This window comes from Acomys minous (genome assembly GCF_964271855.1).
Source record: "Acomys minous genome assembly, chromosome: 2".
NCBI lineage: Eukaryota > Metazoa > Chordata > Mammalia > Rodentia > Muridae > Acomys > Acomys minous.
In genome coordinates, this window is record NC_140484.1 from 112,989,264 (window position 1) to 113,061,352 (window position 72,089).

Consider the following 72,089-nt stretch of genomic DNA (forward strand, 5'->3'; position numbering starts at 1 on the left):
CCTTTTAAAAAATAAAACAAGGTTTTAGCATTCTTTCTTTACTAAGCAAAATTCACTTTTGTTTTAATTTTTTTGATAGATCCAAATATTTTTTCTTAAACTCAAAAACCATTATTAGTGTTTAATTTTATCATCCTACCACGGCTGATTTTTAACTCTGAGAAGCCTCGTATGAAGATATAGTCACATATAAGCTGTAAGTTTCCATGCATGTCAAGGTTTTCTGTATAAATACTCATCAAATATCTTTTGACTTGCTGCCACTAATATTTTCCCTAATTATTGCTGATGCACTAATTATAATGATGTAATGGAAACTTTATGTTATCTTTGTCAGTGGCAATATTTCATATCATATTAATAAAAATTATTTCCAATATGTTTAGAGAATTAACTCATCCCTCTGAACTTACAATATAATTCAAGGAATTATCTTAGATGGGCTTATAAATATATAGGAAAATGTTTTAATGTTAGAGAAATTTTTATTTGAAATGTGTGTTTTATCTTAAAAGAATAGAATCTAATTGATTTATAGCTTCACATTTCTCATCACTGAGAGAATTTTCCTCTGTCTACCTTCTGGCTCCATACAGAACACACTGTTTTCTTCCTCTTCTCCATGGTTCTGTTTGGTAGTAAGCACTCTGTGGTCAGATTGCTGTGATCCTTGCACTTTTCACTTTCTCACACACTGTGGGTCAGCAACACATTAACAAAACGGGGGCTTACAGAGGCCAATCCCTAATCTAACCTTTCCTGAACCTCCAAACTGCTCATAGCCCATCTGACAGGACCACAGTATGACCTAACAGGAATAAATAAATGAAGGGGGAAGCCATACAGTGGCAATAATATCATTGTTAAATGATTATAGTTAGAGTTGCTTATTTTTTGCAAATTTGTCATTCAAGATGAAACATCATAAGGCACTGCTAGTGTTTTAGAAAGAGCTCACACAAGCAGAGGGTCTGGAATCTCACACTTAATCAATTTTGGTAAGCATTTACCTCTGTTGGAATAGTATGTGATTTGGGGATGCTGAACAGTATAGCACCTCTAATTGGAGTCTCGGACACTTGACACATCTGCAAGCAGATACATGATATGTTTATTCTCTCACTGTACAAATTCAGGGGAAAATCCTGAACTATCACACAGTCACACAAGGCAGAGCTGATCAACGTCTGTGCATCCCAATATCCTCAGGACAGCTTAGCATTGACACAATGAACACCGACACTTGTGTGTGTCACAGTGAATGAAATGCCATCTCAGGTCACGTCAACAAATGTGTTATGCTCTGCCTTTGGAAACAGACTAGGCAGTTATTTTTTGGCAAAGCACAAGTCTTTCTCTCTTTGTCAGCATCATAAGATTAGGCTTCCTTTTCTAAATATTTAATATACTCCTTATTTTCTCCCAAGATTCTTGACTGTGGTCTTACAGACTGAGTGACTTACATCTGCCACCTTGAAAACTAGCAAAAAGGACTTGGATCATGGAAGATAAATGCTAATAACAGGGGATTTGAGGGAGCTTTGGCCTAGGTCATTGTAGGTCACATCCCAAGAAAGATTTATGCTGATCTACCAGTGAGGAGAAATTGGGGATTAGGGTTTTCAATTTGTGAAGTCACATGGAGCCAAAGGGATTTAATCAGATATTTGACATGGGCTTCGCTGGTTAGCAGCAATCTCTAGATCTGTCAGTTGTGTGGCTATATGAAGGGTGGTTCTTGTTAATTTTCAATTCATCCAATCGTATTATCTCCCTGTCTGAATTGAAACTGGCAGGGGGCAGATCATCCAGGAACTTGAGTGACCTTATTTGGCTTGCCTGCTCTCCATATGATTCTGTCCTCCATGTGGGTCTTTGGAGAAACCTATGAACATATAATTGAAAAGCTGGAAGCCTACATGAATTAGTGCCTGGCATCTGCTTTGGCACAGAGTTTGTGAAAGGACTTTTTCATGATCATCACAGTAGAGTCATGGACATCACCATTGGTCCAAGATTAGTTTAGCAGGGAACACTAGACAATATCAGTTTTGGAGATCTGCATGCATCTCTCTAGACTCAAGTATAAATCTCTTTTCAGAAAACTACAGTGGTCATGGAGCCATTACTCCCTGAGCCCATAAACACAATGCCCTTGCTTGATAATTCTGTCTACCTGGCTATCCTTGAACCTATGCCTTATTGGCATTGGGATAAACTTAAACATCAGATAGATACAGATTCCAAGTTTCCAATAATGACACCTTATGTAAGTTACATAATTACATTCAGAATATTTGTTTCAATAAAAATATAATAAACTGACCAGGCATGGTAGCACACTCCTTTAATCCTAGCACTCGGGAGGCAGAGGCAAGTGGATTGCTGTGAGTTTGAGGCCAACCTGGTCTACAAAGCAAGTCCAGGACACCCAAGGCTACACAAAGAAACCCTGTCTTGAAAAACCAAAATTTTACCAAAAAAATAAATATATATATGCTTTTTATTTTGTACTCTAGAGATCAACTCTAGCAAACTGAGTTAACATGTCCTGGCTGGGATAAGCATAGAGTGCCACTCAGAAAATGTTTACTCTGGGAGTTATGTTTGTACATATGAGTTGGAATTAGGAAGATAACAGTCCGACTCATTCAACGAGCTTATTAGTAAGAGACACCCTGTAATCCACGCCACCTATGCTCATGTACAAATAGTTTTCATTCATAACGAATAACAAGAGAATCTTAGTAATGCCCAGTTCAGTGTTTCCTCCTGTGCTGAGTCTGTGAGAACTGAGATGAGGTTGAGAGACATCAGAGTCTAGCAAGGCTGCCACATTAATGACCCCTGTAGGACTAAGGACAGAGCTGTAGTACTCTATATAAAGAAGACTCTCTCCTAGGATGGCCCCAGATATCAAGATGTTTGATTAGAAAACTTCAACTCATGTCAATGAAATGACCCAGTACTTCCAGCTAAAAGGGACATTTGAATTCTATCCCTGAAAGCCACTAGGGAGAAAGAGAGAACAGATTCCTGAAAGTTGACTCTGACCTCAGCATATGAGGTGACATGTGTGTGCCTAAGTCAAATACATGAATATATATTTTATGTATACATTGTGCATGTACATATGTACACACAACACACACACAAATATATCCCCAAAGGGGATTAAATGTATTCATTGATTTGTCACTTTTTCTCAGTGAATATTACTGATATCTAAAGAAATGTTTACTGATAAAAGTGAGGCCACTCTCACATAGTCCTCACACTTTCACTGTTTCTGATCAAATTTAATTCAAGCCAGTTACATCTTTTGTTATATTTTCTAAGTTCACACCATCTTTCAGGCACTTTCCTAAAATAATGTCACAATGATAAGAAGTTTGTCATTTATTTATGGAAATATTTGTACTTTGTTTCCAGTGTGTGGCAGATACCCACAGTTACAACAACATGAGGTAAGTAGTTGGAATATTTTAATAATTTATTGTGAGTACTTTAAAAAAAAAAAACCAGGTGTTAAGTGCTTCTCTGTAGCAGAGACATAGAAACTTCCTCAGGTGATGACATACCTTCCGTTTCTTTTGAGATAGGTGGTATTCTGCCATCGACGATATTAACAGAGGCTGGGCAATTGGTAAGACGTTTTAACAAAAATGAAAAGTTTGCATGCATTTGCATGTTGGATATAGGCAGTGCAGAGAGGGCATATATAAGCCTAGTCGGGGTAGCAGGATAAAAAGGGGGGTTGATTACATAGAGTGTCAGGTACCAGTTGCGGTGACTTTGGAGCACAGCTCAGGTCATCAGTTGGACATTTTAAAATTCATTTTTGGTATCAAAATAAAAATTTTGATGTAATAATTAAAGCTAGGTGCTTGGCTTTTGAAAAATACAACTCACAATTTTATTCTTAATCCATTTGGTAGAGTATTAACATGCTTTGAAGCTTAGACATGGATTCAGGTGGGTAACAAAACTGTGCCCATGATTTAAATAAAATGTGGTCAAGACAGGCCATGTTGTACCTTAACTGCCATATCAAACTAATCTCACTAAAGTCACTCTTCAGTACAAGATGACAGAGACCAACACTGTCCCAGTGCCACAGGTAGTCTCCAGGGAAGTCTGCGAAATTTTATGTATTATCAGTTTTGTAAGGAAATGGATCCTACTATTTATTATTATTCTCCAAATTTTTCCACTCCAAGAAAAGATAGGTCCTACTTTCAGGTATATCAAAATAAAAAGAATGCAGAGTAATTACAACCTTATTGAGGTAGGAGAAGAAACAGGAAAGCAATGGGGACAGAGAGATGATGAATCATGAAAATAGCTGCAATGCGACACATGAGGTCTTAAAAGAAAACCTCACTGTACTGCAGAAGCAGAAACGTGACCACAGTGATCTTCATTCCTGGCTATGAATGTAATGCTACACAGGTAATGGTATTGTAGATGTAATTAAACTTATTAATCAATTTATTTTTGGAGTCTTCTCTTCAGTGCTAGTGATGGAGTCAAAGGCCTTGGACTTGCCTGACAAATGCCTTATTTCTGAGCTAGATTTCTAATCTCAATTTTAAATTCTTAAATTGAGAGGAGACCCTGTTTTGGGCTTTTTGTTTGTTTTTTATTGGTGGGCTCACTGTCCTAACCTAGCACTTATAATAGACCTTCTGCATGATGGCAATAAAAGAAGGCAGGAAGATATGCATGAGGTGGAATATGAAGAAATTTAAAGCAGTTAGGATTTCCTTTTTCTGGGGCTTGTTTCAAAGATGGAAGAGACATTGTTTCAAGGATGGGGAAAACGTTGAGGCTAGACACGGAGGTGGCCTCTAAAAAGAAGCCCTAGTTGACAATTACACAAAGAGCACAAAACCACAGTAACACAAAACAGATTTTTCCAAATAAACAAAATGATGCATAGAGTATATTCTACTTGTAAACACTCCTGATAAAAGTACAACTTGACCAACAACAGCTTGATTACAACACAGTAAGACACTAAGTGGACACCCTGCTGCTTGAGTTCTTTTGTATATGGGCATTTGAATCCAGAAACTGAGACATGGCTTTGTGTTATTCTAAGCAGCGTATTAAAAGTTGTCGCATCACCAAGGAAACCATCACTGTGCAATATTAAAAACTATACAAAGAAAATTAAAGAGAGTAAAACTCATTCCATTCCAAACCCTATGACAACGTACAAAGAAACAGGGAGAGATATAATAAACACAGTGACACAGTTGTACACAATTGAAATGATTAAGAAACATAAAAAATACAACGAACATGATACTTTGCTGGTGATATACCTAAAGTTAGATTGTAGACATTATTAATGGAAGGACTGCATCTCAAACAAATACGAAGTAGCTGGAGAGGGATCTGAAACTTGAACATATGTGGATGAGTGTGACTCATGTGAGGTAAGGTCATTGGTACATGTGTAGTGTGTGTGTGTGTGTGTGTGTGTGTGTGTGTGTGTGTGTGTGTGTGTGTATTTGCATGTATGTATGCACAGTTTATTCTTTCATGTGTCAGTGTACTCTCCTGAATTCACCTAGTGGTGGATGGATGTGAACACATCATAAAGAAACAAGTTCAAAATGCAAATTACACTAGATCCAAGCTGGGAACATATCAATTACTTTGGAACAAATTAACTGCTCTTAAGTGTAGTAGCAATGCTGACTTCATATAAGAATAATGACAACTGAAAACCCAACACACATCTGGCTGTGTGACAGCCAACGTTAAACACGTATCAATCATACTGACAACTGAACTAGCCATATTGTTGTACATTTGGGGAGATAGTGCTACTCTGAAGAAGGTCTTGTGTAAGCCCATGTAATTCAGTAGGTCAACTCCAGCAGTTGGCTGTGATTCCTCAGTCAGTCTACCTTCAGTCCTTCAGAGGCTGATGGGATGAAGCCATGCCACCTCTGAGATCCACAGTTTGATTTTGCCATGGCCTGTGGGGTGTAAATCTCTCTATAAGTCTTTTAAACAGAATTTCACTCTGCTATGGTTCTAGCCCTCAAACAATTAGTGCTTCTCATTGATTGTTTTTCTACATGATTGCCTCTGCAGCATCAAAAGCAAGTTAGTCTTTAGGAGAAAAACTCTAGATACTGCTCCCTGGCCAGGGGCAGCCATAAAAAAGGAAAATATAACCCAGAAGATTTGTTTAAGCACAAAGATACACACTATGAGCATAAATTACAAAGTTCACCTTTATTTTATGACCTCAATAACTTGGAAAAAACATCTGAAACTTCAGTTTACTTACTTCATAGGTTTACTTGAAGCCCAGCATGCAGGGAGTAGCTTGTCCAAATCCAACACTGGTTGAGGTGAAGAACATAGGTTCTCCAACATCAATTATTGTGACATGACTATATAGTATGCAAATCTCATGAGCTTTTCACTTGAGTAACCTGTTTTTGTTTCTTTGTTTTACCCCCAAATATTTCTCCAGGAAGCAAGCCAACATCATGGAAGAAAGGCCTGTCTCCTTTCATGAGCATGTTTTACTGTAGCCTTTGCCATTTTGTAGTCATCATTATTTTCTTGTGCATGATCAAGAGACTAGACACACACTAACAATGGCTGATAAAAAAATGGAGACACAATAGATAGTGAACAAGATACACATCTAGTCTGATTACAACCTCATTATCTCCAAATTCAAATAAAGGCTTTCCTGAAAATCCACATGCTCTGCAATACTCTATTTCCTTTACTACCACTACTATGTTTCCAAGTACTGGCCTTCTACCTCATAAATATCAGAGAGCCACTCATTATTTTTAAAAAGATGAGCATTGAGGTGTTGTTAAAAAGGAATGCAAGAGGCTGTCCCATTTTCCTATGTGGGGAAATTCAAAGCTAGACCCATGTCTATTTCTGCCTCAAAAAGGATCAAGTGTCCTTAGGCTTTCAAGTTCTTGCTAGATGATATGTCATCATCTTCCATCATCACAAACCTAAGTGGTTTCCATGGCAACTGCCTCCACAAACCCATCAATTTTTTTTTGGTAATATCATTTCATTCTGTTCCACAGACCACATTACAGTTTTTAAAATAATAGTAAAACTCTGAAAATATCAACAGGCAAAAACTAAAATAAAACTCTAATAATACCCATAATATACTGAGCATAATAAGGCTCAAAAGAGAACTTCCGATATGATTTGGATTTAGGGTGTTAATGAAGATTTGACATAAAGAATGATATTTTAAGAGGATAGACCATAATCAAGGAAGAGACAGACACTCAGAACAGAGATTGCACCATGGTCTGGGGACAGCCAACTTCCTCTCGCCTCCCTCTTCTCTGATAAGCATATGGTCACTGGCACTGAAATAGAATTAAGCTAACGTTATAAATGAGGTTTCCAGTAGGAAAAGCTGTTTTCGCAGAGTTCAGAGCTAAGATGGGAGCAGAGCCAAATGCTTGTGAAGCTATTCTCGAAGGTTCGGCTGGAAAGACAGGGATCTCTGTCTTATCACTCACAGCTTTTCCTAACTGGCATATCGTGGAATCGGAATCTTCTGGTGCACATCAGAGTTTGAAGTGGCTTTGGTAGTATCCGTCTGTCTACTTCCTCTTAGCTATATTTCTGCTACCATTGAACTTTAGTTGGTACGAATTTAATGAGTGTCTGTTTCTTCACCATAGTCCTGGTGAAGACTCAGCTCCTGTTTTTTGAATTCCAATTTTATTATACCATTTCTTCTATAATAGGGTTTTCTCACATTTGTGACTATAAGCCTCACTAAGTTATCATTCCTTCGGAGGTAAGGATGGCATGTTCCATGTCCTCTGTAATATATACTGTCTTAGTAAGGGTTACTGTTGCTGTGATGAAACACCATGACCAAAGTAACTTGGGGAGGAAAGAGTTTATTCAACTTGTGCTTCCACAACACACACAGTTGTTCATCATCAAAGGAAGTCAGGAAATGAAGCAAGTAGGGCAGGAAACTAGACGCAGGAGCTAATGCAGAGGCCATGGAGGGGTGGTGCTTATTGTCTTGCTCCTTATGGCTTATTCAGTCATATGTATAAACCAGGACCACCAGCCCAGAAACAGCAACATACACTATGGGCTGGACCCCTACACCCATCAATCACTAATTTAAAAAATGCAGCTATTAAAAACAAGGAATTCCCGAAATTTGTGGACAAATGGATTGAACTAGATATTATCATAATGAGTGAGTTCACACAGAAGCAAAAAGAGCTAAATGGTATATACTCACTTATATTGAGACACTAGTCCAAGGGGTACGTCCCCATGGAAAACTGTACCTACCAGGAAAGTGGGTCAGAGGAGAGGACATCCTATTGAGACTTTAGATGTGAGAAGCCTGGGAGAATGAGGAAATAGAAGGATCCAGTGGGTCCTGGAAAACTACAGGCGGGTCTGGGCCCTGGGGTCCTCCGCAAACTATGGCAACAGTCAAGGAAAATATAGGCAGTAAACTTCGAACCCCTACCCAGACTAGCCGATGGACAGGACATTCTCCACTGTTAAGTGGAGAAGGAGATCTGACTTTCACACAAACTCTGGTGCCCCATATTTGACCATGTCCCTTGGATGGAGACACCTGGTGGCACTCAGAGGAAGGATAATAGGTCACCAAGGAGAAACTCGATACCCTATGAGCATATACAGGGGGAGGAGGTCCCCCTCAGTCACAGACATAGAGGAGGGGAGTAGAGGGGGAAGCAGGAGGAAAGGAGGAATGGGAGGAAACAAGGGATGGGCTAACAACTGAGATGTAATATGAATACATTAATAAAAAAACTGTAAAAAAAATGCCTTACAGGCTTGCCCACTTCGTGATCTTGTGGGAGTATTTTCTTAGTTGAGGTTCACTGCACTCAGATGAATTTAGCATGTGTCAACTTGACAAAAACAACAACAAAAAAACCCCAAACAAACAAAGCCAAAAAACAACCTCTATACTAGATATTTCCTTAGGTTCCTGAGGACTGTGTCTTTGTGAACTGTGTGCATATGGAAGACAGCGTGAGGCTTAGGTGAAGCTATTACCTATTTTAAGACAATCCAGGATCAATGACTAGGCACATTACCAAAGAAACATGGACCCATGCTGTGCTGTCAGAAACTCATTCCTTTGCTCTGAGCTTGGGAAACTGTCAAGAAACATCGGTTTCTTGGGGAATATTTTCATGCTTTGCCATGTCTATGACAAAGAAACAAAAGTTTACATGCTGAAATAAAGGGCTTCTTTAGAGAAATAAGAGCGCCTTTTCTGCAAAAGGGATGCAAAGAGAAACAGAAATCTGTGGGAGGATAAGTGAACATACATTTGAAGCATGTATAAAGAGTTTGGCAAACTCTTCTCAGGGGAGAATCAATCAAGGTAGGTTAAATTGTGATGTAGTAACAAACAATTGCAAAATGTTTGGGCTTAAAATAATAAATGTTAGCTAGTTAGATGGTCCAGTAAATAAAGGCCCTCACTACCCCCAAACCTGATGACATGAATTTGATTCCCAGGAGCCACATGGTAGAAAGTAAGAATTCACATTCTGTGCCACCGCCTCCCCCCCACAACCCCCAGCTCTCCTCACACCTGATTCCCATCCCTGTTACCCTTCCCACCCCATCTTATGCATAGTTCCCTCCCTCCATCTTCCTCAGTTGTCTATTATATTTCCTGTTCTGATTGAGATTCAAGCATCTTACCTTGGGCCTTACTTGCCCTCTTTGGGTCTGTGGATTGTAGAATGGTTACCCTGTAGTTTATGGCTAATGTCTACTTATAAGTGAGGACGTGCCATGTGTGTCTTTCTAGGTCTGGGTTACCTCATTCAGGACGATTTTTCCTAGTTCCATTCATTTGCCTGCAAATTGCATGATATCTTTGTTTTTAGCAGCTGAGTCATATTCCGTGATGTAAATGTACCACAGTTTCTTTATCCATTCTTCAGTTGAAGAACATCTAGGTTGTTTCCAGTTCTGACTATTATGAATAAATCTGCTATGACCATATTACAACAAGTGGTATGATGGAACATCTATTGGGTATATGCCCAGGAGTGGTGTAGCTAGATCGCAGCATAGATCTATTCCTAATTTTCAGAGAAATTCCAGGTTAATTTCTAATGGTGGAGTGGGATGGGGGAGCCTACTGGCAGTATATGGGGGTGACCTTAGCTGAGACTCTTAGCAGCATGGGTTAATGAGCCTGAAGTTGGCACCTTTAGCAGCCAGATGAGGCTCCCAGTAGAAGGAGGTGGACACAACTGCCCCTCTATGAAACCTTTGGCCCCAATTTGTCTTGTCTACAAGAAGTATAGGGATAAAGATGGAGGAGAGATTGAGGGAATGGCAAACCAATGACAGGCCCAACTTGAGACACTCCACCAGGGCGAGAGCCAAACCCTGTCACTATTAATGATACTCTACTATGCTTGCAGACAGGAGCTTACCATGACTCTCTTCTGAGAGGGTTCATCCAGCAGCTGATGGAAACAGATACAGAAACCCACAAACAAAAAAAAATTGGCTGAGATTGGGGAGTTCTGTTGAAGAGTGGTGTGATTCATAGAGGGAGCTGGAGTGGTCAAGGGCATTACAAGAAGACCCTACAGAGTCATCGAACCTGGGCCCATGGAGGCTCACAGAAGCAGAACCACCAACCAAAGAGCGTGCGTGAACTGGTCTCCAAGCTGGGCTGCCTTGTCGGGCAACAGAGGCAATGAATTCGCTTAGTACTTCTTTGACTTGAGGTGCCAGGGTAGGATGATACAGCTTGGGGATCTCCCCTCCTCTGAGAAAAAAGAGAGGGTGGAGAAGGGAGAAGAGGACATGTGGGTGGGACTCAGAGGAGAGGAGGGAGGGAGCTAGAATCAGGCTGTAAAGTTATTAAATTAGTGAATTTCCAAAAAAGAAAAATATTTTAAAAGTTGAAAACAAGAAATGACAACATTAGTTCCTCTGACCTCCAATGCGCACCATCCTGATCATGCCTATCAACACACACACACACACACACACACACACACACACACACACACACACACACACACATACCCCACATGTACAAATCCATATATGTACATACATACCAGAAAATTAAATATTAAAACAATAGTGTTGGGACATGGCAGTTCATGCAATAGTTTTAGTATTGAAAAGGCTAGACAGGAGACTGTCTAATGGAGACTCTCCATAAGTCTAAGTAATCTGAACTTTGGAGTAAGTTCAAAGCAGGATTACACAGTGAGATCCCATCTAAAAAATAGTTAAAGTTAATAAATAAAATTACCTTTCAAATTTTCTGTCCTGCGAATATTGCTCATGTGTTGGATGGGTCTTTGTTTGCATTTCAACTCACAATTATGACTAACAACAAATCCACTCTGCCAGGCTGTGGTGCCTCTAATAAAGAGGATGCAAACTCTAGTGGTCCTTGTACCTCAAGGGGAAGTACAGCCCTTGCTTTCTACACACAGCCTGTTGGTTAGATTCTGTGAAGTACAGTGATAGTTCTGTGTCCATGGGTCTTCAGCTAAATGACAGCAAATTTTCTGAGGTATTGTAATGACAATCACAAGAGGAAATATCCCAAGGGCATTTAAATTTACTCTACCTTCATATTTCTGTATATGCATGCTCTCTTGTCTGTCTGTCTGTCTGTCTGTCTGTCTGTCTGTCTCTCTCTCTCTCTCTCTCTCTCTCTCTCTCTCTCTCTCTCTCTCTCTCTCTGTGTGTGTGTGTGTGTGTGTGTGTGTGTGTGTGTGTGTGTATGTTTGTGTGCTGACGTCTGGAAGAACAGCAAGTACTCACACCTGCTTAGCCATCTTTCTAGCTCCCAACGGTGTTTAAAATTCTGATGATTTGTTCAGAATTAGATGTGAAAGCAAAAAAGTTGGGTGAAAAAAAATCCCATCATTTATAACTATCCTTACTTGTCCAATTTACCAAAATTATTTGTCCTATGCTTGAAGCACAGGAAAAAAAAAGCATAGGTTTCATCACTAGTTTATCGATTCTTGAACAGATACTCACTAATTTCTACTTCTAGTCTAGGACAGGACAGGTATTCAAAAAAAAAAGTATGTAAGGAAACTCACCTGCTTCTGTTCCTTTTTTATCTATGATTAGCCCATCATCAACACCTGCCAAGGTTTCCAGGTAAAAGCAATTACGTGTCAACTCTGGCTTGGACTGATAGAATTTTAACTGCAACGCCAGAGATATGGTGACTTGATCTAATATCTCCTCTTGCTAGAGTCCGTTCTCCTTATTCTGTCTCATTTCTTCTACTTTCATCCTTCATCTCTCACCCTACTCAGAGCCTATCCTTATTTTTTCACTATGATCTACATCTGAGTCCAATTTACAGCTCATTTCATTGGCTATCTCACATTACTTCCTGATGTAGTTTATCAATCATAGCCAGAATAGACTATTCTTGCCTCTTGATAATTTATGATCTTTTATAAAGATCTATCATCTGAATTCCCCCTAGTTAGATGAAGAAATAGATCTTAAGTCCTGATGTATCTGATATGTCAATCATTCAGAAATCATAATTGTGATGGCTACTTATGCCATAGAATTGTATGTTAGTTTCATTTTAAAAAATGATAAAAATTAAAGGATTAGTTGTTAAACTTTGGACTTGGTAAGATGGAGGTCTGGAAGCCATCTCTCTGGAACACAATGAAGAGAAGAGTGAAGATAAGAAAAAATAGACTCTGTTTGAATGAATGGGAAAGAAGGAGAATTTTGGGAATCCACAATATGAGTGATAGGACAGCAAAAATAATGTAGAGAATCAGAAACGTGAAGTCTTGACAAATAAAACAAACAAAACAAAAACCAAACCAAACAACAACAAAAAACTGTCAAACAAAGCTCTAGCTGTGAAAATCCCCAGCAGTGGAATGGGAAACTTCATCCTAAATGTAAGTCAGATATCTCTTGTGAAAAGACTGGCAAATCTATCCACAGAGCTCTCATACGCCTCAATTCAACTGCACTCTTGCTGAGACAGTTACTTCTGCAGCAAATGAGTCAACAGGGAAGAAGTTGCAGTCCTGCTTAGAGATCTGTGTATGAGCAGCATATTGACAAGAGGCCTTTTGTTTCAGATCAAGATACAACATAGACCTGAGGACAGGGAACAGCCGTAAGTCATGGAGGCTAACTTCAACCAGTTGCAGAAAGATAATGAAGACAGTTGAGGGTAAGGAAAGAAGTCAGATAGGAGCAAATTTAAAACTACAGGCAACAGAAGACTCAGCCTAGGAAGACAGTGAAGTGTATAGGAAAAGAAAGGCTCATCCTCTTTGCCTGGGAATGGACCTCACCATCTAAGAATAACTTGAGTTTGATAGCCTTGAGTTATTGGGCCTATTAACCTCTGAAGCTTGTGTAAACCTGAGAACTCCAGGGATCTCCTTGTAATTATCTCCCCAATGCTGGGATCACATAAATGTGCCATCATACCTAACATTTTACCTGCGTTCTGTAGAGTTGAACCCAGGTTTTCATGATTGTATTACCAGTCTTTTACTTATTGATCCATCTCCCTTCCCCCTACCCTAAACTTCTTAGCATCCTTGATATAATTGTGTTCATTTTGTATGGTTGTTGATGAGGTATTAGTGAGCTTTCATGATTTTAAATGGATCTCTATGTGTTCTATGGTTTCTTGTTTCTGTTAAAGCTGTTTTCTCTCTGGGTGTTCATTGAAATTGAGAGCTCAAAATTACTAAGCTGTGTCTTAGATACTCTTCTATTGCTGTGATGAAACACCATGGTCAATGCAACTTACAAAAGAAAGTATTTAACTGGAGGTTGCTTAGAATTTCAGAGTGTTTGTCCATGGATATCACAGCAGGAACATGGTGGCAAGCAAGCAGGCATGATAGTGGAGCAGCAGCTGAGAGCTCACATCTGATCAGCAAGTTTGTAGGCTGAGTGAGATTGGCTTGCAGTAGGTTTTTGAAATCCCAAAGATCACCCCCAGTGACACACCTCCTTTAACAAGACCACACCTCCCAACTCTTCCTAAACAGCTCCACTAACTGGGGACCAACTATTCAATTATAAGAGCCAATGCAGGTCTGTTCAATTCAAACCACCACAGGGCGGTCAAAGGGAAGATGCTCACATAAAACTGGAAACAATATCTCAAACACCATATACATATGCAATGCAGGAAACATTACTCAGACTATTATGACTCCTCCCCAAAATTATATTTCATCAACTGCTGGATTCAGAAATACTGGAATAAGTTAAATACCAGATGAAGATCTTAAAATGTACTAGTAAAAATGATCAATGACCTCAGAGAGGATTCAAACAAGCAGATGAATAAGTACATAAATCAACCTTTGATCTGAAGAGGGAAGCCAGTAACACAGTGAGAAAGTCAGCAAAAAGAGGAAAAATTCAGCAGCGAGCTTGAAATTTGAAAAAAAATGTTGTGAATTAAAATTTCAATAAATCAAGTAATGAGTGGAGAGGAAACCACAGCTAGCAGATTTGACATAGCAGAAGAACTATTACCAGGAATGGAAGACAAGGTTGAAGAAATATTTAATATCACTATTAAAGTATTAATATTAACTATGTAAATTACTTAAATATAAATAATGGCAAAATAAAATAAATAAGTATGATCACAACATCTAAACACTCTGGGATATGATTGAGAAACTTAAAAATCTTCATATTAGAAAGTGTTCACAATTAATACCATAAAAATATTTTCAATACAATTATAGCTGAAAAATCCTTAAATAAGGAACATTTAGAACTCCAACTAGATATGACCAGAGAAAAACCTCTCAACAAGTCAAAATGTCAAGAATACAAAGCAAGATCTCTATTTTAAAAGTTGAATGGAGAAAATTCCCTCTCACCTACAAAAGTAAACATACTACAGTAAAATTCAGATCTCTCATCAACCACCATAAAAGCACAGAAAGCATGGGACAACATATTGCAAGCACTGAAAATAAATAGCTGCCAACCAAGATTGTTATATTCAGCAAAGCTATCTTTTAAAATTGACAGAGAAATGAGACATTTTGAGGCAAGTGTACACTAAGGCAGTTTATGACCTCCAATTCTTCACTGCAGAAAATACTCAAAGCCTACTGTACACAAAGGAGGAAGGAAGACATTAGAGAACAGGAAAGAATAACTTTCAGGATCAGAATAGATGAAAAAAGAGAACTAGGAAGGAGCCCATAATGTGGATGGTACCTGTTGTACATCTAAACCAGAAAATCCTTTTATTAGTGGGGGAGAAAATAAGTAACACGTAATGATACACAGAATGAAAATCAAACAAACAAAAAAACACCAAAAATTACAGGAACCTCTCAATAATACCATGAATATATTCCCATAATCAAATGAAAATAAAATTGTCTCCACTGGGACTGTTGGACCATTCTAACACAGAAAGCTTACAGCATGAGCAGTCATTTTACACTAGAAATATCAGATACCCGAGCAACGCACTTCAAGTATGTAAAGAAATAAGAACAAGCCAAAAGCACATGCAGACATTCGCAAGAGATTACAATGACCACCACAAAAATTGACAAAATGGAGACTGAAAAAATAACACATGCAATCAATCAAATGGACCGTTTGTTCTTTGAAAAGAACAAAAAGAACTGACAAACCACCAGCCAATGTAAGCAAAATAAAGAAGGCAGAACTTAATGAAGTAGGATAAGGGAAAGAGACGGTTACAATGGATTCAAATAAAATACAAACATCATGAAAGATGTGAAAAAGTTATATTTCAAAAAAGGAAAGCATAGATGTTTATCAGTTCTTAAACACATACATCCTACTAGTGTTAAATAAAGAAGATAGAAATAATTTCAATAGAATCATAACAAGCAACAAGATTGGGGTTTTAACATTTTTCCTACAACAACAGTAAATCTCAAGAAGAGGTAAGTTTCCTATTGAATTGTACCAATCTCTAAAAGAATAGCTCACACAATTCCTCAAACTGTCCCATATAATGCAAAGGTGAAGAAAATAAACCCTTCCTATGAAGCCAAGATTGCCCTGATATAAAAAAATTAATATAAATCTATACATATCTGTGTGTGACAATATCATGAGATCTATTTCTTTGAAATCAAATAAAATACGAAAATAAACTACTAAATGTTAAACTTGATGTAAGTAGATTGACATTTAAAGATTGCCCATTCTGTCTCTTGAGATGAGCGGTTTTGAGTGTGAAAGTAAATTTTGAATAATTCAGTCAACTTTGGGGCACAAAGACTTTTTATAAGTTTTAGGGAGTGAAATTGAGAGGTCACTTTCTAAGCCAACAGTATATAGACTGCAAGTCATCTCGTGGAAATCCATTTTATTATCCACCCACCCAAACAAACAAACAAGCAAATAAACAAACTTGATGAGCAACAAACCTGGGTGGCATGAAGGTTCATATTTCCCCAACACTTACATGCAGTCTGGTATAACTCGGTAACTAAGTTCTGGCTCATGATATTTACTAAAGGCTCTTCCTCCTATATGCTTTAGTATCCATAAATCTGTCCCTCTGTGCCCAAGACCATTTCCCAGTACTGTGGAAGACCACTGCCTCCTTGTGGCAAACTTTGTCAAACAGCCCTCAACTCAACAGCTTCCCTAGACCCTTATACAGGCAAGCCAGCTTTCTCCTCTTGATGGAATAACCTAAAGTTTGGAGGGGTTTTTTTTAGTATATATTTATTTTTAATTATTTATTTATTGACTTGTTGAAAAACCTCTCAACAAGTCAAACCACCTCCCCTCACTGGCCACCAGCACATCAAGTCACATCAGGACCAAGCATGTCCTCTTCCACTGAGGCCAGACAAAACAGCTCAGCTAAGGGAAAGTAATCTAAAGGCAGGAAATAGAGACCACGTTAGAGACAGCTCCTCCAACTCCACTTGCTAAGGGACCCACATGAAGGCCAAGCTGCCCATCAGCTGCATATGTGTAGGAGGCCAAGGTCCAGTCCCTGAATGCTCCCTGTTTGGTGTGTCAATCACTGTGAACTCCACTAGGCCTAGGTTTAGTTGACTCTTTTGGTCTTGGTCTTCTTGTGGAGTTCTTCTCTCTCTCTCTCTCTCTCTCTCTCTCTCTCTCTCTCTCTCTCTCTCTCTCTCTCCTTTAATGTTACTTTTAAATCCTTTTTTACTAAATTTTTTACATATACATTTATAATATTACACATATATACAATAAAAAACCTAGAGCAAAAAGAACAATCAGGAATAACATACATATATGTATATATGTTACATTCATAGTATTTTGGCTATTTGTATGGGCCGCCTTGAAGAAAACATTTTTCTTATCTTGGTGAGTCTAAAAATCTGAATGTAAATCAATACCATCATATCTCATCATTACCAACTTGAAAAATCTATCTAGACAGAAAAACATCTTAACCCCTAAACAACTAACTTAATTGTAAAACTAAACTATCATTCTTGTCACCTCCGGGTCCCTTATCCTTCCACAAGACTCGCTGTGCTCACCCTGTTGTCTGACTGTGGTTCTCTGCATCTGTTTCCATCAGCTGCTGGATGAAGCCTTGCAAAAGACAGTTTTGCTAAGCTCCTGACTGTAAGTATGGCAGAGTATCGGGCCTGTCATTGGTGGTCCATTTCCTCAGTCTCTGCCCCATCTTTATCCATGCACGTTGTTTTGTGAAATTTTCAAGAATTCATTCGCTAATTATACTACTTGTCCACTTTGGTTGCTGACTTACCAGTGTAGAAATGAGCGGGGAGGAGTGAAGAGGCAGAGACAGAAAGACTTAGATAGAGATTGAAATAATCACCAGAGTGAAAGCCAGAATTCACCTGCCTGTGATGATTTAGACCAGGGCACATTGAACTTATAACAGTCTGCCTGCCTCAGCCTCACTAATGCTGAAGTTGTAGGAATCCACCACCACACCCTCCTATATCTAAGCATGTGCAAATCATCAAGGATTTCCATCTCTGGGGCAGTGTAGCCCTCTCTGCAGAGCTGACTCTCCCTATTGATCTACCTGGATGAGATTCATTGAATTTCTTTCAGATACAGGGAGATGAATTATGTCTACATCCCTTGTCCATTCTTCTATTCTGCCACATCTTTAGCTTTTCTGCGTTGATCTCTGCTCATGCCTGAGCATGAAAATAAGCTAATATATTAAAGCAAAATCATCTTTTACATGCTACTGTCTTTCTTCATGCATCTTCAGTACTGTATGTATATGTGTCTATATTTTTAGTTTCCTGGGATCAGCCTTTTGGGGTGGAGTCGTGTCTTGCATTTGTACGAATAGCCAATGCAGGGACTAACTTATGAGCTTGCTGCTGTGCTGGAGGCCGAGCTTCCAGGGTCGTGTCAAAGGAGAACCTGAGCATTTGTGCATGTAATCTGCATATGGGAAGAAAAATGCTGCTTCTATGCTATCTATGCCACCTCAAAGGCTTACACAAAGGACAGCGACTAAGGGAAAGCCTGGGCTACATCTCTAAATGGACTCTGATATCTCACCATATTACTTATACTATCCCTACCACAAGTCCTGAACAGTAAAGAGGGAAAAAACAAACAAACAAACAAATGACATCTATGAGTCACGGTAGTGAAAATAGCGGTTGTCGGTTCCAGCTTACCAAAGCCACTAGATGTTGTCATTCCTAGTCACAGGCAAAGGAGATCCTCAGAGAATAACTGTCCTTCTTCTCACTTGTGTTTGAAGCTTTCTCTTGCTTCTCCTTCAGGGAATTTAAATTCCTTTTAGGGAAGAATTATAAAACTAACAAAGGAAAGGGAAGTTAGTTAGGAAAGCAATTAGTAAAGTATTTACTATGCACTTTACCCTGTGGAGAACTACCCTGGTGACTTTGCGTGTTATCTCCCCTAATGTATTCACAATGGAGGAAGAAGGATGCCTGAATGTTGCCACTTCACAGTCAGTTTTAGTACACAGTTGCCAAATGGGAAAATTTACATTTAAACCAAGATTCAACCAATCAATCCCACCCTCACTACTATCTAAGCTTTGCACTTGGCTGTATCTTCCCTATGCATTCAAGCTTGGAGGACGTTCATGGTTTTAGTAGGGTGATGTAGCTCCTATGTCTGATAACCCATGGAATATGTCCTCCTATTACAAGATTCGGCAAATTCATATAAAAGCTGTGGATAATTACAAAATCTTTGGTCAAGGAGACTATCAAAGAAAGATGAATTTTTGAGGCCAAGACCTGGAGGAAATTTTCAAGTACTCAACATTATGGTCTCATTTGGCTTTTAGAATACATGGTAATAGAAACATCTGTTTATATATATACCATGATTTTTTTTATCTTGTGAGCTATTTAAATTCCCTCTGCCCTAGTTTATTTTCTGTTGCAGTCACCAGATACCCTGACAAAAGGCAATTAGGAGAGAAAGGGTTTATCTTAGAACACACATCTCAATCACAATCCATCATAAAGCAGAAATCAAGGCAGAAACTAGAAGCAAATAGACACATCACAGTCAAGAGTAAAAAGTCATGAATACATGTATGCTTACCACTCTCTCTGTAAGCACACAGGAAAATCTGACCTAGACAGCTCCTCAATAAGACTCTATTCTGAGGTGATTCTGTGCTATGTCAAGTAAGCACTTAAAACTGGTTGCCACATCTAATGACTAGCTTGGTGTCATGAATGTGAAATGATCATGTGATTGAACATTTTGTATTCAGTTACTGTTGCTTATTTGGAAGATTGTAGAATATGTAGGAAGTATAGCCTCATTGAAGAAAGTGGATGACTGACTGGTAGTAGTCTTTGAGGTTTGTACTCCTTTATACATCCTTCCCAAACTCTGTTTCCTGATTGCAAATGTGACATTACCAGCTTGCCATTCCTTAACCACAATGGACTGTATCCCTTAAAACTGTGAGCCAAAATAAATTCTCCTTTACCTAGTAATCTCAATACTAGCTTCAGCTATACAACATGCCTTTCCCCTCCTGCCATAACTTGACTATTGTAGGACCTCAACTGACTGAGATCTCATGCCCTGTCATTACTTTGCCCCTATAATTTTTATGCCAATGGTAAATGTGAGCACAAGACCACTAAAGTGTACAGCAGTTCTGCTATCCTGGTAGCCAATGAGGAATATGCAGGGAGGATGATATCATTAAAGAAAAGTTTGGTTTCCTTACTTAGGTGAAGATTTTAAAGTCTAGCAAATATATAGTTGTAAACAGTTTTGTTTATGAAACTTTAAACTAGTCCCTAATGCTCTAGTCTGTGGGTGGCAAAATAGATTTTATGACCTTTATTTTCTGAAAGAAACATATAATTAGAAGAGAAGTATACCAAATAAAGGGTTTTGTGGAATAGATGAGGTAATGTCTGTGCATGAGTTTTATAAATTTAAAGCATGATGCAATACAGTAATATTTCTGGAACTAATGAGAATGGGCAACCCATCTGGTGGCAAGCCCAGGAGCCAGGAATAGAAAGCTCTTCCATTGATTCCTGTGTGGGAAAAAGGTATAGCTTATTAGACATTGCTTAAAACAAGCTCAAAGAGAATTTCTAAATCAGAGCCGTGAAGTGAGTGCCTGAGTGTAGACTGTAGGACCTACAAATACTAAATGTGGGAGATGAAGGATTGCTTGCTATGAAGCTTGATGTTCATTGTTGACTTGGTTGTGTTCAGAGTGGTATAACCAAGAATAAAGACCCACTCTGAATGTGGATGACAGAAACCTGTGTTCCAGGTAGCTAAGCTAAATAACAGAGTCAGTAGGAATGCCAGAATCCATCTCTCACTGCTTCTTGACTGTGGGTTGCAATGTGAACACCACATGACTTTTCTATCACGAGCATCATGCCTTCTCTACCATGACAGATCACATTGCCTCAAATGATAGTGCTTTGCAAAAGAATTCTTCTAGCCTTAAGTTGTTTCGTATTAAGTCAAAAGCAATTATAAATGTTGATAATATCCTGGCCTCATACTTGTAGATACAAAGGAGGACACCATATATAGGGCCTTGGGGACAGAATAGAGTTTAGTGGAAGAGCATTTACCTAGCATGTGTTAGTCCTGGGTTCAAATCCCACATAGGGAAGAAATAAGGCCGGGTCAATTTAGGCTTTTGTGTTTTCAGTGGCTTGTTAGAGGCAAGTGCCTAATTATTTACATGGTAGGAGTTATATCTACATACAGATGTTGCCTATGTTATTATACAGAAGTAAAGTTTAAAATGAAACTGGCATGTATAAAGTTAATATACAAAGTTGCATGAAGAACAGGAATAAGAAAATAACAAATATAAGTATACAAGTCCTGAGTGTAGTATGAATCTAGAGACTGTCAACAACCTGCTCTTTCAGGCAACTTAAAATTGATGAGGGCATTGTGACAAGTATACAAATAGCTTTTGCGTGGAACAAGGGAAAGCAAAAGATTCAAAGTGCTCCAAGACGTGGGGGCTGAGAAATTCATTTTGGTGGGTTGAAGAGCTGTCCACAAGTGTTTACAAAGGAAAGCACATATCTTAGAATTAGACAGTTGTGGCTGAGATGAGAAGTGGTCCTTCAAGGAAGAGAAAAGTACTTGGGAAAAAAACACAACAAATTTCCTCTGTAAAGAGAGGAAGCAACTTGGCCAGTCTGGACACATATAAAGACAGGTGCTAGAAATAATATAAGAATGTCTAAGAATAAGCCTTGAAAATCAGGTTCTGAGTGTGGCCTGGAGTTTGGCCAGCAGATGTATACTAAGATCATTTCTTGTCTATACAATGTATCTTGTTAGATTCCTATTACTTTTTCCTCAATTATGACCATAAGTCCTATAACAAAATCTCAGTCCCTGATATACTAGATATCCAATGGGGGTCCTGAAACATAGTAGATCTGGAAAAGTCCCCATAACCTGGTACTTTTACTGTGCTTTTTATGTGTAGATGCATTTGGAAACACAAATACTTAGCATTGTGTTACAACTGCCTACAGTATCCATAGTAACACAATGTACCAGTCTGTAGCCTAGGTGTGTAGGAGGCTATTCCACTTGAGTTTATATGAGGGCATTCTATGTTTCTACAACAATTTCCAAGAAAGTATTTCTTAGAATATAACTTTTTTTCTAAGAAAGGTTTTTGTTAATCCCTGCTTAGGGTAGCTGTGTTGGCTAAAGTTAGAATGGCCCCCAAACCTCAATACTTGGGTTCCCAGCTAGGAAAACTGGAAAGAGCTACCGAGAGTGGCCTTGTTTAAAGAGGGGAGACCAACAGGGGGCAGACTTTACGGTTTCAAAAAATCCATACTATTCCCAGTTGGTACTCTCTGCCTTGTGCTTGGGGATCAAAATGTAAACTTTCTGAAAGCATAGCAGTTTTCATTAATAGTGTCAGGGGTTGGCTCTCTCCCATGGAGTGGGTCTCAGGTTGGGCCATGCATTGGTTGCACATTCCCTCAATCTCTGCTCCATTTTTTATCCCTGCACATCTTGTATGTAGAGTAAATTTTGGGTCAAATTTTTTTACGAGTGGGTTGGTGTTCCTTTCCCTCCACTAGGAGTCCTGTCTAGTTAGATACTATATAGCTTTCCTTTGAGAGGCTCCACCCAGAAGCATATCAAAACAGATGCCGATATTCACAAACACTGGGCTGAGTGCAGGGAGACTCGTGGAAGAGCCTAGGGAAGGATAGAAGGGAGGGTTCAGAAACTCCACAAGAAGACCAACAGAGTCAACTAACCAGGGCCCATGGGGACATGCACAGATTGAAGCACCAACCAAGGACCATGCATGAATTGGATGTAGGCCCCTTACACAGATGTAGCCTATGGGCAGCCCAGTCTTCATGTGGGTCCCCTAGTAAGGGGAACAGGGGTTGTTTCTAACGTGGACTCACTCGGTTGCCTGTTTTTTGATCACTTCCTCCTGTTGAGGCTGCCTTGCTAGGCTACAGGGGAAGAGGCTGCTCTCAGTCCTACTTGATGCAAACAGGTGGATTGATAGGAGGCCTCCCCTGAAGAGAAAGGAAAGAGGAAGAGGGTGAGGGTGGGACTGAGAGGAGAGAAGGGAGGGGGCTATGATCTGGATGTAAAGTGAAGAATGAATGAATGAATGAATGAATGGTAGGTAAATATTCAGCTACTACTCCAGTGCTATACCTACCTTCCCGCTTGTTAGATCCTTTCAACTTTTTAAATAAAGTTTATTTTCTAGTTTGTAGCATTGCCATGTTTCTAGCTATTTAAAACCCTAAAATATTTTCTGTTCCCATTGAACATACTTTCTAATTCCCACCTTCAATATCTGCATTGATTAAATTAAGTTTCTTCTTAGAGATTGTTTCTTTTAGCTAGACAATGACAGGTGGCCTTTGAATGACCCGTTGGGACTAGGAGAAGGCAAGAGTGTTTTGTCCATATATTATTTTTCATCCTGTGTTTTAGGCAGCAGCAATGACTTTTTTTGACTACTTATGGATCTCTCATACTCAACAGAATGCTTGGCACAAGACGTGTGTGTGTGCTGCATGTGTGTGTACTCTCTCTAGACAAACAGGCAATATATAAATAAATTATAGATAGCTGTTAACGGTGGCACATGCCTGTAGTTCCAGCACTGAGAGGGTAGAAGCAGGTGGGTCTCCGTGAGTTCAAGGCCAGCCTGGTCTACAAAGTGAGTCCAGGAACAGCCAGGACTACACAGAGAAACCCTGTTTTGAAAAAAAAAAAACATTATAAATAAAACATGATAGATACTACGCTTAGGATAATGACAGAGGACACATTTAAATTCTTCAATTGTGATGGTCAAAAGCTAGCTGGATTTACTGTCCTCTTGTTCTGAACTGAGTATCCTCTTTCTAGTCTTTCCAACTGTGCTTGAGAACACATTTCTGCATCTCTGAGGAAAAAAAAAATCCAAAAACAGATGTAGTGAACCCTGGGGCTAGATTAAGGTCCCATCTAGTGGGATCAGAGTGATATGGACAGAAACATCATCAAGGGGAAATTTTCCAATAACTGTATTATTAAAGGACAGTTGAGTAACAAGAACATGAACTCAGGTAGGCTATTGTTTTCTCCAGGATTTCTTTTGTGATTTTAAAGGACTGAGAGTTTCCTAAATACAGACCTCTGATGGACTTTTCATAAATTATGGGATGGAATGTGCTGGTCAGTGGTACTTCATGATTCTTGCAGGATTTAAGCACAAAGGATGTATCATTCCTTGGGGGTTCGCAGGAGATATTTTTTTTTCATGGCCCTTAGCTGTACCGAAGCTTATATAGCTACGAAGAAATGCTCAAAATGAATCGCCCCTGCATCTTTTAGTTTTATGTGCTCTTAAGTATCAAAAAATAGGGGTAATATTTTAATGTGATTTGTTCAAATGAGGAACTTCTGTCCTTGTGCTAGGCATTTGACATTTGTACATGAACGCTTTTGTGTAGTCATTGGCAGTAAATCAGTTCAAGAGTCATTTGTGTCTATTATGTCTTTAACCTGATCCCAAACTGAGGACACTTCTGATTGCACATCTCCTTCACCGCAATGTGTGCAATAGAGAAAAAGAAAGACGGGGCCCATATCGCAGAGCCAAGCTGAGCCTTGAGTTATGCAAATGAGGGAAAACACACTGTCAGGCTAGTGCTTTGAAAGAGAAAACAATAGATGTGTCTTTGTCCCTCTCCACTTTTTGCTTCAACTAATTGGTCCATTTCTCTGCTACAATCTCTCAGAAGATGGATATTTTTTTTCTCCTCACTTTGTAAAATAACCCAAAATCTATTTTTCTTCTGTGTCCATTAGAGCCAGCTTTTCACTAATTGTGCCTATAAATGAGTAGTTAAAACATTATGTTAAGAAGGAAGTTTTGTCTTTTTTCTTTCTCATGGCATTTTGTGGAAGACTTATTTACTCTCTGTTTCCCCTTAAGAAATGAAGCAATGTTTAGAGCCTTGTGCATTTCAAGTAAACGGTTGCAAAATGAAAGAAAAAATATTTTAAAGCTCAGCATTTAAAGTCCATATGGTCTCTATTCATAGTGAACAATTAATGCAGAGCTGGCAACCATGCTATAGGGACAGACGTGCCCAGAGTCTGAGAATGCTGATAGACTTCCAATGGCAGTGTTAGCATTTCAGCACAGATGTGTCAGAACTAGAGATGATGTATGAGAGAAAGCTGAGCGGAGTGTTGAAAGTGTTCAGGTAGTCTCAGTCACTTATAAAGGGGTGTATGAAATTCTCAAAGAATAAATTTTACATATATATTATATATAATATAATATACAAGTTATATATAATAATATATATAAATTTTATATATATATATATATATATATATATATATATATATATATATATATATAAGACAGGGGTATCCATGAGTCACAGAGTGAAGCAAGTAGCATGTACATATGAGAAACATTCACATACACCCACTCCGTCACCACACTAATCATGTGATTGTTTTGTGTTAAGGTTCTTTGTTGTTTTTGTAAAAAATAACTTTCAACACTGCAGGTTATAGTTTCCTACCAAACCTAATGATTTTCACTCTATCTCTATCTTTAGGCTAACCCATTTGCTTAAAAACATCAAGTAACCAAAATCACCTTAGAGATTATAATGTATAGATACACTCCTGGAAATACAACCATATCTAAAATGGCCTGGAGTGTTCACTGGGTGAGAACTGGGCAATGTCATGGTCAAGGTAACATCCTAAAGGAAGAAAATAAAATAAGACTAAGTCATTGAAATGCATTAGTTTGAGATGCAGGGAAGAGTGAGGTGGGTTAATTTGGTCTGACCAGGCTTAGGTGGTTTTTAACCAAACAGCACTGCAGGATAGCATATGCAGACACATCAATAGTAGGGAGAAAGATGTCCACAAGGTGTTCTATCTCTTTGTTCCCCTAGATCTAACAGTAGGGACTGCACCTCATCCTTCATCTTCAAAGGTATTCATCAGAGACATCAGCTGACATCTTTACTTCTGGTAAGTACCTAGGTTCCTGTACATTGTCCTTAAAACCAAGAAAAATAAAATGCAGACTCATCTTTTCTCCCTTGTATGCTAGGGTGAAGCAGTCCAAGCATCTGTCAGATAGTGCACACATTCCTAGAACATCTTCAAGGGTCTTCTGTGTCCTCTGATTTGCCTACAGTGATGGAGGCAGGGAAGTCTCCAACCTGTTGCTCCTCAGGAAATCACTCCTGCATTTTAACCGTTTCATCTTTAATCTAAACTTAGCTAGACTCTTTCAATTATGCATTCATTATTGCCTCCAATAGACTACCTGTGTAGTGGGTGTTCTACTACTACATCTCCCAAATAGATAAGTGACAGTGACCCAAATCCCAGTGTTTTATATATATATTTGTGTGTGTATACACACATATAGTATTTATACATACATATACATATATATAGATATAGATATATGGCTGGAGAGATCATTGAGTAGTTATGAGCAGTTTTTCTTAGTCTAGAGTTCCCAAGGTCTGTGTTTGGCACACAAGGTGGGCAGCTAACAACCAACTGTAAACCTTGCTCCAGGAGATCTGACGCCCTCTTCTGGTCTCTGCAGCTCCATGACACACATATAAATAAAAGTAAAATAAACCTTTCAAAAACCGTAGTCATCTAATATCATGACTCTAGAATTGGCTTAGAACTAAAATAGAGGTATTACTCGGCAAGTCTCAGCACAGGTGTTTTCCTAACAAAGACGCTGATGGCAAATCTACCTCCAAATCCATGTAGGTCCTTGGTAAGATCTGATTCTCTGTGGTGGCCAAACTGAGGTCTATGTTTACTCAATACCCATGACCTGGAATATTTCTCAGACTCTGGAATTTGCCGGGTCTCTTAGCTTATGCTTCCTCCATATTCTAAACAATCATGGCTGGACATATCTTTCTTTCTCCTCTTGCTTTCCATCTTCTTTCCTGCCCACATCTCTTCTTGTCTCTTTAGTGCTTCCCTGGGCAAGAGGTCCATGTGTGTCCATGAACTCAACCATATAACAGGATAATCTCCCCCTGAGGAGTCTGGAGGCTGAAGTAGTTTTACTTTCAGACAACTCTTTTAGCTTGCTTAGCAACAGGTCTACAAAACTGTAGGGTTGAGATGTGGGCATCCCTTGGCCCTTGTGTGGAAGTGGGGGTGGGGGCAGAGGCATTTCAACTTTGTAATAGGTAGGCTTTGGTAAACATTAATAAAGTTAAGAAAGATATGCTTTAAAAGCAGCAAGCCTGCATCTGGGCACCGAGTCCGTTTCACTACTAAGAATTTCTTTCCCATTCTTGCACTTGGAATTCCCAGAGAGAGCACTGTGGTGTGATTTTGAAGTTATCAAATTGATCCCAAAAGCAGTGCTCACAAGTCAACTTCAAGAATGTGATAGTTTGAAGCTGACAAAAGTCTACAGCAGATTTAAGTACAATACTGCACTATGAATCCTATCAATTATTGAATTAAGAATAGCTCCTCGCCAAAAACTGACAACTCATATGTGTATACATATATATTGATATACAAATATTTATATATTGAAATGCATGTTATACATATGTGACAATAGATACAATGTTTGGTTCAATGGCCTTAGAGATCAAATAAAGACCAAGGTAACTGCTGCTTGTCAAATAACATATCATTATGTTCCCTAGAAACCAAATGTATCAGTTGGGTATCTGAAATGCTTGATACATTTCCTTTCTACAGATTGTACAAGTAGAATATTTTTCTATCATTATTATTTTATACACAATAAGATTGCTTGACAAATGGAATGAAACTCAAGTATGAAATAAATTCATATTTCCTATATGCTTGATCCATGTACACTGAAGATAACTTCATGTTGCATTTACATTGCACTGTGGAGGGATTCTGATTTCTCACCTGCACTTAGATGTGAAAATTTCCATTCAGATTATTGTGTTAGAACTCAAGATTCTTAGATTTTTCAGGTTTTATTATTTCTGATTTTTAGGTTGAAGTTAGTTGTTCATTTTGTTATTCATCTTCAATATGTACTTTTTAGAGTATCACTCCTTGTTTTTTTTTGATCTGTCAAAATTCTGCCTGATTCTCAGCCTGTAATTCAGGGAGACACCACCACACACACCATATTTTACCCTGTAAAAGCTTCATGAACAAATATTACTGAATGAAGTTCATATGTCCACACCCAAGCATAAGCTCTGATCCAAATCTTTTCTCTACATCTCTGTCACGTATTCCAGACCTCAGCAAGGAATACACACTCAGGGTCAATATTAGATGGACAGACAAGGTAGAATAGATTATTTTAATATTGTATGTGTGCAAGCTTTTGGCCTTCTAAAATGCATTATAAGTTTATAATCAGTATGAATAATTATTTCTATTGTATTATGCCTTACATAGCATGGAGAAAATTGACACTAGGCATTTTTTCATTTCTTCAGTAGCAGACATCATTCATCACATCCATTGTGGCTACATGAGATACAGAGGTGGATCTTGATTCACAGCACTGCCTTGTTGCAGACATCCAATCAAGCATCAGCAAATGGAATAAATTCTGTTTGCTAAGACTCATCTTATGAAACACCCAGAACACTTAAAAGTCTGATGGTTATTTTTAAAAGAGAATGAGGAAATAGTCAAGCTAACAAAAATTCACACAAACATTACTCCTATTCTAGAATTTTGAAACAGAAAAAAAAAAAAGATCAGAGTAGCTGAAGAAATTCCAATCAAGCTAACAATTTATCATGGAAAGAATATATGAGCAATACTCAGGAAAGATGCTGGTAGCAACAAAATGGGCGTGATTATATGGAAAAGGCTTCATCCTTACAATTGCTTTCTATATCTCTAGTAGTTCTAAATTACCTGGCACACTTAGAAAATTAATAAGAAAGTATAAATACTGATATAAATAGCCTTACTTTATTATTGACTATGAAACAAAATCAAGTTAGAGTTTTTAATAATTGTTTTCACTTCGGTAATTGTCTAGGAGTAGTTTCTGAACCTTTTTGGTTGGTTGTTTATTTTAAACCTTTAAAACAGCTGAATATGAAGGCAGCTCCCCAAATGCCCAGCACTTTGAAGGCTAGGGAAGGGCTCTGGAAAGATATACACCAAACTCAGTTACATAGATAATTTCAGGCCAGCATGGACTACAGAAAGAGACCCTCTCTAAAAAAAAGGGGGGGGGGACAGGGAAGGAAACATAAACGTATTTGAAAGTCCACTTTTATGAGAACATAGAAACGTATTCGTGATGAAAATAGATTTGATTACGTAGCAACTAAAGTCAGACGTGAGCCCCAGAGGTGTTTCCATTTACTCATGCCTTCCTGTATTTGCATCTCCTACTATGTTTGAGTTGATAACTAGTCAATGGCAGATACTGCAGTGGAGAAAGTGGAGACTACCTTGCAATCATTCTGTTATACTTTTTCCAATAATTCTAGAACAAACATTATATTCCTGTCAAGAATCTGTATTGCTGAGAAACTTTACCATTTAATTCTTGCAAAGCTAATTGAAAATAAACTCAAACTACCAGTTTTAAGTTATTAAAACTGTCAACATCCTTTTTAAAAGGAATGGAAAATAAAACATGAAACTTCATTCGGCTTGTAACTGAAGTCCAAATTGTAGAATCTGGATCTTCCACCAACAGAAAGAAGACATCACCTCATTCATAAACCGCACTACGGACAGATGCTTCTGTCTTTCATTATACAGTCAACATCTTTGTCTGAACATGGAGACACTGTACTAAGCCCCCTGAAAGGCCCATGGAGATAAATTGCACACAGGCCACAGAAGGCGTCTTCATAGGCAGGTGTTATAAAGTTTGGATGGATGATGTCCAACATTTTGAGAAAAGGCTGTTCTTCCATTAGTCATGGTCTGACTGGGGATGCCTGAAATCTCACGAGGGAAGTAGCTCTCCTCCGCTTCTGACATGCTCAAGGTTTGGATGGTTCACAAAAGATTCTGATAAGCATCTAGCCATCTGGGTTCGGGTCCTAGCCAGACTTCTGAAACTCCTGAGGTGCATCCATCCATGCTCATTATATTGTAAACAAGTGAAGATGAAAGATAAATATAAACTGTTGTAAGAGAATATCTTGGCACCTATTAGAAATCGCAAATTAATGGAAGGAGTTTCTTACGCCGGACAAATGTGGACTGAGCTTTTGGTCCAAGTATCAAGCTTCAGCCAAGAATCTAAAGTGTTTCCCATTCTTTTCATGCAGAAAGGAACGTTGAGCCAAGAAACACAGGCCAGGCACCTATCCTTGATTGTCTATGTTTTCCTGGCAGTCAGATTTGAAATCAATTTTCTCTCCTTTGGAGTGAATATACAAGAAAGGGCATGCATGGAAGTGAACTTGAGTTCACCTTCTCTCTCTGTCATGGGAGACTATTATCTTGCCTCATTAGTGCTATTAAATTGTAGTCACAAATTCTGTCCCCAAGGCCCTGAAATTATCTATTTACGCCTGGGGAGAGAATCACAGTATTTTTTCAGTAGTTATAATACAATACTAGGTAGAGATTTGGGACTCCCCTGGGCAAATAAGATAGAGAGTGGGGTGTTGGCCTATAGACCACAAATACATGGACAGAGAGCTGCACATGGAACCAGAGCCACTCACAAATGTATCTAAGGATGACTGTCACTGTCAGTCAGAACAAAAAAAAAATGTTCTTTTCTTCTCATTTTCTTTATACATGATACATATTTGATGTCTTTGATCTCCTGTGTTTTAATTTTTATAAGCTGCTTGGTGCTAGGAGAAATGTTAATCCTTTCAAAAGAAATCTCCTGCCTTCTTATTCTCCTCAGCAGCCCAAGTGAATAGTAATAAAACATCTGTACAGAACTGCTCCTGTGTTCTGCTCCACAGACCCAGCCTTTCCACTCACCCCTTGATTTTGACCTTCCAGGTCCCAATGCCACAGCAAGTAGAGAAAGAGAAGGCTGTAGGTCTAGGAATGGCAGTGGGGTAGAGAGATCAATGTTGTTTCCCCACTGAGGCAAGAAAAGCAAAGCTGATGAGAAAAAAGTCTATGCTAGCATAGCATCTATTTCTGCATGTCTGCAAAGCTCTGTCGTATAAGAATTCAGTCTTGAGGACTAGAAAAAAAAATGCAAAGAGACATCTCCACCCATTCTCCATCCTCAGGGGGTTCACACAAGAAGGACAACGGAAACTCAAACGCTGCTTCTGAATGGCCTCACTGAAAATGACAACCAAGATGGCCTCCTTTGTGGCTACTTGGAAAGGAAGTTGGGAGGAAAGCCCAGCTTCATGGCCAGATGCAGCTGAGGGATGAGTAAAGTCATCCACTGGGAAAATGAGGCCATTCCTCAGTATGCGACATTAGACACGTGCTTTGCCTCTCCACAAGTCACTGGTCTGGACTGGAAACTGACATTCACTGACATTCACTAAGGCACAGAGTGTCTCAGAATTATCTGGAATGTTTGTTTAATATAATGATTCCTGGAACCTATTTAACTGGAATGGGGCTCTGGGAATACTTATTATTTTCTAATTTTCTCATGATATTCTCATAGGCATGAAAACTCAAGAATAGCCACCTACCATACTGTTTTGTTTTGACTGACTGAATGCAGAAAACGCATATGTTAGTTAGGGAAATTTTTGAATCTACCAGTAAAGCCTTAAGTTGATTGGTTTGCAATCTTCCTGGGAAAATACATTTAACTTCAGCTGGTATGGGAGAAATGAGAACTCCTGGAGCAACTTCGGGTACTCAGTGTTGCAGGGGAGTCTTGAAAGGAAACACAGTCATATTGTACCCGCAGTGTGCTAAAAGGGAAACATATCATATTGCAAGGTCAGCGAAGGGAAAGGACAGGTTCATTAGATAACAGGGTTCGAGGCACCATCATCTTAAGACAAAGCATTTTACAATCAAAAGTTCTCACTCTTCTTGCCCCCTTTGCATGTTCCAGTAGCCCAAAGGCAGACATCAACACTCCCACTTTGCATCTATAGATGTATGAATTGGGCATTTTAGAGAGCTGGGGATGCAGCCTGGTGCTGGACCACTTGCATAGTATATATATGGAGGCACTAGATTTGATCTTCAGTAGAATATACAAAAAGAGAGAGAGAGAGAGAGAGAGAGAGAGAGAGAGAGAGAGAGAGAGATTTTAAATGATTTACCTGTGTCTGCTGCATCCCCAAGGAAATACACTGTTATAATATCAGGAGGTACCTGAAATTCCACATGTCATTTTTTCTCCCAAATTCTGTCTGTTCTTTGCATATGAATGACCAATTTTTATCAGCCAATTTTCACTTCTCTTATGTTTTATCCTCCTCCTAGAACCAGCACTAACATCTCAATTTGAGGCAGCTTAATCTTTGCATATTTCCATCATAATGATAATGCTAATTATGACGATCACAACAATAATAGTGGAGATCTATTGAGTGATTACATTGCTAGCCCCAGCATAAGATGTTTTAAAAGAAACTAATCTAATTCTCACAACAACCCTGGTTGATGTTTAGTATTATCTATATCTTAAGGAGAAAGAAACAGAAACAGAAGCGAATTCATTTAGGTTTAGACTTCTCTTAGAAGGCACGCTTGCCATCTGAGAGTCAGTTTGCTTGACTTTAGTGCCTGTGCCTATGACCATAGCGGTATCTCACTGTGCTGGCTCAGTTTCAGATACTAACACAAGCTAGTGTTATCTAAAGGGAGGGAACATTAAATGAGAAAAAAAAAAATAACTCCATAAGATCCAGCTGTAATAAATTCTCTCAATTAGTGATTGATGGGCAGGGGGTGGATGGGGCGGGGGGGGGGGGGGGAGGATGCAGGAGCAGCCCATTGTGGGTTGTGACACCCTGGGCTGGTAGTCCTCAGTTCTCTATAAAAGCAGGCACAGCAAGTCATAAAACACAAGCCAGTAAGCAGCAGCGCCCATGGCCTCTGCATCAGTTCCTGCTTCCAGGTTCCTGCCCTGTTTGAGTACCTGTTCTGATTTTCTTTGCTTCCTTTGATTATGAAAGGGTTTATTTGCCTTATGCTTCCTTTGATGTGGAAGCATAAGGTGAATACAGCCTTTTCTCCCTCAGTTGTTTTCGTCATAGTATTTCATCACAATAGTAGCCCTAACTAGCACTCTTACCTTACCTATATATGTGGTGAAAATTGCCTGAGGAAAGTCGGTCATTAATATTACAAAGAACCAACAGATTTGGAAGGAAAAATCCAATGTAGAATTTCCGGTGCATCCTGATATTGTAGCGATGTGTTATCTTGGAGCTACCTGGCAAACACAGGTAGATCATTTAAAATGTCTGTTTTCTTCCTGTTTTTGTATATGCTACTGAATATCAAGCCGTGCGTGTGTGTGCGTGTGCGTGTGTGTGTGTGTGTGTGTGTGTGTGTGTGTGTGCGTGTGTGTGGGCATGGGCTTGCATAGATGCATGTGTGTGTGTTTATTTGTTTGTGAGTGTATGATATATATACCCACATACATGTCATACACACATATGGCATGCTTCGGCATTAATGGTGCAGTACTAATCACAAAGAACTAGTGTGTAAAAATGTGGGAATAAATTATAATCTAGTGGCTGCCTGTTTTCATTTCCCAAATGAAGATCTGAATCATGTCAGTGCATGCATTTTCTGAAGGTGAGAGACACTAGATAATTATAACCAGGTTATTGACTAGGGAGAGATATATAGAAAGAGCAGAGTAGTGATCAGTTTCTGAGTATGTAAAACCTCTCCTTTTTCCTTGTTCATGTAGCATGGACAGAGATGATTGATGTTAATGAAGCCCTGAGAAGGGGCAGTAGAAAGGATGGCAGCAATGGTAACTACGTGTGGACGAAGCCCTGCTCCTGATTGCTGGGTAGATGCGACGAGACTGATGATGGTTAAAACGAGAGCTGTTCTTTATATGGCTTGTCCCTTCTGAGTGTATCAGGACAGAGATTAACTGTACCTATCAGGTGTGTAAGAGGTGGGCACTGGGCTAGGTGAGGGACTGGGCCAGACAATCAGTGCATTACAAAGAGACCCAGTGGGTGCACCCTGGGAAGGTACACATCTTGTCTCTCCAGTCTTGCCTTTGCAGAATGTTGGGTAATTTCTGAGCTGTCTGTATTAACACTCCCATTTAAATCTGAGTAACATTCTCATGCTTTCAAATCATAGGTAGCAGGAAATTATCAAAAGGTAATTTGAATGGCAGAGTTTATCTTAAAGACAGACAACAGTTAAGTGAATATTAATAAAACAATTGAACTCAGCTACTCTTATGTTATGGTCCACAGACGATCAAGAGAGATGCTTCTGGAGTTCAGCTAGTCAAATCTCCTTCTATTCCTCTTCCTTCCTCTTTCTCCTTTAGTTCATTCCTCCCCAATTCCTCCCAATGGATACATTGGAAACAGTTCATAGATATCGGTCTATTAGCAGCTGGATGGCTATTCAAATATAGACCTCCAGCTTCCTGTTCCCTGAGACCCTGTGACACTCAGCTCACTCTACCTCCTGCTGCTGCTGAAATATATTTTTAAGGAAAGAACTACTGACTTATGAGTATAGGGCTCACGTCGATGACAGCTATAATGAATGTCATTGTCGATAACAAAAAGAATAGTGGTCTTTGAAACAACCATTTTAACTACAACTAGGGAAGGGTAGGAAGCTGACTGGAGGATTGAGAGCAGTTACTCGGCAGCCAGAAGCACTGCAGCCCGAGCTGGTTATTGTACAACTAATGTTAATACTCGCAGGGAATATGCTGTTGCCTGGATACAGAATCCCTTCTCTGAATTCATTAATATTCATCTGGCATGCTTTTATGAGCTATATTATATGAATTTTCTCCTCTGATCCTAATTAACAGGTAAATATCATCAAATGAAACATTTTCAAAAATTTATGGAGCTGAGTTTGAATTTTCAGGTTTTTCTTCCTATTTTTAACTTTCTTATAACTGGATTATTTTCCTATACTGGCTTCTTATGATAATTCAAAGAATAAATTTAACTTTAAAACTTAACCCCACCCCTAAAAAAGAAGAAAGATATTAGAATGAAATATGTTCCTAGAGAAAAAAGGAAAGGAACAGAGTAGTGGTTCTTGATTTTGAGAGAACGTAGAGGGTAAAAAAACTACTATTTTGGGATAATTATTGATAGTTCTTTTACCTCTATAGGGAGAGGCATAGCATTCTGACCAGAGATGAAGCTGGAATATGAGCCTAAATTAAAGCATTAGCTGTGTGTGTAGGCTTCTACTCAAATGATTAAGGTACAGGATACATCAGGCAGGTAAGAGCATGTAAGAGGAAGAGGTTGACAATTCTTTGACCACTGCCTTTGGAGTTATACCTTATTGTCTTTTACTTCAAAGTCACAAAGAGGGCATTGTAGGCTCAGCTATACTTAGTAAAATGTTAGGCTGAAGTCCTAAGTCCAGGGACGTGTGAATGTGTTTCTTTAGAGGAGGAAAACTGTTTTAATTGAAGCCCTTAGATTATAACTTAACCCAATATGATGGTTACCATTAGGAAAAGAAGAGACAGAGGTGGGTATAAAATTTACATTGATGGATATTTAATACAGGAAAGACAGAAGAATGCATCATATTCTTTCCTAGAGACATCATGTATGATTTTACTTTGTGTGTGTGTGTGCTTGTGTGTGTGTGTGTGTATGTGTGTGTGTATGTGTGTGTGTGTGTGTGTAACTATGAACATCTGAGCCATTTCCCCTGCCCAGCCCTAGATTATAGGGCCCAGAGATTTCATAGAAGAATGTGGCCTGGCTGATACTTTGATTTCAGTATTTTATCTACTGCAATTGTGAAAGAATAGGTTTCTGATTTTTTTCTACACTGCCTATTAAAATTTGCCATGATATGCATAAAAAAATAATACTGGTAGAAAAATCACATTCCAAATGGCTTGGTTATTTAATCAATACTTAAATAATCATATTTTAAAGAATCTTCGGGAGAATCAACATAGTAAAAACGGCCATCTTACCAAAAGCAATTTACAAATTCAATGCAATCTCTATCAAAATACCTACAAAATATTTTGAAGATATTGAAAGATCAATTCTCAAATTCATATGGAGAAATAAAAAACCCAGAATAGCAAAAACAATCCTATACAATAAAAGATCCTCTGGAGGAATCTTCATACCTGATCTCAAGCTGTACTACAGAGCAACAGTAATTAAAACAGCATGGTACTGGAAAAGTAATAGGCTGGTGGATCAATGGAATCGAATTGAAGACCCAGAGATGAATCCACACACATTTGCTCACTTGATTTTTGACAAAGAAGCCAAATCTATTCAATGGAAAAATGATAGCATCTTCAACAAACGGTGCTGGTCTAATTGGATGTCTACATGTAGAAAAATGCAATTAGACCCTTATTTGTCACCATGCACAAAACTCAAGTCCAAGTGGATTAAAGACCTCAACTTAAAACCAGAGACATTAACTCAGTTAGAGGAAAAAGTGGGGAAGAGCCTGGGACACATAGGCACAGGAAACAACTTCCTGAACAGTACACCAACAGCCCAGGCCTTAATGTCAACAATTAATAAATGGGACCTCATGAGGCTGAGAAGCTTCTGTAAGGCAGGAGACACTGTCAAGAGAACAAAGCGATAGCCTACAGACTGGGAAAAGATCTTCACCAACCCTTCATCTGACAAAGGTTTAATATCCAAAATATATAAAGAACTCAAGAAATTAAATACCACAAAACCAAACAACCCAATTGCGAAATGGGGCTTAGGACTAAACAGAGAATTCTCAACAGAAGAATATCAAATGGCTGAGAAACACTTAAAGAAATGCTCATCCTCGTTAGGCATCAGAGAAATGCAAATCAAAATGACACTGAGATTCCACCTTACACCCATCAGAATGGCTAAGATAAAAAACTCAAATGACACCACATGTTGGCGAGGATGTCGAGAGAGAGGAACACTCCTTCACTGCTGGTGGGAATGTAAACTAGTACAACCACTTTGGAAAGCTATCTGGCATTTTCTCAGAAAAATGGGAATAGGGCTTCCTCAAGACCCAGCTATCCCACTCCTTGGAATATACCCAGAAAATGCCCTAACACACAACAGGGACATATGCTCAACCATGTTCATAGCTGCTTTATACACAATAGCCAGAACATGGAAACAGCCTAAGTGTCCCTCAGTAGAAGAATGGACTAAGAAACTATGGTACATTTACACTATGGAGTATTACTCAGCTATTAAAAACAAGGAATTCCCGAAATTTGTGGACAAATGGATTGACCTAGAAATTATCATAATGAGTGAGTTCACCCAGAAGCAAAAAGAGACAAATGGTATATACTCACTTATATCAAAACACTAGTCCAAGGGATACGTCCCATGAAAAACTTTACTTACCAAGAAAGTGGGTCAGAGGAGAGGACATCCTATTGAGACTTTAGGCGAGAGTAGCATGGAAGAATGGGGAAATAATAGGACCCACAGTGTCCTGGAAACCTACAAGAAGAACTTTATGACAGGCAGATCTGGGTCCTGGGGTCCTCCTCAAACTAAGGCACCAGCCAAGGAGAAATAGGCAGTAAACTTCGAACCCCTACCAAGACCTAGCCGATGAACACGATATTCTCCACTGTTGAGTGGAGAGTGAGATCTGATTCTCACGTGAACTGTGGTGCCCCTTTTCTGACCATGTCCCCTGGATGGGGAGGCCTGGTGGCACTCAGAGGAAGGATAGCAAATTACCAAGAAGAGACTCATAGAGCATATATAGGGGGTGGAAGTCTCCCTCAATCACAGACATAGGGGAGGGGAGAAGGGGGGAAGTGTGAGGGAGGGAAGAATGGGAGGAAACAGGGGAAGGGCTAACAATCAAGATGTAATAAGAATAAATTAATAAAAAAATGGTAAAAAAAAAAAAAAGAATCTTCTTAAGAACAGGAACTGGGACTAAGACTTCTGATTTAAAAAGAGAAAAATAGGTACTTTCAATTTTTAATACTTTTTAAAAATGAACCTGATCAACATGAGAATGTTGTAAATAACACTGTATTGGCTAAGAAGCGATCTTCATTTTATTTCTTGTTGTTACATAGTAAGAATTTGGCCGTGGGAGTGTCATTCTTCCATTTATTTCCTCATTCACTTTATGGTTCGTGCCCTCCTTATGAGCCATTTATAATGTCTAATGGGTGCTCCAGTCTTCTTCTCTGTCCTCTTAACCTATGGTTTTGCAAATCACTTTACAAATTGCACTGATCCCAGAGCATCAAGCCAGTCAGGTGCTTAAACACACCTTGTCCTTTAGCAGGGCATTTCTCTTTAAGGAAAAATATCTTATTTATTCATCTAGCATATTTTTGTTATGTTTACATCATTGAAATATACCAGTATTTCAAAAGAATAAACTCTGGATGAAATTAGCAAGGCCTCAAAATTTACAGTAAGTCTTGCTGAGTCAACCTGAAATTTGTGACTTCAAAATTCTCCCATCAGTTTTCCATGAGTTCCTGCTTCCACTCTGGTTGTTGTGAAAATGAAACATCATATATGATAAAAAGAAGCCAGAGTTCTTGAATTGCTCTGTGCAGAAACCTCATGCTAATGGGCATACAACATGCTCAGTGAATCTTTAATGCTAAATAATTGTACAAAGTTTTAAGACCAACTTTGTAAAAATGAGTGAGGTAGTTAAAGCAAGAGAGTACTGTAACAATCCAAAGTAACAATAGAAATGTAAATAGGACTTATGTCACTGATAAAATGTCTGTGAAGAGAGAATCATATATATTCAATTCTTCCTAAATTATTTTCAAAAAAGAAGGCCAAATGCAATAATTAATTTTGTCAGGCTTTGAGGACATAATCTACAGCAATCATCACAAATGCAGAATTTCTTTCAAATCTTATTAGCTCTGTTATTAATGAAAAGACATTCAATTGTACAATATATCAGTTTTATTATAAAAGTAAGTGTAATTTATAACCGTAGAGCCGAGAATTATTGAGTAGGTTGGGTGAAGTAGAGTTGCTAATATCATGCATTTCTGGGGGTTGTTTCTTTTGTGAGTAGTGAGAATCTCCTGGTCAAGCACTGCATAGCAGCATCTCCATCAATAAAGGATCTCTATATTGTGGTGGTTCTGTAGGATAGACCTTATGATAGAATAGTGCTGGAGTGTTTCTATCATGTAGTGATGCTGTAACCATAGTAACACTGAGCATAGTTCTTCACTTGGGTGTTTTTAGTGATGCTGATGTAAACAAATACTGCATTGCAGTTATGTCACTGTGCAGCATATGCTTTATGGACAGTTCCTCATATTCAATAAAACACCTGTTACTAGATTACATATTTACTACATTCTGCTTTTCATTGTTACTTTAGGGTGAACACCTTCTACAGATTTTTTAAAAAGATTTACTCTCATATTTTTCATCTTTTATGCAGACAGGACCCTCATATATCTCAGTTACTGTTTCTCCTGATAGTATCACATGAAGACATATGGTTTGATTGACCTCTATTACTTAACCTTGTAAAATGAAAAACATCACTGAGGAGTGTATCCCTTGGACCTTATAACTACTCTTAAGGAATGAATGCATGGCTGTGTTTCACTTCCTAGTTCCATGAAATATTCAGATCCATTTGACTACTGTTTTAGTGAAAGTGTTTAACGTGACTCTGAGTCAAATAGTGAACGTTTCCTAGTAAAATTTAACCCATTTCTACTTTCTTAATGATGAGTGTGAAAGCATGGCATTCATCTTAAACCAAACAGGCAAAAAAGATTAGAGAACTGTCTCTAATTAGGATTTAGGTGGCTAGGTACAGATAGTGTAGATTTTAGGTCATCAAGAAAGAACCACATCATAATACCATGGCTTGTTATTCTATGCTAAGCCCAAGCTACCTTGTTCTACCAAATAGGCCATGACTTTTGCTTGGCTTTAAGAATCTCATGATATACAGGACTATATGGAGATTAAAATATATAAAAAGTTAGATTTGAGTTTCCTCAAGGCATTCCTAATATATAAACATATTTTTGGGAAAATTATGGTGTTTACTGGGCCATGGTGGGCCAGGACTGACAGGCTAAGATGTGTATAAACTTCATTACTTTGGCATTGAGGAAATATCAAAGACTACACTGTAAAGGACTGATGTGATCAACCATTCACTTTGATAGCTTTATATGATGTCTGAGTATCTGAGCTTAAGAACTGAAACAGAGAAAAATCTCACTTCAGAAGACCATTTAGAACAGTGGTTCTTGGACTGTGGGTCATATATCAGATATCCTGCATATCAGATATTTATATTAGGATTCATAACAGTGGCAAAATCATAGTTATGAAGTAGTAACTAAGTAATTTTATGGTCGGAGGTCACCACAACATGAGAAACTGTGTTAAAGGGTCTTAGCATTAGGAAAATTGAGAGGCATTGATTTAGAAGTCAATTGTTCATATACTCATGGGCAAAAATGGCAGATTCAAAAGAAAAAGAAAAAAGAAAATTCCACTTTTGACAGGCAGTATGAATAAAAGTGAATAAAATACAACTGAGATAAAGTTGGTGACAAGAAAATTACTGTAAATAACAAGTAATGTTGGTCCCAGCAGTAACATGGGATTTAAATAGAATACAAAGTTCGCACAGAGATGATTGTCTGAAAATAAGCCTTCGATAAACTGAGGCCTTCCTTGCTTTTATCCATATAGAGTCAAGTTTTTCAAATCCTTTACCACCATCATCATTATAACATAAAAGAAGGAAGAAAGTAGAAGGCAAAACAGAGGCCTTGTATGTCCAGAATCTGGGAGTGATGCCCCTCTGTACACATCTGACATAATCGTGCCCCTTACCAAACTGCCCAGTGTGTGGAGGGATGGGGGGGGGGGGACTGAAATGTACTGGGCTGCCAATCAGCTAAGCTGTGCATTGGCAGATATCTACAAGTTTCACTCCACCTTTCGCTGTTGCTGTTGAGATGCACCATTGATAAATACATATGAAAAAGACAATTCTTCATGTCATATTAGGATATTGAAAACTGAGGAGCTTATGCAGACAGTTCAGTGTTGTCTATAGAGTTCAGAAAAAAACAAAGCAAATTTCCAGAGAAAACCGAACAGGATGTTATGGTAGTGTGTAGTAGTTAATGTTAGTTGGGGCAATATGTCCTCATCCATTCAAGATTTTTATACTCAAGTTAAAGCTCTGTTAGATTCTGCCTTAATTTTTAATGGTTTACTAACACCATGGTCTCGCGCTCTTCGTAATAAAGAGACTCTGGGAACAGCTGAAGCGTGACAATTTGCTGCATGGTTTCTTATGAGGCGTGCTTTCTTGAGTTTACATCTTTTCTGGATTCCCATGGAATCATGATCCTCCAATCCCTGAGTTCCAACCTTCTCATGTATCTCCTTAGAGGAAATGGATTGACACTTTTAACTCCTGGACAGGCAGGGTCTGCGTCCCTGATCAGCAGCAAAGAAGTTAACTGAAAAATAGATGATTAACCATTGTCAGAACTTAAAAGTAAGGAATCAAAGTCTCAAAGGGGAAGTTGAGGCACATGGTCAGGGAAAGGAATGTCTCACTTAGGGGTCTGTTTAAAGCCTCATGTCGGCTAAGAACAAAGATTTCAGGGGCAGTTAACAGTGCTGTGATGGGTGTGGCAATACAGGCCGTACCCCTTTGCGTAGAGGCAACTCAAATAAGAATATTAAAATGTCTATGAACCATGCCTTATCCCTGAATGTATGTAGCCTTCCCCTTCCCAGAGTATTGCCTTGGACAATTACAGACAAGATTGTAAACATTTTTTAAAATAGTACAAAACATCGTGTATTCCTCTGTAATCCTTGTGACATTAACTTTTACCTTAACAGTGCTAATCTTATCTTGGGCACATTAGGAACCACCATGTGATGTCATTTACCAAAATAAAAGCATTCCTCAGCAGCCTTTTGGATTGTAACTTCAGAAGCATCATAACCCCAAACAGCTATCGTAAAGGCACTTAGGCCTGTCTCTATCTTGAGAGACCCACATCCTGACATGGGTGCATCCTACATTTTCCTGGGAACCCTCTCTTTTTCTCTGAAGTCCTGTGCTTAAACCTATGTTAAAGTATCTTTTATGCCAAGAAAAGAAATAGCTACAGTTGGTTGCCTGCAAAATCTGAATTCATTAGGCAAGTCTTGACATTCCATTTCATGTAGGTCTGTGCAAATGTCACAAAAAAACAAGTCACATATCTAAATCTTTACTCTTATGAGGGAACAGCTTCCACCCTGCGAGCCATTGTGACTAAAGAAACACATGGTTATCTCTTACTATAAGATAGATTTAGTGATTGGTTGGCGTGCACAAAGCCACATTAATTGTTCTGAAAGTGGAGGTACAGCTAAACAGCGGGGGTAGAGCAGGTAGTCACTGAGTCAGATGTTGGCCTGCTCAGATACCTATCACTCCCTCAGTACGCTGTTAGGCATAGGAACTGGCAGGCACGTCTTTTCAGGTTCCTGGCTTATCAGCCTTTCTACTGGGGAGTCACAAGACAGGTATTTGCCTGCATCTGTGTCTCTGACGGCCCATGTGGTTTACCTTTAGCCATCAGCTTATAACATTGCTAGGAGCTGATGGAAACTTTAGGAATCAAAGCCTATTTGGAAGCCAGTTAGGTCTGTGGAGGAGTGCCATTGAAGAGGTTAGCGGACCCTGATGCTTCCTTCTGGCCACTATGAGATAAGTAGCTATGCTCTCTCACAAGTCCCTTATCACGATGTCCTATTTTACCCCAGGCCCAAAGTCACTGGGCCAAGTGACCAAGGACTCAAACCTCTGCAACTCTGTGTCACAATAAATAATCCCTTCTTAAATCATGCTTCCTTCACCCTCTTGTCACACTGGAGGAAAGCTATTGAGTACATCTGGAGCAAGGGAGGTTCTTCCTGGTTCTAGATATAGCAGCATGAAAGTGGAGGTGTCAGGGATGCACAAATGGATTGCTTCGGGGGGCAGGAGGGACTGCTGCTTTGTGCATATCCTGGCTTTTAGCGAGGTGACATTGCTTTTGTACAAGTCACTGTAGATGGCATCACTTAGCAGTGTGAGCATTTACCTTCTCCTGGTCTACTCAATGCAATGGCAAATTCTTACTTTTGATATTATTATTCCATCACTATTTTTCTTCTATAGTCACTATTTATTTGAGGTGCCTACAGTGGTCAAAAGCCCCCAGACTTTTAGGAAGGATGCTAAGCCAGTCTGTAACCTACAAGTTTGTGAGGACCTAGAGGTACCTCAGTTAGAACCACAGGATGACAAAGGGAAAAGCAGACCCCAAAGGGTCCAGACCCTGCCAGAAGACAAACATCTCAAGGAAGGGGCATTTTATATTCATTTCTTCCTGTAAAAACTTCTGTTATTTTTTTTCCTGTGAGTAAGCACCCAATTCTACTTGTGCAGTTAATAAAACAAAATATGTTGATAACCACATTTGAAGCATGCTATGACACACACACACACACACACACACACAAAAATTGGCTTCAAATGTATAAACAACACACACAAAGCCCATTAAATGTCATGAAGCTTAACTAGCTCTTTCTATAAAAACATGGATAATATTATCACAGTATGGAAATACTTTTATTAGATCACATTCATTCTTCAGCACAGTGTATTATTAATATTAAAAATCAAGGGGATCAATAAGGATTTCTAACACTTCTTGAGTGTTGGCAGAGACACTTGAAGGCCCAAAATTCTTCACATTGGAATGTTGCATAATACATACCTAACACTGCATGTATTTTAGATATGGAACCTAAGGCTGAAAGGGGTTAAATACATTGTGGAAGTCTTAGATTTAGTAAATCTAAAGCTACTAGTCCAACCCATACAATTTGATCTCAAGCTAGTACTCACCGTCAGACAATACTTCTGAGTGTGAACTAAAATCCCCCAATCCACACCAAGCCCTTAAGGAATGACCTGTCACATTACATTGCTATTAACAACTGGATAGATAAGTGTGGCTGAGCTCAGGTTCCAGCATTTGTCCAAGAGAAGTATAACTCAGATGAGGATAGCAACATGGGCTTGGATTCCCTAAATCAATCTTACACTGAGCATGGGAATAGGGGTGGTTTGAACAAGAACGGCCTTCATCAGCTCATATGTTTGAGTGCTTGATCCTCCATTGGTAGAAATGTTTGAGAAGGTTTTGGAGGCATGGCCTTGATGGAGGAAGTATGTCACTGGGGATGAACTTTGATGTTTCAAAAGACCATTCCATTCACAGTTAGCTCTCTCTCTCTCTCTCTCTCCCCCCTCTCCCTCCCTCTCTCCCCTTCTCCAGGTTCTGTGCTTTCTGCCATGATATTCATGGACTCATCCACTGAAACTAATAATCCCAATAACTCTTCTATATGTTGCTTTGGACATGATTTTTTTTTTTGTCATAGCAATAGAAAAGTAACTAAAACAACAGTGCAGTGCAGCAGGGCAGAAAAGTTGGCTCATAGCAGCCCCTCCCCCAAGGGAGAAGTGGAGGCATGTGAGAGAGGTTAGACAATGCACTTAGCTTTTACCTTGCTGTAAGTCAAGGTCATCATTCGGCATAAGGATTAAAATAACCAAAATTAGAGATCAATTAGAGAGATGGCCTGATGCAGGAGGAAAACAAAACAAAACAAAATGAATCAAAACAGAACTGGAAGTCTGTGACAAGAAAGGGGCTATTTTCTCGACACCCCTGAGACTCACTCTCCTCTTGAGGTCTTGCCAGAAAACTACCTCCTTCCCCTTTGCACTTGCTCTAGAAGTACTTTATGATATGATATATAGAGAATGCCAAGTAGAAATAAATTGGATGGTATTCCCTCTTATTATCTATGATTCCTACAGAGTTTTTAATAAACAGTTGAATTATTTACAGTAATCTACAAAGGCATTTTTAATAGTGTGTATGGTACAGCGAAGAGAGTGAAAAATGCCTTTGTTTCACTCTGACGGGGCCAATGAACCATGACGCAAATGATTGCTTGCCTCATTTGTAATTATTCATGGTAAAGATCTTCATTCAGCAGCAGAAATTTTCTGGCTCTGGGTCCTAGTGATTATGGGAGCATGAGAGCGTCTTTGCTGCAATCTCATCCGAGGACAAATTGTACTGCACACAAAGTTGACGAGATAGACTTCAGAGAAACAGATGCAGGCATTGCTATTACTGCCAGTTGTTGGAACAGCTAGTCCCAGAGAGAAATAAAGCATTTAGAGTTCCCTCTTACTTTTTTATTTAGCACCTTTCTCTCTCTCTCTCTCTCTCTCTCTCTCTCTCTCTCTCTCTCTCTCTCTCTCTCTCTCTGTCTCTGTGTGTGTGTGTGTGTGTGTGTGTGTGTTTGTGTGTATCTCTGTGTGTGCATGTGGAAGCCAAAGGATAGCTTGTGAGAGCTAGTTCTCTCTTTTCACTGTGGAATCTTGGGAATTAAAGTCAAGTTATCAGACATGGCAGCAAGTGCCTTCCACTACTGAGTCATCTCTCCAGCCCAGGTTTTACTTCTTTTTTAATTGGAGAGATATGTGAAGAAGCTGCTCAGATTCCATCACTGATACTTGTGTCCCATTTGTCCTGAAGCAATGGAGACATGCACTGTTGGCACTCAGGCTTTTGTTGTTGTTGTTGTTGTTGTTGTTGTTGTGTTACTTCTTTGTGTGTTTTACATGTTTAAAAATGTAGCCAAGAGCCGGGCATGGTGGCGCACGCCTGTAATCCCAGAACTCAAGAAGGGAGAGGCAGGCAGATCTCTGTGATTTCAAAGCTAGCCTGTTCTACAAAGCAAGTCTGCGACTGCCAAGACTACACAGAGAAATCCTATCTCAACATAAAACAAAAAAATAAAACAACAACAACAAAACAAAACAGAACAAAAACAAACAAAAAACAACGTAGCCAAGAGTGAACATTATCTGACAAAGTTGGTTTCTTTAAGCTAATGTAAAAATTCTAGCCTTGACTAATGTCTGTGGTCTTATTTTGCTCTCCAAATATTCTCCATTCTGATTCTCTACTTCCTGTTTCTCTTTTATTTTCTCTCTTAGATTCACCTGCCTGTCACTTCCAAGAGGATGTATCTTAATAGACCAATTTCCATTTCAGATTTTAATTTCTAGGTTTCTCTAAGAAGCTAGACATTTCCCTCTCTTCAATATCTTCTTAAGAACACATGGCAAACCATGCCCCCAGGGTAGGCAATTCAAACAGAGGTAAATCAGTGGCTCTCCATTAGCTGGGCACTTGAAAATTACCTGTGATTTTTAAATAAAGTGCGAAGGTTTTTGCCCAGACTAATGGAATTAAAATTTCTATGGGTCAGGTCTGGCGATTTGTTTTGTTTTGATTTATCACTGGGGTTGAAAACCACAGGCCTAGATAATTTGAAAGTAGATATGACTCAGTTCTAATTTATCTGTGTCTAAACATAATAAAGGAATTAACAATTGTCATTCTATAAAAATTGTCAGTCAAATATTACCAAAGTATGACATCTTCCCAGAACCCACTGTCAACCATAGTACAATGGCTGATGCATTGTTTTTGTTTTTGTTTTCCTTGCTTAAGCAAGATAGGGTCCTGCTACATTTTCTCCCTTATAATACAGAAGTGGACAATGAAGGGTATAGTTTTGACAGTCAGAAGGAGAGGGAGGAATGGCAGAATGCTAGGCAGAAGACGACATATGAGATGTGTAGGAATGATTGTGCATTTAAGGGAAATGCTGCATGAGAAAAGTAGTTATCTAAAAAAAGATAGCATTATGGAACCATCAACATGGGGGACACTGAGAAAAATAGCTGGTGGGTGTTTGAAGATGTGAGGACTGCCTTAATTAGCTGCTGTAATTTATGATCACATGCTGTATGAGTGGGAGGGAGGGAGGAGGGCATGGAGAATCGGCAGAGAGCAAGAGGGAAATAGAGAAAGAGAGAAACATAGAGGGGGACGACCGGGAGGGGATACAGTGAGGCTCTCATGCCATAAATTCCATTCTTTCAGAAAATATTTTATTCTGAACAGATACTGCAGTGTAGGAGCCTCTTGTGATGGGCTAAAGCATCTGAAATAACAATTTTGTAGCATTCAAATGTGCTATTAAATGTTTCCACTGGAGATGAACAAAGGAGACATAAAAGCAGCTTACTTGAGAAATCACAGCCAAGGGCACAAGCCTGGCAAGTGAAGGCGCACTGATTGTTGCAGAAAGGCTCAACATATATGTGAGGGACCCAATTGTACACCATCAATTGTGAGGTTACAAGCACCCAGGGGACTCTATGGGAGCCTACATGAAACCCAGAGGACTTCAGTTGCCATTCGCACTTGGCCTTTGATGTTTTTAGATGTAATTGACAATGTTGCTTCACATCCTTAAGTGCTATTAGTAAGGAATCACAAGGGGGTATTTTGCAATGTATTTAGGCTTTCTTCCTTGTTTCCATCAGGGTTTTTTTAAATTTTCTTTCGTAATTAACGTTTACTTATTTATTTTACTAATCTCCCTCCTACTGCAAACAAGTCCTCACACTCTGCCTGCATGTGTTTAGGTGAAATCCCATGGCCCATCTTGGTTGGGCAACATGAGTAAAAGCAAGCGAGTATAAAGAAGTGGTATTCATTTTAACTAGAAAAAAATCATTCAGAGCCTGACAATATGTAAAACACAGAAATGAAAATTTGAAACATGTCATATACCGCTCCTTCCCCAAAGGCTTCTGGGATAACTACTGTATTTTTCCCCTGTTCTGCATGCTATAATCATGATTCACTCTAATTCTGAATAAGCTGGTGGGAAAGAAACAGTTACTATATACAGATTTTAAAAACCAAGGCATTATTATTCAGACTATAAAACTCATGTGTTTTCAATTAGGTTACATTTTGATGAGCATCTATGATGTGCTAAGTACATTTTACATTACACATGCTTCCTTAATTAATTATGTAAAATTGTCTGTTAGAATAACCAGTTCATTGCTGAAGGAAATGAGGCTCAGATAGAATAAATAACTTCACAGTCATTGAGCAGCAATTAAATCTAAGACTGTCTGACCTCAAATCCCAGCTCTTTGCATCACCATTTGGCCAATTGGAAGTCAGAGGATAGAGTCGTGAAGAAGAGGGAGTGTGGCGCCAAGGTACCATGGAATTGGGAGGAGCTGGTTTGGAGCAGGAGCAGGGGTCCAGTCCTGTCCAACCCCAGAAATCTCCTCTTGAGAGTGGTAGGAATGGGGACCACTCCTTCCCCTGCACTGGGCCTGTATGTCCTGACACAAGTATTCCTGTGCCCCTCCCCCTCCCTACCTTTGCCCACACTAGAGAAGGTCACATAGGTTAAACTTCCCCTCTCCTTATAAAGGTCATGTTCAAGAATCGATTAGAGTTTCTTGTCATGCAAATAAGGCATTCCCAGCACTTTAGTCCTCACCAATGATGTACAGTCACCCTGAAAGCCTCTATCCAGTCCCCAAAGGTTTAAATAGCCATTGCAGCCACCTCCTGCCCCTGCCACCCATCTAAAGGAGCTGTTCAAGAAAGCCTGCCTCCCAAAGTCTATTCTCATAGCATTTACCCTCCACCTGAGGTCTTTATCACCCCAATTCCTGCCTCATGCTTTCTCTCCTCAAGATCCTCCTGTAGTGGTTGTGGTAGCAGAGCCTGAACACATAGGGAGAAGAGAGATGAGGAGACAAAACACATTTTAAGAATGAAAAGGACACCTTCATACTTACATTGCACCCTTCACTGTGGTGTCTGTCCTTGGGCATCTTTCTCAAATCACATGTAGCCCTTATTTTGAAAGTGGACATTGTATTGCATTCATGAAAAAACTTTGCCCCTAATTAGTGAAGTCAATACAAATAAAAACTGGGAATGACCCAGAATATATGCAGATAAAGTAACAGGAAAAGCACTGCCTTGTTTTTTTTTTTTTAATATTTCGATCTATACATATTTTACCTATTCATGTGAATTGGTGAACACGCACAACTTTTGAAATACAAAGGAAATGACATTTGAAGGAATGCAGGCCTAAGATCAGCTACTCTTATATTTTGCTGTAGAATGATGTTGGCCTCCACCATTTTAATTGTCAGAAATATATGTGAAAGAAATAGGTAATGTGGAAAGGGGTACAATATATGATGGTGGATTTATTTGAGGAAAACCCTTAAGGGGTTAGATAACACCTTATTGCATACAAAATTAAATATCACGGCATTTATCTCTAATTCACACCTGGCTGTAAAATCTAGTACATATAGAGAAATGGTGATCACTATTTGTCTTAAGAAAGAGAGAATATTATCCTTGTGCTTCAAAGAATGTGTAAAGCACTCTAGAATAAAATAAAAGACTTTTAATTGTTATTTATTTATTTTTATTTATTTGTTCATATTTTTTGGAGACAGAGTTTCTCTGTCTCTCTGTGTATGCTTGGTTGTCCTGGACTTGCTTTGTAGACCAAGCTGGCCTTGAACTCACAGAGGTCCACAGGCCTCTCTCTCCTCAAGCACTGGGACTAAAGGCATGCAGCACCACACTCAGCTTAAATGTCACTTCTAGGTGGAAAGTTGTATAATTAAACCACGAAAAAATTGTAAGCAGAAGTAAAAACAAACAAAGAAAATATGGAGGCAATTTAAGTAATAGAATTAAGGGAAATTTAATGAGGTGACATCTTTTTGTGAAGGATTAGTTGAATCTTAATAAGTAGCCATGAAAAGGAGACAGAAAAATTATATTTATGCAGTTAACATAATACTCATTATAATTTAATACTTGATGACAAACTTCTATATGCCCTGATATGTGCTAGTGCCTGGAAGGATGCTATCTCTGTGGGTCAGCTATCTTCAAAGGTAAAGCATGAGAAAATCGGGAGAAAGGAGATAAACTGATGACATTGGTGAGAGAGTGGAGGTTGGATGAAATAGGACAGGGAGGATGGGAGCCAGAATAAATTGAAACACAATATTCTTTCTAAAGTTGTGTGGTTTTGTTGGATGCTTTATGGAAACTATCAGTTACTATTACTATAATCAATTGTCTTGAACTGTGTGCTTTGAGTTTATGCAAAACAAGGTATTTTTGGCAAGGCAATGGCACCCTTTGTGCTATTCTTGGAAGGAAAAAAACTTGCTAATATGTCCCAAAGAACACGGGGATAATGGGGTTCCTCAAACACAAATCCCAGAAATGCATGCATAAAAAAGTTCACTTCTTGTCTCCTTCAGGGCATTCTTAGCCTAGTTAGATCAAAGTAAAACAAGGAACTTAGAGGCAGCAGACGTGATTAAGCAACAACTTACTTTAAAGGAAGTTTCTTTTCTTTTTATTTTTTTTCTACAGCTACCAAATATCTCCAATATGCCAAACACAGATGTCTTTTGAACCTGATTTATGAATTTTTAAAAATTATTAATTTATTTACTCACTTTACTTCTCAGTTGTAGCATCTCCCCTCCTCTCCTCCCAGTCTACCCTCCCCCCATTCTCTGTTCTTCAACGGGAGCCCCCCCCCCTACACACCCACCTCAGCTTATTAAGTTGCATCAGGACTGAGTTCAGTCCCAGCAGGGCTCGGAATCGATCGAAAGGCAGACAACGAAGTCCAAGACAGAGACGGCTTCCGCTCCCCTTACTGGTGGTCCCACATGAAGTCTGAGCTGTCTATCGGCTACACCTATGCAGAAGACTTAGGTCCAGTCCATGCATGGTCCTTGTTTGGTGGTTCAATGTCGTTATTTGGTACTGATGAGCACAGGGATGAACCTTGGCCATTTATTTTTAAACACCACGAGTCCCCTTTCTTTGGCATGACTATAGTCAGTGTTTCCGGTTGTTCCATTCTGCAGGCCTCACATTTCCAGTCTAAGAACAAGTCACTAGAGGCAGATAACTCCAGGTGCTATAGTTGAGCTAGTTCCACAGACATAATAACTGTGAGCGCTTATGTGTTTAAAGACTGTGGTGGTATATATTCACGGTCAGCTTGACAGGGCACGGAATCACCTAGGCGTCAGTTAAAGCTCTGAGTACCTCTACGAGGAAGTTTCTTATGTGGGTAAACTGAGGCGGGAAACTCATCCTCAATGTCAGCAGCAGCACTCTGCATGTGAGATCTTTCCTTGTTTGTTTGTTTTTCTCACATGGTTTTATTTACTACAAATGCGGAAAAAACTGCAGGCTATGATCACTTTATTATTCATCTTACAATGTAATCTTACAAAGAAAAACTCTTTAAAGAATCATGAATCTAAACTTTTATATAGAAAGCAATCAGCCATTGTTACATTTTTTTAAATTTATTCATATTACATCTCAGTTGTTAGCCCATCCCTTGTATCCTCCCCTTCCTCCCTTCCTCTCACTTCCCCCCTACTCCCCTCCCCTATGTCTGTGTCTGAGGGGGACCTCCTCCCCCTGTATATGCTCATAGGGTATCAAGTCTCTCCTTGGTGACCTATTGTCCTTCCTCTGAGTGCCACAAGGCATCTCCATCCAAGGGATATGTTCAAATATGGGGCACCAGAGTTTGTGTGAAAGTCAGATCTCCTTCTCCACTCAACAGTGGAGAATGTCCTGTCCATCGGCTAGTCTGGGTAGGGGTTCGAGGTTTACTGCCTATATTTTTCTTGGCTGCTGCCATAGTTTGCGGAGGACCCCAGGGCCCAGACTCGCCTGTAGTTTTCCAGGACCCGCTGGATCCTTCTATTTCCTCATTCTCCCAGGCTTCTCAAACTTAAAGTCTCAATAGGATGACCTCCCCTCTTACCCACTTTCCTGGTAGGTACAGTTTTTCATGGGGACGTACAACTCTTAAAGTAAATAAAAACGAGAAAGCAAGCTAGAGATCAAGATTTATCTCTTTTCTGGTTGCAGACTACATGTGGCCAGCTGGGTCACCCTTGTACCACATGATTTTCTTTCCATGATGAACTGTACCCTCTAATTTTGAGCTTTTTAAAAGGTTTCTGAAATATTTGTTACACTAACTAACGATGAAAATTCCTAATCTAAAAACATACATACTCTTGATTATGGGGACCTTGGTGCTTATATACTAGCTAATTTTACTTTCTCTGAGAGAGTTCATCTGCGTTTGACACCTTCAGTTTACCATTAAATTGAACTGATAATGACTGTCTTCCTCCCTCGATTGAAAACTAGAAGCCATCAGCCCGATCTAGTAGCACACACCTGTAATCCCAGAATGCTAGAAACTGAGGCAAGAAGATTCTAAGTTTGAGGCGACTCTAGGCCATACATTGATTCCCAGGACAGCCTGGAGTGATTGAAGAACTTACCTGCACCAGCTTTGCATGTTACAAAGAAGGTATGGAGGGAAAAGGTATGTTAGTCAGGAAGAAGAGGAAGTACATTAGCAGGAGTGAGAGTGGGATCAGAGAAGGCAAAGAGGGTGGATATAATCTTTTTTTTTATTAATTTATTCTTGTTACATCTCAATGGTTATCCCATCCCTTGTATCCTCCCATTCTTCCCTCCCTCCCATTTCCCCCTTATCCCCCCCGCCCCATGACTGTGACTGAGGGGGATTACCTCCCCCTGTATATGCTCATAGGGTATCAAGTCTCTTCTTGGTAACCTGCTGTCCTTCCTCTGAGTGCCACCAGGTCTCCCCCTCCAGGGGACATGGTCAAAGGTGAGGCACCAGAGTACGCGCGAAAGTCATACCCTACTCTCCACTCAACTGTGGAGAATGTTCTGACCATTGGCTGGATCTGGGTAGGGGTTTAAAGTTTACCGCCTGTATTGTCCTTGGCTGGTGCCTTAGTTTGAGTGGGACCCTGCACACAAGTATGCAATAATAAAAAGTATAAAGTATTAACAATCTACCAAAAAGTTACTAGAGATGTGACGTTCACCCATGCCATCTGGGTTAGAATTTAGAATTTATCACTCCTATTAATTCAATGATGATGATTTCTTAACATTGCAAGGACAGACACCACACTAGAATTGGATGCATGTACACTAATTGAGTGCAAACAACAGTTTATAAACCCAAATGGATCCCCCTTCCTTGCTTATTTCAGAGTAGTCAGCACGACACAGCCTTACACATCCTCTAGAGCAAGCAGTGGTTCTCAGACTTCTTAATGCTGTGACCCTTTCATGTATTTCCTCCTGTTGTGGTGACCCCAACCGTAAAAGCATGTAGTCGCTACTTTATAACTGTAATTTGCTACTTTTATAAAGTGTAATATAAATATCTGATATGTAACCCCCAAAGGGATCATGGCCCACAAGTTGAGAACCGTTGGTCTCGATATTAACCTTTCTCTCTGTGGCTTAGGTCTAACTTGAACTTCTATATCCTGTTTATTTTAATGCTCTCCAGGCTAATAACCCCACAGTCGAGCTCAGCTGTTATTAAATTTCTGCTCTAGACTTGCAGTGTGGAGGGTTTGCACAGCAAAGCTTAGGAGACAGTAGATAACTTAGCAGACTGCCAGCTCTTAATGGTAGTTGGATCTAAGCTGGTTCAAGATATGTTTTCTTTCTTTTTTTAAAGGCTTTCCACAGAGTTTAATTTAGCTATTGTACTTATTTTTAAATTTTTTACTTTTCTTTTATATACTACATCCCGCCTGCAGTTTCCCTTCCCTTCCCTCCTCAGTCTTTCCCCACCACCTCTCCTTTCCATGAGATCCTTGCCCCAATGACCTCCCTTCTGAAAAGAGCGGGCCTCCTAGGTACCTTAACCAAATGGCATAATAAGCTACAATAAGATCAAACAAATACCATCACATCAAGGCTGGACAAGGCAACCCAGGAGGAGGAACAAAGTCCCACAACAAAAGAGTCAAAGATAGTTCCTGCTCCCACTGATAGAAATCCCGTAAGAACACCAAGCTGCTCAGCCATAACATATATGTAGAGGATTTAGGCCAGACTCCTACAGGATCTCTGGTCTGTGTGAGTCCTGGTCAGCTGATTCTGTAGGACATGTTCTCCTGGTGTCCCTGACTCATTTGATTCCTCTGATTCTTGTTTCCCCTCCTCCATAGGACTCCCCAAGCTCTGCCTAATGTTTGGCTGTGAGACTCTGCATTGGCTTCCAGCAGGTGTTGCTCTCTGGTCTCTCTGATGATGATTCTTCTACGCTCTGGTGCCAGAACACTCTGAAGACGAGACAAACTGGGTCAGAGGTTTTGTTGCTGGATGGGTGTGCCAATCCCTTCACTTGAGATATTGCCTGGTTGCTGAAGACGGCCAGTTCAGGCTGTGTGTCCCCCATTATTAGTTGTTGCTAGTATTACTCTCTTGGATTCTATGGAGTTTCCCTGCACTGATCATCAGATTTCCTCCATTTCTCCAATTATCAGCACAGCTTTGGTCAGCCACCACTTGGCCCCAATAGAAACTTTACACTTCATCGCACCTTGCAACTTACCAGAAAACGCAGCTTGTCTGGCATGAACAAAAAGACACCCATTTTTACTTGAATAATCCTCCAGACATTTAGATTGATCATCTTTTCATCATGCTGCTTCCCAAAAGAGGATGATGTGATGTGTGCGAACTTGTAATCCACTCTGGCTACTATAATTAAAGGAGTAGATGGCCAGGTTTTGGTCTCTGTGAATACACGCCTGGGCCTCAAGCAACCTCAAAGGTGAGAATTGACCTCTTTTATTAAAACCACAATAGAGATGTTGAAAAAGCAGGCCAGGGGACAGTCAAAATGACAAGCAGTCAATAATCCAGCCAAAAAATGAAAAAAACATCAAGGTTATTTCATCACCGTTTACTTGGGCCTCTATTGATGACTTCTGTGTAAATTGAGGGTTTCCCTGTCTCTGGGGCAGGCAATGGCACAGCTAAACTAATGTCAGGGTTGACAGTGCCTCTGTAAGTGACTGAAAGTAGAGAACACACTTCAAATGTAAGATCCTTCCCTGGGACACAGCCCCTGAGTTCCTTCACATCTCAACATTCATGTGTTCCAAACTGATACATTTTAGATTCAGCATCTCCTGAACTCCAGGCTTGTTATACAAATATGAAGGTCACCTTTGCATAGTAAAACAACTTCTAATTCCATGTATGTCAAATTAGCTTTCTTGAGTTCCTTCCCAAATCATCCTTCCCACGCCTGGTCCATCTGATGAAATGGCGCTATTCTGGACCTCATTGCTAAGTCCAAATTTTCAGGATCTTCCTTGATGTCTTTGCCCTTTAATCACTCTTAGATGATCTGCTTAGCAAGCTCTGCACAGACATTAGAGCTGAAGCATGAATTTTACCAACCCACAGCATTTCTGACCACACTTAGCCCCCATCATTCATTTTTTTAGAGGTTTTAAAAAGACCTGTAGCCAAGTCCCCAGTGCTTGCTATATGAGCTTGTGGCACTCACGATAATCTCACAAAATATTCATAGAGGCCTCTCATGACGGAAAATCAGATCATAATCCACATGGTTCTAGCCACCGCTTTAAACTCATACTCAAGCCCCTCCCCCTCCCTTACCCTTCTACTCAAGCCTTATCTTGCAGTGCGTTGCACACAGCTCCCTCTCCTCTGCACCCTTCCCCACAGATGCTATACTGCTATTTCATCCACCTAGACTATTTCTCTGGGGATTATAAGCACAGCATGCTTCTATTGTAACATTCTCTGCACTCACACAAAAGTTCCTAGGAATGCTACTTTAAACAATATCTAATCGGCCTCCAATCCCTATACAGTAATCCAACAACCCCCTCAAGAATATGCACTTAAATTAGCATTCAGATGACACGAACACAACATTTACATTGTTTGATACTAGTAGCTATGAACATAAAGATATTCAGAAGGGCAAAAGTCTCTCTACCTACTGCAGTTTGTTTAACACGTGCATCATTTCTGGATGTGGTACAGGAGTTGGATATACATTTCTCATCCAGAATACGAAAAAAAAAAAAAGAGGCATGGGGGTGGAAAAGCCAACTCTGTAACCAGGTTGTGATGGGTTTGGGAGAATAGAGCCAAATATCGTCTTAAGACGTTTTCTCTTTCTAGACATCAGCATTTAAATCAGATGCTTATTTCCACAGGGTTTCCTATCTCATTTCTTTCTCATGTTTTAATGAGCAACAGATGAAATGAGTGGCCATAGCACTTCTAGCTTTCCACAGCAATCACTTCTGTGCGTGTTAGAAAGGAAAACAAGAAACAAAGACACTACTTCTTAAAATAAAGGCCTGAGGGATGGCTAAGAAACTGCACTGAAGATGGAGTCGCACGGCCATTAAGTGTGAGCTTAGATGCTCCTTAGAGAGAATGCTCAGTCCTTCACACGAATTTCCGTCCCTGAAGTAGGTGTCAGAGCATCCCTGGTATGGTTGAATCTTTCGAAGTAATCTAAGTAGGATTCACAATTTAATTAAACTCTCAGGCACGAATGATAGTGGATCTTAATAAAATATTAAATAAAAATCTATCCTTTGCTCATCATTTAAAATTTCACATAAAGACAAGATATAAAATGTACTGATACTGTAAAGTACTTGAGAAACCCCGTCTTGAGTTCTTTATCTGAAATAAAAGAGACTGTATCTTCTCCTGCTCAAATATTACTAGAAAAGAAATAGGATGTCTACAACAGGTGAGAGAAGTGGAAACGTGTCTAAGAGTAGACCCAGCCAGTCTCCCTGTTGATTCTGTCAATGTTTAACCTGGATGAGCTTTAACTCTTCTACAATCTTTTCCTTAGACTTAGACAAAGGGAAGATGGGGTGCTTGGGGGCAAACACATCTGGGGAGCAGAAAACTGGGGCCCTCCTCCCAACTATAACACTCCTTTGTTGCTTCTTCAGATGCCATCTCCCTGACTTTGGCTTTACTATAGAAAAAGAAAGGAAGCTGATGAGAAAGACATCATCTTTAGAAACATGAACATTCCAGTTTCTCTAAGTAGCTGTGGACCATGGTTTCAACGTCACCTTTGTGAGACTCAGAGTGACTGAATGACCCTGAACACATCACTCTGCTCCAAACATGGGACCTAGGATGCTGCTGCTTATCTATAACTTAGCTGTAGCCTTTTAAAAATCTTTGTCTCAGATGATGCCTGTCACTCATTATTTCTGGACTCATTTCAGGTAAACAATCCAATAACACACAAAGGTTCTCTATGGAGCTATCAAGATTATGATCCTAACTTTATAATTCTTGCTAGCCACATATGCTCTTCTCATTCATCAACTAATCTACCAAAACATTGTCCAATAATGTCTTTCTCTTTAATGTAACCTTAGGATGACTTACTTGAACATAAAGGATTACAACAGACTTCCTAATAACCAAGCCCTAAAATCAGCAAAGGAGAAAGTGAATTGAGAGTGATGGTTCACACCTGTTCTAGCATTTGGGAGGTGGAGGTAAAATAATCAAGAGCTCAGTCAATGTTATCCTAGGTAAATGGTGCGTTCAAGCCTGGCCTGGATGATGAGAGATCCTATTCTAAAAACATAAGATAAGGAAGAGAAGATGAAAAGAGGAGGGAATGAATTAGAAAGTGATGTGGAGAAGGGGAAAGGGGGAAGATGAGGAGGAGGAAGAACTGATGATGGTGGAGTAGATATTGAAAAGGGAGATGAAAAGAGATAGGGAAAAGAGGGAGGAAAGAGAAAGTCTCACAGTCATGGTGTGAAAAAGAGCACCATCTGGGGCATGGGCAGGACCGATGAGCCACTCATCACTTAGGAAACACAAGGAGTTAACTTATCAGGTAATTAATTTGGAACTTGAAGGAAACCGTCATAAAATTCACACCCCCTATGAAATGCTCGATAAATATTTGCACAAAAATTAAAATAGTATTTTGTTCTTATATCAAATAGAAGCAATTGGAACATGCTTCGCAGAAGTTATTCCATCTGAAGCTTCTCCATGCCACTGTAATAATACACCTGCCTAAACAAAAGCTGAAGAAGTACCCCACCACAAGGCACGCTAGCATGGAAGGATGAAACTCACAGAGCCTCACCCAGAGACAAATAATGACCAGCAACTGTGGAATGCTGAGAGGGAAAAACAGTCTTCCCCAGGGATGTGGCCCCTAATTAACTATCCAAGACCAAGTGGCCAGCCTTGAAATCATATAATCACATAGATACAACAAAAACTCAACAGACTGAGCAAGTTATATTTAACATTTAGGCATATACATACATATATGCATAGAAACATTTATACACACTTACATACACATCTACTTCACACATTGAAGAAGAAAAAAGCTCTCTTCTGAGAGAGCAAGGAGGTATGCGACATTGGCAAAAATTAAGAAAAAAAGAGAGAAGTGAGAGATAAAATAATTATACATTGATTAAAAATAACAAATAACTGAAAGATTTAAAATATTTTAAAATTGTTAATAATCTCATAAAACCAACATTTCTATCACACTTTAAAACCATGATTTAACAAGGGAAATCCGTTGAGATGTATAATTCAAAAGGATCCAGTGAGTTCTTGGGCCTGCACAGTGGTCCTTAAGCAACACGGTAAGTTAGTGAGCTGTTCTCCTTCTTCCTGTCTCATCTCCTACCTCCTTCTCTGTGTCTCCTCCAGAGGAAGAGTCTACATTCTCAGCTCTTGCACCGTACCGGCCAGGAACATTGTGGAAGTATCACTAAATTAAAGAAGGTTGAGCTTTGAGTAACTAACGATTCATCGTGCCATTTGAGCACACCTGTATCTTATTTCACTGTTATTGCTTCCGGTAAAATTGCTGGTGGTGTTTAATAAATTAATCATCTATTGTTTGGTGTTTTATTATTTACAAAATACTGTCAAGTAGAGACTTGAAAAGATTGTCATTCTGCTCCTCTTTAAATGGGAATAAGCAAGCTAGGAAGATGTTAAACAAGTTATATCCAACTCATCCACCAAGTTCAGTTTTAAGGAGCTGGGTCTTGAATTTGACTTCGACCCTGCTGGTTTCTATTTCAATTACCTATGAGAAGTGGAAAAGTAAAAATCCTAAAAAATAAAATGAGATGGATTGGAGGAAGCAATTCAGTGAGAAATTCTGAACCTCCAACAATCCTTATCACAAAAGAAAAGCTTTAAAAAAGGCAAAGCAAGCTCAAGGAAGTTGCTTCTGGCCCAGCGTGATCTTTTTCCTTATAACTGGATAAAACTCAACTCAAACCAAAGCTGAAGACCATTTCGTAAACTTCTTAAAAAACATTAAACAGGGAGTAGATATGATTTATAGTTTTAAGTCTGGGCATACATACTGTCAGCAAGTGACGGCACTGTGTCTCAGAGGGCATTGGTGCTTTCCGTAAGTGAGACTCAAAACAAAACAAAACAGGATGCACAGGGTATTCAGAGTTATGAGGGCGATCACATGAAAACTCAGACAAGCCCAAATTTGGAGCAGAAGGCAAGTGATTTTCAACAGTGCAAATGTTATGGTAGAGGAGAAAATACAGAGAAAGAGTCAGTATTTTTGAGACTAAAAGGGTCTGCAAAATAAATACAGCATTATTCACACACACACAAAATGTGTTTATAGCAGTGTCTGTGGGAGTGCAAAGGAAAACCAAAGCAACCAACTAGACAACACAACCCTATGTCCCTTCTCTGTGGCAGCACTGGTACCCTGTAAATTGACAGTCCATATGACATGAGATAGAGTGGTGGAAAATGAGCAAGGCACTAAACAGAGGGAAACTGCTTCTCTTAAGAATTCTCAGACACGAGACATGCAGAAGTGAAAATAACCCCAAATATGAGAGTTAGGTTTTGAAGCGTTTTTTTTTAATAGATGGGGATGTGACTCTCTAATATGAATTAAAGTACAATATGGGGGTATGAGAATGGGAGGATTAGGTGTGAATGGGTAGGGGACAAGGGATTGAGGGAGGGAATGAAAGGGAGATGTAGCTATAATGGAAGAGCATTTATGGGATAATATGGATACCTAGTGTAGGAGACGGTAACAGTAAGATGACTCCTAGTGATATTCGGCTGTAATAGACTTTGGTAGATCACTGCCTATATGGCCATCATCAGAGAGGCTTCATCCTTCAGCAAATGGGAGCTAATACAGAGACCCACACTCAGATGTTACACACTGAAAAAGACCTTGTAAGGTCAGGCAGTGGTGGCGCATGCCTTATTTTATTTTATTTTTTTTATTAATTTATTCTTGTTACATCTCAATGGTTATCCCATCCCTTGTATCCTTCTATTCTTCCCTCCCTCCCATTTTCCCCTTACTCCCCTCCCCTATGACTGTGCCTGAGGGGGATTTCCTCCCCCTGTATATGCTCACAGGGTATCAAGTCTCTTCTTGGTAGCCTGCTATCCTTCCTCTGAGTGCCACCAGGTCTCCCCATCCAGGGGACATGGTCAAATATGAGGCACCAGAGTACATGAGAAAGGCAGACCCCACTCTCCACTCAACTGTGGAGAGTGTTCTGTCCATTGGTTAGATCTGGGTAGGGGTTTAAAGTTTACCGCCTGTATTGTCCTTGGCTGGTGCCTTAGTTTGAGCGGGAACCCTGGGCCCAAATCTGCCTATCATAATGTTCTACGTGTAGGTTTCTAGGACCCTCTGGATCCTTCTACTCAGATCTCACTTTATACAAGTTTGATACAAGTAACTGTGTGGTAAGAGGAATGATGCCCCAGGTTCTCTTCAAACCTCAACATTATCCCTGGAATCTATTAACATGCTATATTACATTATAATGAGAAATTAGAACTTGGCATATATTAATGCGGTTAATAAACTGAAACCTAAAATAAATTATTCTGTAATATTTTGGTGGAGCAGTGTAAGAATTTTAAAGAATTGTGAAAGTAGAAAAGGGGAGAGGGTCAGGGTAAATGTGACATAAAAGCGTGGTAGGCAAAATGACATGGTTATTGCACTAAAGATATAGGATGAGGCTACCAGCCAAAAATTATAGACAACTGGTATGTGCTGAATGTAGCAAGTAAATGAATTTTCATCTACAGCCCACAGGACTCTCTGCTAACACATTCATTTTTCCCTCAATAAATGTCCTACTTCCAGTCTACAAAAAGATAAGCTGTTATACACGTGTTGTTTAAGCTACTATATTTGGGGGGTAATTAATTGCATCAAGAACAGACTGATAAAAATTGATGTGACTACCTTTATGTGTAGCCATGTCTAAAGCGGTTGGTTAGTTGTGAGACCTGTGAAAGAAAATTGAGCCTGAAAGCAAAGCTGAGCAGTCCAAAGATCAAGGCTAAGCACACGATCTAAGAGGTAGTCTCCTCTCTCACTATAACCCTCTTTGAACCGAAAGCTTCCTAGTGATTCTGCAAAGCTATTTTTTTAATTCTTTGTCTTTCATTAGAGGAACTTAGGAGTTGAAAACATAGTTTACTTCGAAAATGATTCTAAGACCCTTTGTGCTAACTGAAGTACACATCTTTTTTTTTTATTAATTTATTCTTGTTACATCTCAATGGTTATCCCATTCCTTATATCCTCTCATTCTTCCCTCCCTCCCATTTCCCCCTTACTCCCCTCCCCTATGATTGTTCCTGAGGGGGACCTCCTCCTCCTTTATGTGCTCATAGTGTATTAAGTCTTTTTTTGGTAGCCTGCTATCCTTCTTCTGAGTACCACCAGGTCTCCCCCTCCAGGGGACATGGTCAAATATGAGGCACCAGAGTACATGTGAAAGTCAGACCCCACTCTCCACTCAACTGTGGAGAAAGTACACATCTTATTATTTGGTGTTCCCCACACACTGTTGGAAACATCAGGCAGCCTTGTTCAAACCTGTCCGTCCTTTGCTTCCATTCATTTTTCTTTGAGTCATTTGCTTTGGGTGCTCCAAGAATACTTAGGATATGTTTCCTAGGGAGAATTTTAAGTACCTGATAGCTTTGTTACCTAGCGACACCCTGCTGCACTCACTCTGTAGGACTCAATTCATTGCGTAATAAACACTTATGATGAGTTGCTTTCTATGTTCCAAAGGTGGTTGTTTGGTTTGTTTCCTCTTCTTCAGAGGAAACTTGTCTTTTCTGCATTGTAAAATGATAACATATCATTTTATGACACAATAGCTTTCTCATGGCTGTCCTAGAACTGGACTTTTTAAACTTAATTAAGATTAAGGAAGATTAGAGGGACTGATAAAAAGATCTGAAGAAGAGCTGACAGCATTTGAGTCTTACATGCTAATATTTATTAGTGGTGATAACACTTGGATGACTTAATGGCTCCAGGAGCCTCTAGGAGATCACATCCGGCACATTAAAGTGAAGTGTAATTCACACCTATGCATCTTTTCAAGCAAGGATTGTTGCACAAAGCCATGTACATTATACTTGAAGGGAGTTCTTCAAGGGTTGCTGTTGTTCGTTTGTTTGTTTGTTTGTTTGTTTTATCATGCACAGCGTCTCTGTAGTCCTCATCCTCAGATCCTAGGCCTGGGGCAGACAGTGTGAGTCCACTCAAGGGTTCTTAGCAGTGTTTCAGTTCCCCCTTAACTGTGCCTCTCTATTCTTATCTAATACTTTCTTTTTTCCTTTATTTTTTTAAAGAGTAGACTGGTCAGGTTTTTAAAAAAATTTTTTTATTTAATTAACTAATCTAGGTCACATCTCAATTGTTTTCCCCCTCACCAGTATCCACTTGTTCCTCGCCCCCTGCCCCACCCGCCCACTTTCACCCTCTTCCCCTCCCTGCAAAGCTAAATGTTTTATCAGAACATTTGTTCTTGTATCAGTCCACAAGGAGTAGAATCTGCTCCAAGACGGATGGCAAAGTTGCAGCCTAATGCATACCAAGTCAGTAGAGCAAAGATAGGAAGGGCCAAGAAGAAATATTTGAAACTCACAAGCAGTAATGTAGAAAAGGTATTGGAATGAAAAGCCCACAAAAGGCAAGGACAGGCTGTCTCTTTCTTGGTGTCTATAACAATTGCCATGGGGTGGGTACCCTGAAGATACGCAGTAAAATATTGCTGAGTTTATATTCCATTGTAGCTAGAGGAAAGGGAAAGGATGCTTAAGAACACAAACCCTCCTGGCATTTGCTCTAAGTCATGATTCATTTATGTAAGAGTGAGTTATTACTGCACATGATCAGGGTTGAGGGCCACCAACATGGTTTGCAAATGATAACATATAGAAGCAAATACACAAGAATGTTGTGTTTGCCCAGATTACAGTTAAAAAAATAAAGAAAGAAAATAGGGAGAAGGAGGAAGATAAGGAAAGGAATGGGGAAAACAGGAAGAGAAGGAGAGGAGAAAGAACAGTGGAAAACGGGGAGATATAAGGGGAAAGGAATGAGATAAAGAAATAGGGAGATACAAAGACAGAGGCAGACACCTGGGAATTGGAAGGCTTTCCTCCAGGTCTGTAAGATCACTTACACATAGAAACCAATGTAAAGCTCTGGTTTCAGAATTAGGTAGAGCTGTGAGGGTATCAGGAAACCACAAGCTCAATTTCTTCCAGAGTCGACTTGAGACTTCATCCTTCTGACTATAAAAGAAAGTCTCCTTTAGCTACAGCTATAGGATTTCATCCTTTAACCCCAGAATTCAAAGCCAAATGTACAAATGCTTCAGTGAGTTATTAACATCCCCTTCTTAACCCAGTTTCCTTCCAAAGAATCCAAACTCTAAGAATTAGTTTGTCTGTGTGTCAGAGTTTTGCTCACTTACCGCTAATTTGTCAGCAAAACCGAAAGCACATTTGGCTGAAGGATTGGCAGAATATGTCCTGATGATGGAATGGTGCATGATCTCATATCCACCAGAATTCTTCTGCAGATCACAGATTATTTTTATTGGAAATACAGGAGAAAATACATAAGCAATTGGTATTATGGGAAGAAGAAACCCACCAGCACCCCCCCCCCTCCACAATGTTACAACCCTGGGAAGAACTTATAGGCTATTAAATAGTAATGAGTTGGTAAAAAGATTACGGAATTCTCAGTGATTTACCCTATTGAGCACCTCTTCTATGCCCTGTAATATGATAATCTGCAGAGAAATGTATGACTAATGCTTGAATTAAAGAACATGATTTAATATGGTTGCCAAGATCCCTGAAATCAATAAAATGAGTTTAGATCTCTTTGACAAAAGTAAAAATGTATCATTGCATTACCTATCGGGCAGATTGGAAAACTCTGAATGAGAATTTGTGGTTGAGGAAATGAGCAAAGCGTGTTCCAGTCAAGAAGGTCCATATAATCCTAAGTAGTCATGTCTAATATATACTGCACCAGAAATTTGAATTTTATTATCGGGGCAAGCAATCTTCAAAGGGAGCAAACCAACTCACAGAAACATAGCAGAAATTATTAGACTTCCTATCAGTAATGTTAACCTTACAAAGGAGATTGGCTCCACTGATAGCACTGTATGGGTTTTCACTGAATCTTTTGTTTGTGTCCTGTGTCCTAACCCATTGCATGAGCAAGCACCCTGTGTGAGAGGACATGACATAACAAGGCTTGATGGATCCCCCTTCGTCTTTGTCCCTTCAGTTCCTGGCAATACGTTGTTCTTCCTGTGGGTCAGGGTAAATGCATTTGTCCACTATATCATGCAGTTTTAATTAAACTATTATTAAATGAGCAAGATGCTTAAAAAGATTTTTCCTCAGGAACCGCAGGCTGAAGATGATACCAACAATGCAAACCCACGTGAGCTCCTTAACAACAAAGATGAGGCTTTTGGTTAACTCCGCAGTAGCTTTTCACTAGTCATGTGATAAAGCAATAGATAGTGACAATGTAATTAGTTTTAACAAGGCACTGGCTAAAAATAATTTTAATTATCCAGAAGTTTCTTTGAAATATTTACATTTACAGTTGATATAAATAAAATTTTCTAAGTATATATTTTGTTCTAAGCAAAGAGTTTAAACTCGGCATGCTTAGTAAAATGCTTTAAAATGGAGCTCACTTCGTGTGTGTGTGTGTGTGTGTGTGTGCAGATGCACACAGGTATATAGGTGGGTATGCACATGCATATGAAGGCTGGATGATAATCTTAGGTGGCATTCTTCAGGGACCATTCACATTTGTGTGTGTGTGTGAGAGAGAAAGAGAGAGAGAGAGAGAGAGAGAGAGAGAGAGAGAGAGAGAGAGAGACAGAGACAGAGACAGAGACAGAGACAGAGACAGAGACAGAGCAGAGAGACAGAGACAGAGAGACAGAGACAGAGACAGAGAGACAGAGACAGAGACAGAGACAGAGACAGAGACAGAGACAGAGACAGAGACAGAGACAGAGACAGAGACAGACACAGAGAGAGTCTCCATTGGGCTGGAGCCCACCAAGGCTAGGCTGGCTGACCATTGAGCCCCAGGGATCGTTTTCTTCCTGCCTTCCCAATAGTGAAATTATCATTGTCACCACAAGCCGCTTTCTTTCGAATGTGGGTCTGGAGACCCAATTCATGTCCTTACGCTTATAAGAAAAAATGCTTCACTGAATTTATCTCATTATGTGCTTCATGTTTTTATCGTGTTCTTTTATATGATACATTATTTATCAGTATAGAAATATAGTAGTCATAGCATAATGATGGATCCCATGGTCAGGCAGCGTGGTATTGTTATACAGGCGTGAGTATGTGAAGATTCAAGGTCAGTGATATTTAATGATTAGAGGCACGAAAAATGAGTTCTCTGTTTTAATAAAATGCTCCCACATAAAGGAATAAATAAAAATTCTAGTTGTAGAAAGAAACTAACTGACTGTGTTAGAGAGGGTGGATTGGGGGAAAGAGAATAAGGAAAGTTGTCATTTAGGGATCCATAAGGCAAGTTTCAAAATCAAGTAGATTCCCCTCTGGGTTCTGAAGGGCCAAACATTCCTGAGTATGAAATGACATAGTTCCAAAATGGGTAAGGAAGAGGGAGAAACAAACTTGCTCAAGCAAAGCAGGCAGCCCTCATTGTCAGCTGTTCTGAACACAGGAGGTGAGAAAAGACCATGGCTCTCCCTCTCCTGGGGAAAGAGAAAGAAAGTAAAAAAAAAAAAAAAAAAAAAAAAAAATATATATATATATATATATATATATATATATATATATATATATGGAAAATGACAGGAATTTGAAACTGACCAAGGAGTGGTATATAGGATAGCTTAGAGGGAGGAAAGGGAAGGGGAAATAAAGGACTTGAAATCTCAAAAAAGTAAGAGAAATTGTGAAAAACTGCCATTCTTCAAACACTGAAACAAAAAAATTTATTTCTTGTTAGGAAATGATCCCTGTTGATAAGTCAAAGATTGGCCACTGAGGTTAAAATTCAAAGCTTCTCAGGCTGTGAGCTTAGTACATCTGTCATATCTGTTCAATATGCTATGCATATAGAGTAAAAGATGTCTTGTGAATTTTCATGATAAACAGCTACTCAAAATAAAACAGTCCATAAAATCACGTTCTGATAGAAAAAAGGGTGATGCTAGGTGAATCCCTGTATAGAGTTGTAATCCCACTTCTCTGGATTTCTCAGAATTGTGGAGCAGAAGAAGCAAGTGAGGTCCTAGCAAAATTCACATCTGATTCAGTGACTCTGGGTTTGAATGTGAGTCCCTGAGTTTCAGTGTCTTGGGTGATGCTGGTGGTAGAGGTGAGTGTATTCTAATTAAGAGAGAAAGGTTCTAGTAATAATCTCTGAAATTATTTCGCTTTGCATTATAAGCAATAAAAATATGAGAATATGCATTACTGATATATGTGGATTTGTTAATATAGAGAGTAATATTTTGTTATCATTTCTTACCACTATTATGGATGTTGTTAAAATGGAACCCAGGGTAGAAAATAATAAATGATTATATTAAAAATAAATGGAAATGGGAATTCTAGTTTTCCTTTCCTGTACTTTATACCATAGAAGGCCAGAGAGCTAGAAAATATTATTAGTTCTTAGGACTTGTTTTCGTGTTATTCAGGTGGTTACTCCCAGGAGCAATGTGACCCCATTGCGTGGCTACAGAGGCATCAAAATTTCCAAAAACATTAGTGTATAGAGTCTAATGTGTACTTATAATAAATGACTTCTTATAATTATCTTTAGTAGTAATATTATTTGTGAGTATTAACTGTTGAAAACAGGTATAATTTTAAATAAGTAGCAATTTACAAGGGGATGCTTATTACCTAGAACAAATCAAGTATATTGCCAGCTCTGATGACCTGTCTCCTATAAACTCATTCAGACACTGATGAGATGCAGCCCATGAATCTGTGCTTAGGAAAGCATTTCACAGGGTCCTGAGACCCACTGCTCTAATGTGCTTTTTATTTTGCTGTTGTTGCCATGATAAACACTATGATCAAAAGCAACATACAGGAGGAAATGATTTATTTCAGCTTACATTTCCAGGTCACACTCATTTTTAATAGAATTATTTCACACAATATATTTTGATTATGATTTCTCTTCCTTACCCCTCCTAGATCTTCCCCACTTCTTCACCTATCCACTTCCATACCCTTTCTTTCTGTTTCTCTCTCATTAGAGAACAGGCATATAATAATATTAATAATAATACAAACCAGAATAGGACAAAAAAAGATACAGATGCTGAGACACATACATTTGCACAAACAGAAAATCCCTATGAGTAAAACTGGAAACCTTAATATATAAGTAAAATATCATTAAGGTTAAAAAAATGCCCAGAAAAAACATTATGAAACAAAACAAAAAACAAAACAAAACCCTCCCTAAGTACCATGGACTTTATTTTATCTTGCCCATCTGTGGCTGGACATGTGGCCCTCACTTAAGTGAGGTTCTATTGGAGAAAAGTAATCTTTCATTTGCAAGTGGTTATCGACTGGAGAGACTTCTGGGTTAAGCACAGGGACTTCCCATCTCAGTGTTGGGACTTCTTGAGACTTAGACTTGAACAAGCCTGGTGCATGCTGCCAGGAGGCAAAAAGTTTGTAAGAGCCCATGGGGATGGAAGACACCAAGAAAAAAAGGGCTTCCAGGCCCAAGGGGACAAGTCTACATATGAAGTCACAGTCCATTTTTGAGGAGAGTAAAGGCAGGAAGTCAAATAGAAATTGAAGCAGAGACCGCAGGGAAGCTGGTTTACTGGCTCGCTCACTTGTTCATTATCATTTAGTGATCATGAGACTACTAGTTTAAAACTAAAACAATTCCTGCTGGTTTCTCAGATTTAGTATAGTACATTTAAGTTTGAATTTTAATTGAACAAATGATTTTTTTTCTGCATATATTACTGAAATTAAAAGGTAATAAAATTAGGTGTGGGTTCCATCTCATGGAGCAGGCCTTAAATCCAAAAAAAAAAAAAAATGGTTGGTTATTCCTGTGATGTTTGTACCAATACTGTACTAGCATATCTTGCAGCCAAGTTGCTGTTGTATCACAGGGTTCGTAGTGGAGTGTGATTGATGATCAGTTTTCTCTCCAGTAGCAGGTATAGCACCGTCCAGCACTATGAATGCTAGTTTGTAGGAGTAAAGTGTCTAATTTGGCATCAGGTTGATTTTTCCATATTTGATGACACAAGTAAGTGTTGTCTTTACCAATAGGGCCTTACCATCATGTTACAGAAGGTAACCAATATACTGACAATAGCCTGCAATGGGCCCCTTTGGCCAATGTCTCAATAAGAAGATGTTAACAAATTTCCGAACCTGGGGCTTTACTCAGTAAGAATTGGTGTCTCTTTGGGGCATTGTTTCCCTCATTATGTGGTGACTCCACTTAAATTTCTTTAGTATATTTTATTTCTAGAGTAGTAGGCTTCCAATTAGCTTTCCGAAAGGTCTTTAGAGTCAGTTACTCCTCTCTTTATTGTTTTTCACCTTGTCTTCCCATCTCCTAATCTGGATCCTTTCATCTCTTTAAAACACTATCTTTTAGTGCCCCCTCCATAGGCTATCTTTCTTCCTCCCTGGAACTTTACCAGCTACCTAAGTCTTGTGATTATTTGGATTGAAGCACACATATCTAAAGCTTAAAAGATAACATTCACAAATAATGTAAAACACAAAATATTTGTCTTTCTTGGCCTACTTCACCTAGGATGATTGTTTTTGAGATCTATACATTTATCCGCACATTTCATAATTCCATTCTTCTTCATAGCTGAATAATATTCCATTGTGTAAATGAGGCATTTTTATTACTAATTTCTCAGTTGATGTACATCTAGGAAATTTCGAATTTCTGACTATTATGGATAAAGCAATGAACATGGACAGGTATGTATCTCTACAGTATGTTCAAAGACCCTTTGGGCATACGGCCAAAAGTAATATAGCTGGATTTTATGGTAGATCTATTTTCATGTTTTGAGGAATCTTAACACTGATTTCCATAGTAGCTGTACCCACCCAGTTTGCATTCCCACAAGTAGTGTGTAAGTGTTTCCCTTTCCACACATCCTTAACATTATCTGCTATCATGTGATTTATTAATCTTGCCATTGTATAGGTGTAAGATAGAATCACAAAGTTGTTTTAATTTGTATTCCCCCAATGCCTAGAGATGTAGATTTTTTTAAAAAAATGTTTCTCAGATATTTATGCTTTGTCCTTTGAAAACTCTCTGTTCAGTTCTATATTCAAATTTTTAGCCAAGAACCTGAGACTGGATAGTTCATTGGCCCAAGGAGAAACCTACTACTAACATTCTTCTAAATGAACATAGCTGTTGAAAAATCCCTAAGGGCATGTTGTCATTCAGACCTTGCCAGAGAAGTTTCTCTGAGCAATAGATGGTTACTGACACAGACACACACACACAGGAGAATGTGCAGAGAATGAGAGATTTTGGAGCACTCAGCACTAACCAGGATGCTTTTACAATCCCCCTCCTATCCTTCCAGAAACCAACTCTAGATCTCCAACTTGTCACAAAGATGCCCCTGCCCACAGTTTCGCAGGCCTTCTATCCTCCCACCCCTGCTCTCTCCAGGTCTGATCTCTACCCTCACTTATCTGTGCTACCTCTCCTACCTTGTTCCCTCTCTTCGTCCAGCACCACTGTCTAACTGTCTATTTCCCCTCCTAAGTAGGATTTAGGTATCATTCCTTGGGTTATCCTTGTTATTTGGCTTTGTGCATATGTATCCTGTACTATATAGCTAAAATCTGCTTTAAAAAAAAAAAAGACATGATGTTGGATGGTAGCCTCTGGTGTCCTTCACTGGTCTTTGAGAGTGGCACAAGTTGTAAACATCTACTCTGATCTACCCAATGGACAGGACATTCTCCACAGTTATGTGGAGAGCGGGGACTGACTCTGACATGAACTCTGGTGCCCCACATTTGACCAACCTTCCCTTGATGGGGACGTCTGATGGCACTCAAAGAATAAATAAGCAGGGTACCAAGATGACACTTGATAGCCTATGACCATATAGTGGGGGAGGAAGTCCCCCTCAGTCTTAGACCTAGAGGAGGGGAATAGGGTGAAAGCAGGAGGGAGGGAGGAAAGGAAGGTGAGAGGAATGGGAGGATTTAAGTGATGGGATAGCAATTGAGTTGTAAACTGAATAAATTAATTAAATAATAAAAATGAATGGGAAAAATAAATTAAAAAATGAAAAGACATACCATGTGTGTCTTTCTGAGTCTGAGTTGCCTCACTCAGGATGATCTTTTCTGGTTCTGTCAATTTGTCTGAAATTTTCTGATTTCTTTGCTTTTAATAGCTGAATAATATTCCACTGTGTAAATGTACCACAGCTTCTTTATCCATTCTTTGGTTGAAGAACATCTAGGTTGTTTTCCGTTTCTGACTATTATGAATAAAGCTGCTATGAACATAATTGAGCAAGTATCCTTATCATATGGTGGAGCATCTTTTTGGATATATACCCAGGAGTGGTAGAGCTGTTCCCAATTCTCTGAGAAATTGCCAGACTGATTTCCCTAATGGTTGTACTGATTTGCACTCCCACAAGCTATGGAAAACTGTTACCCATGTTCCACATCCTCAGCAGAATGTGCTCTCACTTGAGATTTTGATCTTACTCATTCAAGAAGTCCCATTTATTAATTGTTGATCTTATAGCCTGAGCTGTTGTATTCTGTTTATGAAGTTGTCTCCTGTGCCAATGAGTTCAATGCTTATCTCACTTTTCTCTTCTAATAGATTTAGTAAATCTGGCATTATGTTGAGGTCTTTGATCCACCTGGAATTAAGCTTTGTACAGGTTAATAATTATGGATTTATTTGCATTTTTCTACCTGTAGACATCCAGTTAGACCAGAACCATTTGTTGAAGATGCTATCATTTTTCCATTGTATTGTTTTGACTCCTTTGTCGAAAATCAAGTGGCTGTAGGTTTGTGGGTTAATTTCTGGGACCTCTATTAGATTCCATGGATCAATCAGTCTATCTCTATGCCAGTACCTCACAGTTTTTTATTACTATTGCTTTGTAGTTTAGCATGAAGTCAAAGATGAAGATAACTTCAGAAGTTCTTTTATTGTATAGGGTTGTTTTTAGCTATTCTAGGTTTTTTGTTTTTCTCTATGAAGTTTCGAATGATTATTTCAAGTTCTATAAAAATTGTGTTAGTATTTTGATGGGAATTGAATGTAATGTGTAGATTGATTTTTGGGAAGATGGCCATTTTTACTAAGTTGATACTACCAATCCATGAGTATGGGACATCTATTTTCTGATAGCTTCCTCAATTTTTCTCTTCAGACTTAAAGTTCTTGTCATACAGTTCTTTGACTTGGTTAGAGTTACACCAAGATACATTATATTGTTTGTGGCTATTGTAAAGGGTGTAGTCTGCCTAATGGATTTCTTAGCCCATTGTCACATGAAAGGGTGTTGGATTT